The sequence below is a fragment of the Genypterus blacodes genome, unplaced genomic scaffold (assembly GCF_046128005.1).
Source record: "Genypterus blacodes isolate CSIRO-AG114 ecotype Tasmania unplaced genomic scaffold, CSIRO-AGI_Gbla_v1 ptg000039l_1, whole genome shotgun sequence".
Taxonomy (NCBI): domain Eukaryota; kingdom Metazoa; phylum Chordata; class Actinopteri; order Ophidiiformes; family Ophidiidae; genus Genypterus; species Genypterus blacodes.
In genome coordinates this window covers 6757582-6817500 of record NW_027466852.1, presented here as the reverse complement: position 1 = coordinate 6817500, position 59919 = coordinate 6757582, and the positions used below count along the sequence as shown (strand labels likewise).

Below are 59919 nucleotides of genomic sequence, written 5' to 3'. Positions count from 1 at the left end.
CTTTTATTTAGACGCCATTCATCAACAGTCTCTCACCATAAATGGGTGCTTGTGTCTACTCTTGTCTATACTTATCTTTTGCAGCTTTCATACTTCCCCCATTTTTTGTAAATATGATGGCAGTCAAGAGCCACAAAGCACAAACTAGATTCATCAGTGTTGTGGATCAGGCGTTTCTTTATTGCTTGGCCTTGAGTTTAACTCTGCTGACTGGCACACTGAGCGGTGAAACCAGCTCGTTGTGCACTTGTTGTGCGGTTTGCTCTGTTCCTCCTACTCTCTCTCTCTCTCTCTCTCTGTCTCGCTCTCTCTCTCGTGATCCTCCGGGTTCCTCTTGCGAGCTGAACTGACACAAAAGCCTCGTGTCAGCAGCACCGAACACCGACGGAAAGTCATCGTGATCCTGCGCAGGGAGGAGGGAAGAGGAGGGCGAGGTGGAGATGTTATGGATGGCCTCAATATGTGTCTCTGTTTTTCATCATCATTCTTCATCATTACCCTTCATACCTGTCTCTCTGTATTTGTATAATGTGGCTTTCCCGATTCCCCCTGCACGAATAAATGTTGCTCTCTGTGCTATATCCTGTTTTTTTTTCTCCCAGTGTTTGCATCATTCCCACTGACTGAGTGACATGTTCCCCAGCGGGCGTGGCAAACCACTGCTGTTTGTTTTACTGTTTTTTGTGTATGCATGCGTCTGCATTTACGCACGTTTATCAAAAATAGATTCCAACTGAAGAGCGACTGCCAAAAGCGAAAACAAGCATCCCATGAGAAGAAGAATGAACATCATGACTCGCTGCTTTCTAAGCAACACGCGCAAGTTTGAAGCCCGGAATCATCTGTACTGTTGTTTGTGTGATTATTTTTGCCTCTTTATAATGTTTCAAATATCGTAAAGTTGGAGAAAAGTGAAATATCGAAACAAACATTCATTGAGTTTTGTAGTGCATCATTTTGTTTGTATGCTTGAATTACAGGAAGCAAGTTCAAGCTCGCAACCCGATCCAAAGCCTCTCAGATGTTGTTTTGGGTGATATGAATTAACAGCATGATAAGCACGTTTGATAGGAGGCACTTGCACGTGCATGTGTATGTGTGTGTGAGTGTGTGAAGGTCTCTACTTCCCTCATTAAGTGAACTACGGTTGACTTGCCAGGGCTTGTCATGAATCTTTCTGCGGCCTGTGGTTCCCGGCGTGTGTGTGTCGGGTGTGCGGCCTGTTTAGATAAATCCAGTGTCTGAGGGAGAAACGGAGAGCAGGGGTGCAGAACACTCGACCGGTCACATGTTCTCTCTTCTGGTGAGGACTATCAGAGTAACGGCATTTAAATGCGTCCCGTTGACCCAAACTGCTCTTCTTGTGGAAAGAATGAATTCAATAAAATTTCCAGAAAACTTGGGAAAGCATGTGAGGGAAAGGAAGCTGTTTGTGTTCTCTGTGTGTGTTGACTGTTGAAATTTGTGCCTCAGCAACAGATCCTCAGCAGAGCCACTGCCGGCTCATTATTTAGCAGGTTCAGGGTGTGCTCTCTTCCTCATAGATAATGACTCACATTAATACAACTGCCGTGTCTCTGTGGAGCCTCATACCACTGGGCTCTATTCAGCAAAAAGACCAGTCCCACCGCACATCGCATGATCTTGATGATTCAACAGTAACTGCAACATGACGGTTTTATAAAAAAGAACCGTGTGTCATAGCGATGATAGAATATAGTGCGTGTGTTTATAGAGCGTCATTATAAAGCAGGTGGTTGAGGGTCGGATCACATTTCACAAATACGAAGATTAGGTCAGTGATCCTGAGTCTGTACTGTTTGGGTTAGAATATTGGGTAGAATATTAGCACATAGACAAGCTGATTTACTGCTGACCCAGTGCAGTCACACACACACACACACACACACACACACACACACACACGCGCACACTGGAAGACCTCCAGACACGGCTGATGACTCAGCATGTCTCACCCATCGACACCTGGGGGTGAATCGTTTTGATGAAGTAGGCTGTGAAGGCAGAAGACTGGTCATCGGGTCTAAATCAATAAGACAAGGTGGTGATCCGTGAAGCGAAGCGCTCACTGCTGGGAGTGCTAGGAAGCTCCTCTGCCCACACACAATTAGCTCAATCAGGTGTGTTCACACGTATCGTTGGTGAAGGCACTCGAGAGCAGAATTAAACAACCAAACTTATGATTTAGCATGATTTAGTCCACTACAGTTTAACGGCAATTTCTACATTTTCCCATTGAATTCCCATTGGATCAAAGCCTGACTTCCCCGACAGCCGATTGTAAGAGTTAATGTTGAAATGATATCTGAAAATTGCTGAGAATTGAAACTACGCAAATGAAACATGTAAGCGCACCTTTTGATCGTCAACATGTCATTATCATTAAGAGGAAATACAGCTGTGAGTTTGAAACGCTTCCTCGTGGAGTTTCAACATCAGAGAGCTGAGGGCCGGCTGCTGCCAAACATTTGCATTTTCTGGCTTTGTTATCAGAAAATCAAACCAAACACAGGTTCAGCCCTGAGCTTTCAAGCCTTTCATGTTCAACATTCCTTTAATGCACCCACAGTGAACACGTGTCAAAACAAAATGACCTTTAAATATTAATACAACCGTGTTCACTGTGATGGATTATGTATCTCAAGCAAAATTCATGATGCACTGAAAATTTAATAGAGACTAGTGGCTCCCTGGAAAGTAGGACAAATACATTATACTGTATGTGTAAAAAGCAGTGCTATCCTTCAGAAAATATCCAGCAGTAACTTATGATGTCAGACCAGCCAAACCACTGATATGATAACACCATGTGTTGTGCTCTGGAGGCCCTGGCTCTTATGGATACATCATTTTGAGAGGTAGAGGGATCTGAACATTGCTGTGGCCCCCGAATGTAAAATAGCAGGACTCTGGGGCCTCTGCTGTTCCCCCACAGGGACCTGTGGTGCACTGTGCTGTCATTTACACTGACATTTTTAAATGTCACATGTCCTCAAGGCACAGGATATGACTTGACAGTGTGGTAAGTGCGGGCAGATGCACATTGTTTGCTGCACTAGCCCGTTTAGCGTTTTCCCAGCGTTCACACATCGAGCTTGGCTGTGTTGCTTCATGTTCTTCTTGTTGGGCATTTTCACAGAAAAGGGAAGTCTGTAGTTGCGCGAATTGTGCCTTTTCCTTATCTGCTTTTCAGAGTGACGTCCTTGTGTCTTCTGACTGTTGTTTTGTGTGCCGGTTTCAAAATAGCACGTAGCCACATGAAACATGCCTTACTGTCATATCAGGACTTTATTTTTGACAGCAGTGTCACCATCTGGGCTTAGGCTGGAGCTAATCCTCTACAAAACAACGCGTGTTCTCCCTCCATGTCGTCATACCATCCATTGTGTGTACTGTTTTGACAGGGTTACTCGAAGATGGGTGGAAACACAGTGTACTTATATATACTACACAGCAGCAGCACAGATGTGTGCAATGTGTGATTGCGCAATGTTTTATCAGCAAATGAGGACCTGGGGGAGAACATGTCGATACAGCGACCTGAAGTGACCTGGCAGATCATTCAGGGTGAAATCCCTTCACTTCCCCACTTACATCACCTTACATACCCCTTACATTATCATCATCTCTGCCTCTTTGTCACACACACACACACACACACACACACACACACACATCAAAAAGGGATCAAATTCTCTTCTATACTTCTTGCATTGAAACTGTGATATTTGTGAAACATGTGCTGTATCTCCGTGTGCTTAAATGAACTGTTATGGTGGTTGTGCATGGATTCAATTCAAAATTGCATAATGAGTGGCAGGGCCTCACTAAAAGAAAAGCAGTAAATACATCACCCAGTGGCCTGAAGCGCATTAGTGACTGTAAGCACGTCTGCTGAACATAATGTGCTGCTTCAGGAAGATTCTGTGCCAAAATAACTTTGATCCCGTTCTCTCCTGAACTCTCACCTGACGTAACCTTAAACTTTACACTCTGAAAAGGGATTGTGGACTAAATAGAAATGCACGTTCCAACATCCTGCCCCGAAACTCTTTGTAGGATCCTTTCTCAGAAAGAAGAAAGACAGAATGTGATTTCGCCTTGTACACCTTACACCTCGAGTCTCGTTCAGGGAAACAGAATCTAAAAGGAGTTTCATTATGAATTTCCCCCTACATTATATGGCATGCAAACTGTGTTATCTGTACGTGAGCTGCTGAGTTTTTCCTGCTGGTTCACGTGTTGGTTTTGCATAAAGGACGAGCTTTGTCTGAGATTTGTGTGGGTTTCATGCCACAACAACAAAAAACACGACTACATTTTTTCCTTTTTATGAGAACCTACTGAAGTAAATGTTCCTTTCAAATGTGTGTTTGTGAGAATGTGCTCATGCGTGCGTATAAAGCTTGTGTAAGGGCCATGACAGCTCAGATGGTGTGTGTGTGTGTGTGTGTGTGTGTGTGTGTGTGTGTGTGTGTGTGTGTATGTGTGTGTATGTTGCCATTGTGTTGGTGAACAAACAGGTTGACAGAACATTTGCTCTTTAATGCTTGGATGAAATGAAGGCAGGGTTTCTGTGGATAACAAATGATGTAGATGTGATGTTTATAGGCAGAGATCCAAGATATACTGCCACCCCTCTAACTCTGCAACAACTATGATTTACAGTGTCAATATTCAGCGTAATCCTGTACAGGCCCAAATTCATGACCATGAAGCTATTAGCTTTTATTTGCCTTCAGCGCTTGTTTGAGAACTTTGTCCACCTTGGCTTCCTGACATCAGCGCTGCATATTTGCATATTTGGATAGGACATTGATCTCTTGACTCTGGGGCGATTAGGGTAGGGCAGCTGCAGTTTTGACTGAAGCATTAAATAACAATGCTTGACACGCCAAAGATGAATTTTGTAAATACCTGTCTGCACGTGGCTCATTGAACAGGTGAGTAAGAAGGTGTGTTTACTATTCAATCAATGCCTCAGGTATGTGGTAGGAGGAAAACAGTAGGCGGGGGAAATTACTGGTTTCTCCCATCACATCTCATTACATCTCTTCCTCATCTCTGTCTCTCTCTGTCTCTCTCTGTCTCTGTCTCTTTCCTTTTCATTAGTATTCTTTGTTTTGCAGTCGTATCCAAGTCTCACTGTGAGCTGGGACATATTTTCCTTCCGCAGGTCACTGACTAAAGTCAAATTCAGATCTAGTGTCAAAGAGCTAATTCATGTAGTCTGCTGCCCTCTTGTGGACAAAGGTTTGCTCACGCGATTGTGTACCTGTGTCAGGTTTGTATGGGGGGGGGGGGGGGTATTATGTATCACAGTGTATAACAGTATGACGTCATTGAATTTGATTTCATTTTTGCTTTGGGAGGAATATTCCTACTGAGATCCAACATTTCCTGTACAAGAAAAAAGAAAAGAAAATGTGCAATATTTATTTTCCTAACATAAATATTGACTCAAGATATGATTATTCCTGTTGTGTTGTATTTATTTATTGTTATTGATACCACGCTGTATTGCATGTTTCCAAATAAAGACCTTTAAATACTTCTGTCAAATACTGACTGAACTGTTGGTACAACCCACTTACACACAAAATAACAGTTGATGTATGAAGAGTGTTTGTATATAAGTAAGTATATTTACTCAAATACAAGTGGATGTGCAGTTCTCAGGTACATGTTGAGAAACTTGTGCAACTTGATTTTAGAGTTTGACTCCACCACGTCCACACGATGACTTTGCTGAGAAGAATTTACCTGCATAACACACATATGCACACTATAAGAACAACAGCTGAAACTGGACAACTGATGATCATTTTTCAATTATATACTTTGACTCAGCCAGAATTATTGCTCGTATTTTGAATGCATTCTTTCCCTGCATGATACATTTTTAGGTTAACGTCGTTCATTTCTGCAGCATAAGTCTCGTGTTGTGATTTGTGTTAACGTTAGCGTTGTCATATTGTTTATTAGGGATCCGTGAGGCACAGCTGTTACAGATGTTCAGCTGATAATGGACAATAACAGTCTGAGCCTGTGTGCGGCTGTTGCTGGGAGCTCCGTCCAATCAAAGCCCCTTCGCTCCGCTACAAGTAGTTTGGGGGCTGGAGCAGCATGACATCATGCACATTGCACAGCTCCGACACCATCCACGAAAACAAAGCGTGAGTGGCACATCCTCGTTTTACTACAGCTCACCGCCATCCAGGGAGGAACCGCCGTCTTCCCGGTGATATTCGCAAAAGCTCTCGGCCCCTGCAGGTTCCCCCCGGAGCGGCACAAGGGGAGGCGGGGAGTCTGGCAGCAGCGTCCGTGCAGGGGGGGAATGGCGGATGGGGAGGCCGCGTCTGTGGAGTGGGACAGCAGCGGTGAATAACATCCCACGTTTGGATCATCCTGCCCGGCTCTCTCGCTATGGATCCGGAGAAAACGCTGACTTTCTGCCTCGGGCTGAAGGCTGAAGAGGTAAATCTATGAGATAATAAGCAAATATAAAAATAATCAAATAAATAACGCTCAGGTTGCCTTTAAACAAACGCTGCTGTCAACAGCTGGCTCCTCCAGCTATCCTGCAGGAGGTGTGTGTGGGGGGTACACACGCTTCCCCAGGCCCGTTGTTGACAAACACTGGCACTCAACTTCTTCTCTGCCATCTCTCTTCTCCGTCATCCCTCAATCTTCTTCTTTATCCGCCATTCCTGAGCGCCGCAGCTGATATGTTGCATTGTGTAAAGTCAGTGAGCTGTTTGATTCTCTCGCTGCTTCTTCTCCTTCTTCTTCTTCTTCTCTCTCATTCTGTGCCATGCCAAATGCACTCTGTGGTCACTTTATTAGGCACACCTGCATAATCCAACGTGTACCAACAACAACAACAACAACAACAGTCCAGTAATGAATCGCGTCTTTTGTTTTTTGCACGCGGATTCTGGCGAAGTTTTGTGGTGTTGTTGTGTTGCGGTTGTCATATATTTAGTGTGACAACATATTGGAAACACACCTCCATATAATACACACCGACAAAGTTTCAGAAAGAGAGAGTCTAATGGTTTAATGGAAGGGTCTGATTGTGTAAGTGTACCTAATAAAGTGGTGAGTGTGTGTGTAGAAAACAGACATGGATATCATGCACGTTTGATTTAGTTGAAGAAAAGCTCAAGGTCACTAAACTGTAAACTGACTGGATTACTGCCAACAAGTGTCAGAATACTGTGAAATCTGTGAACATTGGTTTCATGCATTGTTATCAAGAGGATTCTGCCTATTTGTGACTTGTTGACAGTGTGTGGCTGAATCTGCACTTGGATTGATTACTTGTGAACTTGATTACTTGTTCCTCATAGCCTTGAAAAACTGCAGCAATGCACCAAGGAATTAAGTCTAATTTACGCCAGCATAATGAGCGGCGCTATCACTGCCAAACACTGATAGCCTATTAAATTTCATATACAGTCGCTTGTACAGCAAAATAAAACCGTAGTGCTGATTGTGGAATGCGTACATCTTCTCTGTTGTCTGGAAGTGTGTGAGCTTTTTTCCAGCAGCTGTGTTTGTCCCAAAATGAGAGAGTTCCATTCCAGTTTTTGCTTTTGCTCTGAACGTCACGTCTGGCTCCTCTGCTGTTCCCTTGTTATCATGTGTTTTATGTTTTTCTTAACCACGCAATTGGCAGAGAATTGCTCCAAGTGAGCCACTGTGACCCTTTGAAGGCTTTCCATGGTCACTTCCACTGTAAGCTTTCTCTCTCTCTCCAACACACACACACGTAATACAGTGTCGTTGCAGGTTTCCATGTTGTTTCAATCAGAGGCAGTGAAAGAGAGAGAGTGTGGATGTGTGTGTGTGTGTGTGTGTGTGTGTGTGTGTGTGTGTGTGTGTGTGTGACGATGCTCTGTAGGCTTTTTGGGTTCAGTGGTTAGAAATGATTTGCGGTAAGTTAGAGGTCTGTGCAGAAACCTGAATGAGCACTTCACACTCACACACTGGTTCCTGGCGCTGTGTGGTGGTCTTACCACAGGATCTCTGCTCTGCATCACTGAGGTCTGCAGATTTTCACTTCACTTTCACAACAGGAGTCTGTGTTTGTCTCGTACCTCACTGGCAAAACTACACAGTCACCATGATGTCTTTTTTTTGTTTACTTGTTTAAGATATAAGAAGAAGAAATCGGCCGGGTCACATCACGCTTCTGCTGTCATCAGGTTGGGATCGAGTTAGGCAGGTTAGGTTTGGGTCATGACCTTCGCGATGGTTCAGTCTGATGGTGGCGCTGTAACCACTCAGACATTTAACTTTTAGAACCTGACAACTTTTCAGCCGTTACCCATAGTCCCATATTCTATAAGCCACACCCATTTCCGCCTAACTAGATTTCCCCCCATTTTTGAATAGTTTTCCTTCATCTCCTCCTAAAATTTTACCTCAGTTTTAGCAAACGTTTGCACATAGAATGTCTGGTCCAAGCCGGATAAAAGTTTTCTCTTTGTCTTTTGGTTGTTTCTTCCGTTTTACCACAATTTGCCGCCAAAGTTGAGGCTCATTCTACAAAAAGTCTCATATCCCATCATTTGATTAGATTATTGGAACTGAATTTCCAGCACATTTGCACTCATACTCATATCATAGCCGTTATCTGTTGTGTCTTCCTGTGGCACAGTACAGATCTGACTGCATAACCAGCAGTTTATAGTGAACAAATAAACCTCCCAGATCTGCTTTTTTCCGTTTATAGTCACAGTGGGCCTGAGTGACATTTACAGAGGCCTGACACTGAATGTTGAGTGAGAAAATCTGGACAGTAATTGAATCGCATTTGGAGAGTTTTATTTCACATCTCACACGCACACACACACGCACACACACACACACACACACACACACACACACACACACACACACACACACACACACACACACACACACACACACACACACACACACACACACACACACACACACACGGGGATAGCGTTATCAATCATCACATGGTTCATTCGCTGGTGTGGTTGATGTGGACTGCAGTAGATTGGTCCGTCTGATTATGGTTGCTGCTTGTCAAGATAATGAAGAGGAATGACAGAAAGAGAGAGCGAGGGAGAGAGAGAGAGAGAGAGAGAGAGAGAGAGAGAGAGAGAGTCCTTTGCCACATGCCTTTGCCACTTCATACATGGTTTGCTGTTTTTTTTGTGTGTGTGTTTTTGTTTCTCTCCACACACAGTTCAGTAAGTGCATCCATGACCGTTGTCCCTCTCTGTCTCTCACCAGATGACCATGTCTCTGCAGGGGCTGGACGGCACCGAGGCTGCCACGGTAGGAGGCTCAAGCCGCGGCTTAGCATTTCGTAGAACTGGGTTACCTAGAATGTAGCTGATAACAAGAAAAGCAACGCCTCCCAGTAGAAACCTCCTCACCACATTATTATTGTGGTTTGTTGTTTTGCATAAGAGCCTGAGCTTGTTGATTCCCTTCCCCTGAAATTTGTCGCCTCATCTGTCATGATTGTGAGACCATTCTGAGACGTAGCTTTAGATTTTAATTTGCCTCATTTGTTTACAGGTGACAGTTACGCAGAAGGATGCTGAAACACGCACCGTTAATAAGGTTGGAGATGTTTTTTTTACATTTCACATAAAGTAGCTGCTATAAAACATGCCTTTTAAATAGGAGCCATGAAAGTGACAGCACTCATTACAGCCCATCACACTTGTCATGTTTTAATAAGGTGCTGGCCTAAAGAGAAGGAAAGTATAAAAAAAATGTATAATATTTTCTGGATTCTGCACACTTCTGGCCTATTTGCCTTCTTTACTGCATTAACATGTCTTCAGTCCAAGCATATATTTTCACTTCCAAATCCCAATACATGAATGAGACAAATTGCATCTCTTGATAATCGATCATAGATGTGTCTGATTTCTTTTTTGTTCTTCAGAATTTCTTCCGAATCAGGGTCAGAATAACCTTGGTAACAAACAAAACAAACTGCAGCAGAGGCAGTAACAGCATTTGCACTGTGGTGTGTGGTTTGGTCCACTAGGTGGTGAAACATCACGGGAGCTCTGTCGTCAGTCCCAAGTACTGTCCTGGTGTCAACAACAACCCAGGTTACCTGTGTGAAACAGGCCACTGCTGCGGAGAAACAGGCTGCTGCACCTACTATTATGAGCTGTGGTGTGAGTCCACCATCCACTCTGTCACTGTGTAGACCAGTTAGTCACTTTATTATCACGGCTGGGAGATCTGGACACATTAAAACGGGTATAGCTCCTAAAGAAGAAGCCTGCTGGTCAGGCGTGGTTTGAAAACAACTAAAAATGGACCAAAAGACCATTTTCCTCTGTCTTTGAATGATTTCTTCCCTTTCAGGCAGCTGTTCATTTGCTGTGAAATCAACATAAGGCAGACACAAGATCACAGCAAAAAAAAATCTGTTTTTGTCAAAGGCAGATTAAGGCTGCCTGGTAATGGACACGTTTAAAAGCCACCGTGGTGCATCTAAGGACACTTCAGCATTCAATTATCTGAGTAATGGCTGCTGAACACTGTTGCATTTAGGAGATATCCTTTAATGGCAGCAGAGAAACGCTGGCCACCAAAATTGATCAAATCTATAAACTAGTTTTTGATTCCATAGTGAAGTGAATGGAAACCAGGATGTATTTTCTTTAGTCAGCACGATAAACCATAAATACAGATTTTTAGCTAATTGTATAAAATGTAAACAACCTTAAGTATTGTTCAGTAAAATAACAGTGTGTGAGCTGTAATTGAGCAGATTAAAAGCACACACAGCTTACAGCAGTGCTGCCTCTGTCCTCAGTGATGGTGGGCTCGGTGTCCTGTTCTCCGCAGGGTTCTGGCTTCTGTGGACGGTGCTGATCCTCTTCAGCTGTTTCTGTGCGTACCGTCACCGCCGGGCCAAGCTGAGGATCCAGCAGCAGCAGAGGCAGAGAGAGATCAACCTCATCGCCTATAACGGAGCTTGCAACTACCCTTCCTCAATGCTGGACCTCAGTATGTTTATCAAAGGATTGGTTCATTTATAGATTGATAATTATATGATATTACAATAAGAAAGCAAGATAACAAGGCCTTTATTTTCATTTATTTATTCTCCTTTCCTCTTCTTTACTTTTGCCCTAAATTTCACTTTGTGTATATGCAAATTCTGGGACATTGGGTGGGGACTTTGGTGGGGACAGAGCAGAGAGAGAGATAGGGAACATGTGGTGCTGTGCTACTCCAGGACCAAGATTGAGAACCACTGATCAGGTTAATATGATTTTGTACCATGAGGTTCCACATCTAACCAGATCGTTCATTCTTTTTCCAGGCTTTCTGGCTTCGTTCAAGTTGCCGTCCTATGAGGAGGTGGCAGCCCAGCCCAGCACCCCTCCACCACCTTACAGCTCGGTCTTTGCCCTGCGTGGGGCTGCCATGGGGGGTCCTAGCTCTTCCTACGCCCACCATCACCACCACCGTCACCCCTGTCCCCCCTGTCCTCCCTACCTGGGTCCCGGCCCCAGTGGCCCCAGCGGCCCCAGTGGCCTGACCTCCTCGCAGAGCTCCGACAACTACACCAGCTGCTCGTGCGAGTCGTGCTCCCTCACCTCCCCCTCCAGCACGTCCTTCTCCGTCCAGGTGACAGACGAGACATGTGACAGCAGCCGCGTTTCCACGCCCAGCGAGCCAAGAGTCGCCGCCTCTTTCTCGCCGACTCCGTCCCCGTCGCCTCCATTGCAAGCTCCGTCTGACGTCATACCTGCGCAGAGACAATCCTCCACAGGCAGCGATAGAGTCTCACCTTCGGCTCCACCGCTCTCTCTTCCCTTAAGGTCTCTTAATCTCTCTCGGCCTTCATACCCGACTCGTTTGCCACTCGTTCTGTCACCTTCCCTCCCGGCTGGCCAAGTCTGTGCTTTGGTTCTGTCAGACCCGCTCGGCGCCACAGCCGCCCCCAAACAGAGAGCGGACGAGGCCAATCCCTGCTATCAAAGGCCATCGCCTCCTAAACAGGCCCCCTTCTCCTCAAACATGGACACCGTCAAGCATCACAACCCCACAGAAGAGAATAAACACGAGGAGGAAGAGGAGGAAGAAGACGAGGAGGAGGACCATTTCCGCCACCGTCGCCTAACGGGCGACTCCGGCATTGAGGTGTGTCGTTGCCATGTGAAGAGAGCAGAGCACGAAGAGGAGGAGCTGCAGAAGAGGCTGCTGGGTAAATCGGGGAAGGACGGTGTGGACGGAGAGGGGGGGGCCGACCTGCTGCACGACAGCGTGGACTGCTCCCTCCGAGTCCGAGGTCGCGTCCCCTCGTCCTCCACGGTTGTCCAGAAGGCAGGCGAGGCCATCGTCACTGTGGAATCCTCGTGAGCGGACCGGCGGGTGAGATGGAGCCACAAGAGAGCAAACTCTGCACAGCGGAAAGTCAAAGTAGAGACGTGTGCGGTTGCCTAACGGCGGCCTTAGCGTTTAGGACGAGGTGATGATAGAAAAGTTGAGACTAGAGGTATGAATTGTTGCAAAATCTTCTTGCTCTCTGAAATTTTGATTAATTTGTGGACATCCAAGAAGAACCCATGACCTCAGTGTGTCTATTGTTTCCAATTTTCACCCCAGAAACAAAAAAGCATCTGAAACAAACAGATGCTACATTCTTTCCATTTCCCTTTTCGTTCTTAAGCCACTAGGACAAACATCTTGCAGTTACTGTACACACACACACACACACACACACACACACATACACACACACACACTAAACACGGATTATTCCAACATTCCAGCATTTTGCTTGTCATCATCTCTCAGCATGACACAGCATTTTTCCCAAAACAGCACCGTAGCTCTCCGACCTGATCTCCCCTCTGTACAGAGCATCACTCCCCACCTCCCAGGCAGTTTAGCTCGTGCCCATGAACATGAACCAAACTGTTTGCTTTTGGGTTTAAAACAAAACAAGGTACGAGCATATTTAACATAAATCTCAAATTCATTTTTTGGAAAACATGGTTCCAGAAAAAGTGTCTGGATTTTTGCCTCTCTGCTGCCCTCTGTTTGCCAGAGGCGGTACTGAGAGAAAGCAGCTATACGAGTGGTTCCAGGTTGTGTTTTATACTTTATGTGGTTGTGTTTCTACCTTAAGCATAAAGGGATGCAAAAACTGATTAAAACGTGTGGGTGGCAAAGCTTTACAAAGGTGTAAACTGTTGTTTCAGACTGTTGTGTGAACTTATTGTACAGTTACTGACTGTTCCAACTTTTGGCTTTTACGGTACGTGTTTATCCAACATGTAATGACTTAGCTGGTTGCCCCTCTGCAACACAATGTAAATCTGAATCCTCCTTTGATCGACTGTTGATTTTTTTATACAGGGCAAGCCTGATTCCATCACTGCTATTGAATGTAAATGGTTATGCATCGCAACAAAAACAAACCCTAAATGTTTACGGAGCAGTGTGATGCCTGACAGAAACCCTGTGGCTGCAGCCATGAGAGATAATCTGCCACGCTTCGAAATAAGTGGAAATAAGAGACTATGAGATGAAATATCTGCGTCAAGTTCTGCTATTGTATAATGTTAAATCTGAAAATGTGTGATGAAGAAGTGAGGGCTTAATAAGCAGACCTTTATTACTGCTGAGGCTCATGCGGTCGCCTCCAGAAGTTGGACTGTTCTATTCTGATTCACGCTGTTTTTGTATGTAAAATAATTTATCTGTCAACAATTGTACAGTAGTCAGTGCAGAATATTCTACATCCGTGGCTGATTTCAGTCAAATCTCAGCATTTATGGAACATTTCACACATGTGCTGTCTTTGGCTCAAGATGTATTTTACCCAGTAGGAAGAAAATGTACTGGGGCGAAAGAGGATTTTTACAGGGAGACTCTCTGAAATCATGATTTGAATGTTAGTCTTGCCTCTCGTCTCAAATGTTATTAGGAGATAAATGCAGCGTGTCTGTTGTTCATTGAGTGGAGGCCACTTGGTATGATTGTTGTGTCTCGGTGAAAGCCTGTGAAAGCTTTGAGGGCAAAGAACGCAAAGGCCAAGCTTTCAGCTCATTTACTGTGTAGGTCAGTGGAGAGTAAATGCTGCCTCCTTAAGCTTTACAATACCTGGATTGTTAGAGATGTTTGCTCTGGGTGTGTGCGGGTGTGCGTGTGTGTTTGGTGTGTGCATCTTACATGTGCGAGTAGATTTCTGTTGCAGTTGGGTTTGCTTATGAATGTCATTTTCACATCCTCTGACCATCGCCATGCAGAGGTGACTGAAAGTAAAGCGCACACTTCGACTATCAGTATAAAAGCCTGTTGGCTACTATACATTTGCATCTAAAGAATGGATAGTTGTTATTTTCGCATTAGTTCTAACTAATTTATTTTCTTATCAAAGTATATTGTGCCTAGTTGAACATAGATTCTCTGTCTGCCGCTGCTATGTATGTGTGTTTTCTGTCAGCTGCGTGTTGTCGTGCATCAAATCAAACACTTTCTAGCAGTGCTTAAGCAGTCTCTTTATAAAATATAGCCTACGCAGTATGTAGTACGTACGAGACTTGCAAAAAATAATATTTAGCAATAGTTTTCACACTTTTTTCCTTATTCTAGGTAATACTGGTTGATAGGAAATGACGTGTTGTGAAAATGACTTTTACCTCTTTGTACTGATCCAGAAGCTGTGCTGGGCAGAGGCCCTTGATTGTACATAACACAGCATTTTTGATGCCTTTCAGGCTTGATGTTGCGTTTGAGAGCAGACTATCTGGTCTTACCCTGACCCTGATTTCACATTTTAAGAATCACAAGATCAACTGTTCGTAGTTCCACCTGCAGAACTTGTTGACTTTCCCTCTCCTCGTCAGCTGCTAGTATTTCCCGCAAACCTTCCCTCCAATGCCACAGTAAGCCAAGGCCTGATGTAAGACTGTTATCTCGCTGAGTTTTGACTGCAAAAGACTGTTTACTTCTGATTATCAAGATAGTATTTACTCTATATTTGTACTGACTTTATTTTGTAATGCCGAGAAATGAAGAACTGAAATAAACAGAGCCCTCATTGGTACGGCTAAACTACTTTGCGTGGAAACAAAACATTAAAATCCTATTAATTCAGGATATCACCAGACTGTTTGACTCCCAGGAAACAAAACCTCCTCCTTCTTACGCCTGCAGTTAAGATGCAGTAGGATTTATAGCAGTATGTATTTATGATTGTACGTGAACAAGTCCTGATGAATATTACTTCAAACTGTGGTGTTCTTTGAGAGTATCATTGTGCAATTCTAACTGCGGTTTTTCCTGTGCGTTGTATGCATGTGTGAGAGAGTTATCGTCTGCTGTGTCGTGGTCATCTGTGCTTATTAATTAAAAAGGCCAAAGTTGCTTATCGTTGGTATTTGTTGACATGTTGTCAATATAAATATCTAAACATTTTTAAGGCTTTGTTCATAATGAATTGATTTTTGTATCTTGGTGTATAGAATAGACATTTTGATGCACATTCTGGTGTAAATCCTAACAGCAAGATACTGTCTGATTTGCAAACATGTTGGATTGTGAATCTTTTACAGAAGGCCTAGTCGTATTTAGGTTTAGTTTTGTCATCTTTGTTCTATTTCAGGATATTTCATAGCTCATCGACTATGTTAGACATGGACATCTGCCCAACTTTATTCAACAAAAACTGTGGATTTTGTGTCAAAATAAAACCAACTAAATGCTACACCAATACATGTGTGTGGTTTTATGAAGAATAACACGATTCTGTCTCACTGTGCATATCAGCAAAGCAGACAAAAGCAATATTCTGCTTTGAAAGATCCCAATGTGTAAACCAGAACAACACTCCTACACACGAGTTGCTGTCACAGCCACTCAAAATGAATCATTAGTTCACCCTGAAAGATTCATTTTGTCCAGAGGAGCCTATGAAACATGTGACTGTGTCCAAACTAACTGCATGTGACATTTGTGTGGTTCTATTAATATTTGTTGTAGGCTATAATCGCTATACTGGCAATTGCTGCTACATACATGAAAGAAGCTCTGTCCGCTCAAGTTGGCATTTTGTCAAGTAGAAATATCACAATTCTGATCGATTTCTTATCATTCCACAGCTGTGTGTTATTGCCATCCCTAATTGGGATGAAAAGTGGAACTAGTTGCTTCCATTGAAGAAGTGGAATGTCTGGCTGCACCATCAAATGATATTTGGTCAATAACAGAAAGGGAACCTGAATGTTGTTTACCCATCACCAACCACAGCAGCTGCACTGGCTTTTACCGCCATCTAGTGGTGTAAATTGAGACAATAAAAACACTTCCAGGTCCCAGTCTGTAGTTTATGACTATTGAATGTATTAATTGGAATTCACATAGAAAATTGAATGTATTTATTTAGTTAATATCACTGTTTCACCTGTCACCATCACACTGATGGAGCTGACAGGCCCACAGCTGTGAAGTGATCTGATGAGATGCCAAAAGCCCAGAAAAGCCCATTGAGAGGAGTTGAGCTCATGACCTGAACATCAGTAACATCTGTGACATCTTTTACAACACAAACAACAACTTCATTCATCCAGAATGCTTTGCAGCACAACTCTCACAACTGTGTCAAATTCTGACCTTTTGGGGGGCGGGGGGGTACAACATGAACTGTTCAAATTTATAGTAAATCCAATCATTAAAAGCTATATTGCAATGGAGATGAATGCTTTGTGTGACAAAACATGGATTTTGTCCTGTGAGTAATGCAGCGTGAACAACAAAGTGTAAGAGTTTTGACCATTTTGGCACAACAACTACTGCAGTTAAGTAAAGTGTTTGTTCTTGAACTCCTGCAGGCTTTAAGCTACTGCAGAGGAAAGATTGCACATTTTACTTGATTACATTTCACATTCATCTTGTGTTCACAGTAACTTTGCAGATGATGGTTGTTTTTCATTACATTACATTACGATCATTTGGCAGACGCTTTTATCCAAAGCGACTTACATTACATTACCACCCTTCGCAGAGGGGGGAGCAATTGAGGGTTCGGTGCCTTGCTCAGGGGCACCTCGGCAGGGGCTCGAACCAGCGACCCTCCGGTTCCCTCCGGTTGAATTACAACAATATGAAAGAGCCCATTCATGTTGAGTTATACATTTTATTCCTAATGTTGCACATGTAACGTGATGTAGATTTCGTCTTTTTATTGCATATATAACATCAATTTCATATTCTTGACTGAAAATTTAATACACATCGGTTTAGTAAAACAAAGATATAAGATAAATGTTTCTATTAATAGTGTTATTAGCTTTGTTATCGATGCAGAAAGCGATTATAGGAGGCCTGTCTAAGGTTTGTTTTTCTGTCGTCCTGCTCTGTGATTGGTCGGCGCAGACCAGCACCCACCCCCCTGCCCGACCAATGCTCTGCCTCCTTTGTTCCACGTGATTGAGCTCCGAGGCTCGGTTGCAAAGTTAAAAACAGACTTTGTTTATCTTGCTGAAATGCTCTGTAGCTAGTTGCTCTGCCTCCTTAATCCTCTCAGACGTCAAAAGCGCATCGATCTCACATTTCCGTCGTGCACACTCCTGCTCCCTTTTCAACATTTTGTTTTGTTGCTCTTTTTCCTGTCATCACCAAGAAACGGCGTAAGGACTCGAGTGATTTATCCCCCCCAAAAAACGCGTCTTTTTCCTACCTAAAAGGACTGAGGGACTAGAATAAAGGTGTTTTTAGTGCAAACGTCTGACTCTGAAGCTTTTGTTTGGATTGCCTTGCAGCCAGCCCGTGAAGGAGGAGCACACGGTGTAAGGATTGTAATTCTGTAACAGCAGAATTTCGGAGAGCGCCATGGCGACCGAAGCGCAGACGTGGTCCAACGCGCAGCGAGCCGACGGTGAGTGCCCGAATCCCCGGTGTGCTGGGGGCCTGCGTGCCTTTGCATCCTGTGCAGAGAGCCAGGGGCCTGTTGGTGGTGTGCCTGTCTGGGCTCTATTGTCTCCCTGCATGGGATGGGCTGCAGCGTCAGCCATGCACCACCATGTGCTCCGTAAACACACACACACGCATAACACGCTGGCAGTGAACGCACCGCCGCGTTTCACACCGCGCAGCTTAGCTCTTTCGACGCTGCACTTGTATATCTATTGGGTACTGACTTCAGTTAACACTCCGAGAAGTTTGAGTGCTTTTGCGGGCCTTTGTTTGTGGTTTGTGTGAGGGTTTAATAAATCACATAAACCGCTTGTGATTGGACGAGGCCACGCTGCTTACTTCCGCTTTCCGCAGCTGAGCACGTCTTGTGTTTTTGTTTGGATATTTTCCTACGATTTAGCTGTTTTAACTTCGCGATGGTCTGGTTTTATGAAACATAAACGTCTCAACATTTCGGAATTCGTCAACATAATGTGAGAGGCGACGTGTTTCAAACTGCTGGAATCATTTGTGACAAAAGCGCTTTGTGTCGTTTTTAAATGGAGAGTTAAGTTCACGAACGTGTCACAAGTGCAAAGTGACAGATGTGTTAATTTAACACGATATCCACTCGTGAATTTCGTGGATTTAATCTGTGCCCGGGGAAAATGCTTTGTATTTGCGAAAAGAGCACTCTGCAAGAACCTCCATCTTTTTTTACTCGCCGTTACGTTTCAACGTGAGTTATGTAGAAACATTTCCTTCTTCAGACGCGATTCAATACTTGTTTTTGTAATGTTCGCCAGTTTATGTGTATGGCAGTCGTCCGTAAATTTAAAGCCAAACCAACAAAAAACACCTAAGAACAACCTGACTTCACGACTCTGGCTAGGTAGCGTGTATTTGCACCGTGAACGCCTCATGCAAACCCAACAATGTAAACACAACACGGATTGAGTTGCGACTTTCCAAATGCGGCTTTAACTCGACGACCATCTGCGGTTATAATGATTAATATCTGTCGCTGTAACGTAAACTTGGCTGTCACACACACACACACACACACACAGAGACAGACAGACAGACAGCTCAATGTGACGAATGGCATGTACAGTATAGCCCCTTAATATAGGAGCCAATCGGACGGCCTTACATAATCTGCCATGTTCTGTCTAAAGGTTACGTAAGCGGTAGAAACGCGTTATTGTCCTTACAAGAAGCACTTTGTGAGATTCCGCAGAAACGTGTAATCTGAATGCTTTTACCGCGCGCGCTCGTGTGCGTGCGTGTATGTGTTTGTTTTGGATGCTGAATGAGAAATGGACTCGGTGTTGCTGCGCTCCGGTGACGCGTCACCGCCGCGTCCTCTGGCGCACAGATGGGCTCTCCTCCACCTCTCTCGTGGCCGGCCTGCTGGCCTCGGGACGCTCACACACGCTTCACGGAGCAGCAAAAGAGTCCATTGTCTGAGCCGGAAAAATTGGACAAACACGGGATAACACAGTTTGACAGTGCGTGGACAGACGGTTGACACACTTAATGTCTGCATAACGACCAGTGATAAACAGGTTTCAGAGAATATGGGCGTCTGCTGCCAGAACTATATTGACATTTATATTGTGAGAGTTTTCCCACCCTTCAATATTTATATTATCTGCCTCAACTATTGCCATTAATACAGAGCTGGAGTAAGAATAAATAAAACAGCTTTGGCATTCAATCAAGAGATGGTGTGTTATCAGAACAGAATGTTGACCGTTTATCTATCCAACTCTAATCTTTGATCTCCCTGATGGGGTTTATCTGCGCTGTGGCTCTGCAGCTGTTTCACAGAGGCTCAGTCAGCACAAGTGTTGCAAGTTTATGGCATATGTGCATGTGTGGCAAGTCTGCTTCTGTTATTGTTTTGAACGGACTTTGAAACACACCGAACGTCCAATGCATACAGCTTGATTGTCATGTGTAACACTCATAGTGTAGGGAGGAAAATATGGCCTTGAGGTAAAACTCAACTCAAGGAAAGACGGTTAAACCCCCAGGGCAACTCCACCCCTCCACTCTGTTTCCTTACAGATAATCACCACTGGCACAAGGTCATATCAGGTTGAGAGTCTTTGGCTTTATAATATAAAAATACCAAAGAATTAAGTGCAGCATGTTTGTTTTTTGACACTTTATCTCAGCAGCACATCAAGCCAGAGCCGATGGGCTGCTGGTGCCAGACATGCAAACTGTAACTGCATCAGGTTTTGCGACGATTCAACAAACAGAAAAGCAGCATTTACATTTGGGTTTTTCTAAAAGGGAACATCATAGGAAACACCAAAGCCTGACTAGTTCTCCAAGTGTTATGCATGTTGTGTTTAAGTTTTGTACCCTGAGTGTAGGAGAGAGGGAGCCTGAAAGCGCAGTCTTTAATTTGACACTGGTTAGCAAAGCACAGACGTAGTGAGGGAGGCTGCTGGAGGATCCCGTGCTTATTAGTGAAGGACGGGATGTAAACCGCGGGCATGGGTGTTAATTACAGCCGAGGATAGACCTTAACGTTTCACGGTTCCGAGATTCCAGCACACGGCAAGATGAGCCGCATTCCTACAAAGTCCATCTCTGTAATCCAACGCGGCTGGGAAATTCAAACTGTCGAGATGAGAAACAGGAGAAATACCATTTGAAATCCTCAACCGCTTCAATGGTTGAGATGGAGCAAGCTGCCTAAAGGTGGAAAAGATCAGATTTTTGATTTAGAATTAATCAGAAAATCTTTGAATCCAGTGGTGTGTGTGCAGAACAGTGAGTGCCGACGCCGTCTCAGCTGTGAAACCAGGTCAGTGCCCAATTCTGCTCCACTGACCTGCTTCTCGCTCACAGCAGTGCTGACGCATCCATACCTGCACCCTGAATTCCTACACACTGATGGTCTGTAGTATGCACCCACACACCACATCGCAGAATGGGCAAAGGGGGATGTGTGTGTGTGTATTCCAAACAGATTAACCGCAGGGCGGGCGGTAAGAAAGCTGTTGAAGAGGGTGTTATCACAAAACGTTGCTACGTTATGTAAATAAAGCTGTGTAAGGTTAGAGGTCAACATGATGTGGGCTTGCCGCGATCTTGCTCTGTTGGAATCGATTGAAAGATCATTACATTCACAAATCCCTCTGTGTTTCTTGCAAATAACCAAGTAATGCCGTAGAGACTCGGCAGTCTGGCAGTGGTCAAGTATCAAGCACGTGGGAGGCCATTTTCACTGAGAGGGCAGCGCTATCGTGCAGCTGGCAGAGTCACGCCCTATGTAAACACTCAATCTCAATGTACTTTGCGCCACGACTCGGCACAATCCTATTTCAAATTATTCATGGGTCAACTTTTTGCACAACACCCAGGTCAATGGACGCCCCCACTGCTGACACAGTACGCGTGCATGTGCAGAGGAAAGCCTCCTGAGATGTTCTGCACGGCCTTGTGGTCATTGTGTTGTTAACCCCTAACCCCCCAAAGAAGTCAACTTGGCTGCGTTTCATTGTGCTTGTTTTGCAACTCTTGGCGAGTAGTCCCAACCTTTTCTGCCCACCCCCTTTTTGTTTGGCACGCTGCCATTGGTCACTTCCTGATTTACTGTTACAGGGAGGGGCCAAGGGAGCAGATGACACACGGAAGGCTGTTTACAGATTTTGTAGGGCGAAGCCTTGTTCCGGGTCAACGCAGCCAGGAGGTTTCTGGCCGTCTTTGTCATATCCGGCACCTCCTGGCCAAACTGCTCTGCTCCCTTCCTCTCCCAGCCTCCACTCTGTTGTTGTTGTTACTGTCGTCTTGTGCTTTTTAGAGGGAGAAGAGGAAAGTATGTCTGGCACAGATCAAACCCACTCTATTCTCTCTCCCTCTCTGTCTCTCGTCTTCATGTCCTGTAATCTATAGGCCCATAACTTTTCCATTTGGCATTTGGGCCGCGAGCAGAAGGGATCTAAAGTATTCATTACACCCTCAGACATTCCTCCTCTGCTTTCCTCTCTCTTTCTCTCTCTCTCTCTCTCTCTCTCTCTCTCTCTCTCCCTCTTTCAGTCTGGTCATGTGACCAGTCATGGACCCGACAACGCCATATGTAGTCAGGTCCTGTGTCCAAACTGTGGACAAGATCGCGAGAAGACGGAGGAATGATTAAAAAAAAAAAAAAAGATGCAACCAAAAAATTTGGGTGTCAGCATTTCTGTAGCGCGTGTTCCCCTTTGCTCCCTCCTCCTCTCACTCCCACAGGAACACTGTGACACTTGTTGTTGTTGTTGTTGTCATTCCCCACATTTGAAAATGAAAAAAAGGCAGAACTTGGCAGACATTTTGCTAGAAATCGCTTTATGCCCACAGAAGCTTATTAACTTAACGTGACACCTCTGCCCACATTGCATCGTCCCCATAGAGCTGAATGGCCGGTGAGTGTCACTGCTGTGTGTCTGTGTGTGTGTTAATATGTACTCAGGCTTGTGCTCTTTGTGCACTGTGCATACACAGTATGACAGAAGCCTAAAAGGAGCTGCAACCAAGCTGCTCTACAGAGGCCAGAGAAGGCCTCATTCTCTGCTGCTGTTGTGTTTTTGTTTTGCATGTGCAGATTTACATGCAGTGGCGACTGCAGATCTGCACGAACAAAACCAGATATGTACAAAGTGAAGACTCTCAGCAGAACTTCTGTTTATCAGTAGAAATGCAGTATTGTAGTGGCTTTTCCACTTTATCAGTGACAGTCGCTTACTGCATGAAACGTCCAAGTCAACAAAGTCGTTATGGCATATCAAGGGTGACAAAAGAAGTTCTGTTCTCCACGTTTAGGGCGAAGCATTTGGCTTTGGAAGAGTATATCAGGTCGGGGAACATTGGTGTTTGTGTAACAAAAAAATATTGCTTAGAGAAGCTGCCGTTTTATATGGATGTTTTATATGGTCAACAATGTCTCCTCTTTCTCCACATTACAAACGGAAGGAAAAAGATGATGCCCCTCTTCATTACCGCATTATACTGAGGAAGACGAGCATTTTCTGACTGCTGTTTTTTTTACAGGGGTGCTCCCTTCTGATGGCAAGCGGGCAGAGGCTGACCATCCCTACAGCGACGAGGAGGACGCGCTGAACGACGTGGAGGTGAACGGCAACTGGACGCCCCAGGAGAAGGCGCTCCATGAGGCCCGACTCAAGGCCAAGGCCAAGCGGCGCTCGCGCAAGTCCTCCCGCAACTCCACCAGCGAGTCGTTCTCCGAGTCGGGGGAGTTGGTGAGCGACCCGCACAGCCCCAAGGGCAAGGCCGGCGCCAACGACCGCAAGTCCAGGGCGGGCAAAGGCAGGGGCCTGCCCAAGAAAGGTAGATCGAGTCAACACAAAGGCTACACCGTGCTCAAATGATGATGATGATGATGATGATGATGATGATGATGGTGTCTGATCCTTGCCTGTGTGATGATTGGCAGGTGGGGCTGGCGGTAAGGGCGTGTGGGGGGCTGCCGGGATGGTTTATGAAGACGAGGAGCCCGACGTACGAGACCCCAACTATGATGAGTCTGCCCAGGTGAGTGAGTTGGGCTTTTAGGTTTAGAAAATGAAAACTTGCCCCCAAACCGTACAGTATGAGCCTTTTAATACTTTAACTTATGTCTACTAAAATACTTGAAAACCCAATGAAATGCTTTTATTTTGAAATTTCTTGCACTACTCCCGGTCTGCATCCCAGCACAGCAGCTCTGTACACAAGCATAGTGCGTACCCCCAAAATGTTGGTAGTCGGCGGTAAACAAGGATCACGAGTAAAGGTCGGTCCACGGTTCTGACCCGGTGCTTTGTTCCAGAGAGGCCCAGCTGGACAAAGCTGCAAACATGCTGATGTATGGTACTACGAATAGCTGCTGGGGGGGGAAACGGTGAATATAAAAGAGGCCTTGCACCGTGAGCAGCGCTGTAATGCAGCGTGCATGCACACACACAGACAGACAGACAGACACAGAATCTGCACTACACTGCACTAACCAAGCGGCTGTTGGGGAATGATTGATTAATTTATACCCCAAACGTGGCCAAAGCACATTCATGTCAAGGGCACTGTCTCATCCAGGTGGCACCGTCCCATTACAATCAGGGCTTTTCAATCTTTAACCCTGTTTTACACACACACACACACACACACACACACACACACACACACACACACACACACACACACACACACACACACCTCATAGATATCACATTGGGAACAACTTGGGGTGTGCTCATTTTTGTCATGTAGCCTTGAGTGTTGTCTGAAATGAAATGATGTCACCGTTTTAATAGGTAACCAGGACAGAGCAGGTGCAGAGAAGTCCTGAGTGAGTGTTTGTGTGTGTGTATGTCTAGACACAGGCCTTCAGATGAGCAAAAGCGTCACATGAAGGATTTGTGAGTCGTCTGGGTGAAGTTGTACAGGTTTTATTAATCATTAGGAGTAAAGGAAAACACGGCGGACACTAAAGTGAGCGTTAAGCTAATGTTCTGGTTCTTCTCCCATCACATCACCAGAAACATGAGCACAGAACAGGAAAGTGAGTCAGCACGTTGGACCTTTTCGCTGCAAGCATGCACGCGGTTACATTCTCCTGTCGTCCCCCCTCTGATTTTTCTTTCTTTCTTCCTTAAATGTGCAACATCGTTGTTGGTGCAGAAGAAGTTCACCTTGGCCGACCGGTTTTTCACAGGCTTTGTTGACATTCAGCCATGTGCAGCCTTTGTTATTATAGAGAAACGTTTACTTAGATTGTTAGTTGAACCCGTGATAGAAATTCACACGGAACCCAAAATCTAAAAGGTCATGAACGTTTCCAACTTTCAATAGTATAACTTTGAGTTTCCTAGGGTTTTGACAAGATCGGTGATGTGCTTGTTCTTCCAAAGGGCGACACGGTTTATGCCAAAGTTGTGCCAGAGGTGGACGAGAGGGAGCTGGAGAAAATGGTCAACCCGATCGTGCAGGAGTACTTTGAACACGGAGACACAAGCGAGGTCCAGGTAAGTGAAGGAGACTGGCTTGTCTCCACTCCGCACCTTTCTGCCGTCTCAAAGCCGCCTTCACACGATTGTTTTGTCCCCCACGCAGACGCTGCTGAAGGGGCTCAACCTGGGCCAACACAAGTACGAGTTCTCCTCCATGGCTGTGTCCCTGTCCCTGGAGGGCAAGGCCAGCCACCGGGAGCTGACCTCCCTCCTGCTGTCCGACCTTTCGGGCAAGGTGCTGTCGCAATCCGACATGGCCAGAGCCTTTGACAAGATCCTCAAAGACCTGCCGGACCTCATGCTGGACACGCCGGAGGCTCCGCAGGTAAGATCGCCACGCCAGCACCTGCCTGGAAACATTTCACCTGGGCTTTCTTCCTGTTTCCATGTAGTTGTAATTGCTGAAAATGAGACGAAGTAGGCAAACTGTGTTTTCTTGTGTTTCAGATGTTAGGCCAGTTTATAGCCAGAGCCATAGCGGACCACGTTCTCCCTATGGCGTTCCTGGACTCTTACAAGGGCAGAGTGGACTGCGACCACGCTAGGTGAGCTGCAAAAACAGATGAGCGCCTGCATACACTCCCCACCGACCAGGCTACTGTAGCGCTGTAATCCACCCCAGGAGCCTCACTGGGAATAGCCTTCAATTCTGTCCAACTTGGAAGTTGCATAATTGTTTTCCCTGAGCCGATCAGGTGATAAATTGGCTTTGACAAAGGAACTGTTTGTAATTGAAACGATAGTAGTTAATATATTCTTAATTGCATTATATTAGCAACATATGATTATGAAGTCTGATTTAGTTCTTTCTGACAGAAACACTTTATGCTGTCAGAGCAGATATTGATGTTTTCCTGCCTTTCACATTATTTGTGTCTCAAATCTATACACACACATCTCATCCTTAGGACCATAAATGTTTATTTTTGTTTGTGCTGCATAATGATGAACTGTGAAACTTGGCTATTTCTGTCATTGTCATTTCTGTCATACCGCGACATCCCTCAGCCAGAACACAGTCCAGTTAGCACACACACACACACACACACACACACACACACACACACACACACACACACACACACACACACACACACACACACACAGTGACCGTTAACAAGTGACATGATGGTGTTGTCGGTGTTTCTCCAGAGCGGCTTTGGACCGCGCTGCAGTGCTGCTGTCTATGAAGAGAGAGATGGTGCGTCTGGATAACGTGTGGGGAGTGGGCGGCGGCCTCAGACCTGTCAAGCATCTCATCAGAGAGGTGAGCCCTCGCCAAAGGATGGGGGGGGTTAAGGTATACAATATGTTGCAGCAAAGCATGCTGGGTAGAGAGGCAGCAGAGCAGTTTCCTCTCTTTTCAGTAGCGAGGGCAAAGGAGTGGCAGACAGCGATGCACAGCCTTTCACCTAAATATTCACCCTACACACACACACACACACACACACACACAGAGGTGTCACGCGCTCACACCCCATGTTATCTCTTTGTGCCTGTGCAGAACTCCTGTTCCATGATCTGGATTTTCTGGATTTGTTTTGCATTAACCTGGGCGTGTGTAATCGTGCAGTCAGTCCACAGCCGAGTGCTCTTCTTGTGAAATTGCGCCTTATGCAACATGCAACAGCCGGCGGCTGCAGGGTGTTACGTAAGACTCAACAGCCCCCCCGCCCCCCATCCCCACCTCACACAGACTCACACTCCTGTCCACTTTGGATTTCCTGCCTGTCCGTGGGAGCGTCGGGCCCGGACGTCTCACCCCCCGCCCCACTCTCTGACTCACTGTGTTGTGCCGCCTCGTCTCTCTGTTTTGAGTTTTGGTCTCGATGCTTCGCGCTCACACATTTTCCTTTGAAGACGTTTTAATCTCGTCCTAGTTTCACTTCACGCGATCCTGCATCATTCACGAGGGGGCGTCGAGCGAGCTTAGTTACTGACAGCCTGATGACATATTTAGTAGTTAATCAGCGATGAAGGATGACGAGCTCCTCCTCCAGTCGGTCTGTGGCCTCAGCGATAACGCATTTTCTTTGCCACTGAAATGCTTAACTCAGTTGTTGGCTATTTATAGACAAGGGTGTAATCAATCTATTTCATTCACCACTTCCAAACTTGAATCCGACTCCGACTGCTCATTTGATCTTTTAATTAAAATATATATCATGGCTGCACATTATTGCCGTATCATAATAGTCGACATCTATATCATGTCGTCTGCACACATTTAAGTTTATCAGACGCCCTCCACTGTGCCATCAACAGACCAACACATTAGCTTAGATTTTTATCCATGGCCTTTAAGAAGCCTCCATTATACCGGCCAGATGGATGAAGGTCAGGCACCATTGGAAAGAGTCAGTCAGTCTCCTTCCTCAGTCTTCAGAACACCTACATTGTGTGTGTGTGTCATTCCAGATGAACCTCCTGCTTAAGGAGTACCTGATATCAGGAGATGTGACCGAGGCTGAGCGTTGTCTGCGGGACCTGGAAGTCCCCCACTTCCACCATGAGCTCGTCTATGAGGTATTGAAAATTGAGTGCAGTCCCATGAAGTGTTTCCCTTTAACCCCAATACTTCAAATATACAGTGAAGTACATCGTGTGCACTGCAAATCTGTCCTGTAAAGCTCTTCAGCACCGCCTCCTGGCATGCACAGCCTTCCATGTGGTTGCAAACACTGCCACCATGTGGCGAATGGTGCATACATCCAGTTCATTTGGATAAACAAACACTGGTATTAATATTTCATTGTAATTGCAATGAGGGTTGATTGAAAAGTTACTTAACTGACACTCCAAAAGGAAAGCCAGGGCTATAATATTTTATGGAGGTATTGTACTTCCTTAGGGGTGTTGATTGTTTGCACCATGGAGAAAACACTGCAACAACTTTTGAGTTGGCATTGTCTATAAGGGGCTCAAAACTTCAATCAACCCTCACGATCAGATATTGATGTAAACCTGATCCCACGCCTTGTTCATTGTGAATTGTCAGGCGGTGGTGATGGTGCTGGAGTCGACAGGGGACAGAGCCAGCCACATGATCGTCAAGCTGCTGCAGTCCTTTTGGAAAACGGGCCTCATCACTGTGGATCAGATGAACAGGGTCGGTTCCTCTACGGCTTGTTACTATGGAGACGACACTGTTTTAAATCAAGCAAATGCGTGTCTCTAGGAAATAAGCCTTCAACAAAATCTCTCCGTCCTGCAGGGTTTCCACCGCGTCTACGACGAACTCCCTGAGATAAACCTGGATGTGCCACACGCTCACTCCATCATGGAGAACTTTGTGGACCTGTGCTACCAGGAATCTGTCATCACCAAACAGCTTAGGGACACCTGCCCCTCCAGGTGAGCTCCAGCTACTACTGTAGGTCAGGACATGTCTCATATCGGATGGGTGCATTGGTCATGAGGGAGTTAATAAGGGCGGTGTGTGTGGTTTCAACACAAATGCCGTCATTTCATTCAGGCAGCTGCAGTGTAAGCAATGCTGCGTTTGGATGCTTTAGGAATTTGGTCAATGCAACTTGGATATTGCACACGAACAGGACGCCCCAGGTTGTGAAATTGTAATTCTAGAAGCAACACGACAAACAATTCTATGTATTTCTCTCCAAAAATCAACAAAGGGAATATTCTGATCCGTCCAGTACCATTTACCACCTTCCAATGAGCACTTGAACGCAGCAACAGATGAGAATAAAAGTGTGTATAGCTGTTGGTGTGTCATGAACTGGGAGTAGAGTTTGGCAAAATACTTGGATTTCGTGGGCTTAGTAATATTCTTGTCCAACTCTTTTTTTGTTGTTGTCTTTTCTCAATTAGAGGGCGGAAGCGTTTTGTGAGCGAGGGAGACGGCGGCGCGATCAAGACCTAAATCCCAGAAGTGGAGGTGGCGTTGGGGTGTCTGCAGGTTCTTCAGCCCTTTCTCTGCTCCAGCCCATGTGTCCCTCAAACTGGACACGCCTCTAGTCCGTCTCCCCATGTTGCTGTTGTTTATTCCGTTGCTATTACACACACACACACACACACACACACACACACACACACACACACACACACACACACACACACACACACACCAGCGTCGACATCCACACTGAACGCGGGCCCCCCAGGTTCCCACGTTGTCATTTTGTAGGAATATTTGTTTCTTGGGGTTTATGAGCCTCGTTGCTCCCCCCCCTCCACCCAGTCTTCATCCCAATTTTTCAAGAGCGATTCCAGTCAAAGCTGGAGCAGATAAAAAGAGGCGGACAGCTGGGGTTGTATGGGAGAAGAATTAGGGTATTATTTGCTTTTGTGTTATATTCTTTTGTGTATTTTGCTTCAGCTGTTGCTTGCTCGATTTTTTTAATCGTCCCATACAGGAAACACTTAGAAGACAGAGACGGCGCATACTTGCACAGTCAACAAGCACTTGGTGATTTAGCTCAGTGCCAAGCACCTAAACTTTGGCCACAAACAATTTGGAAACCGTCTTTCAGGACAAAGTCAGAGCAATTTGGATGTTTCTGTGAAATGCATTGCCGCCCACTTAAACCAGATCAATTCTTCACACTGGCCTAAATTCTGCCTTTGGGAATCATGTTGGGTTTTGGTCACTTTTGAGGCTTTTGCACTCCAGTATATTGAAGGGTTTCTACTAATCTGCCCTCCTCGTTTAAGTAAATGGCAGGCAAAAGATTTAGAAGCACATTTCAAGATAATGTGGTCCAGTACAACAAACACTCAACTGCAGACCCCAGATAGTTGAATTGTCACCTGACAAGTTTCAACTGAGTCTGGGAATTTTTAATAAACAAATTCAACTTTGAAAGAATGTCCAGATTAACGAGTCCTAAAGTGGCAAACCCCTGTTTTTCTTTTAAGGCAGCGCGTTAAACGCATTCACGTTCTTGCCGTGTTTGTGGCGCGTTGTGCCAAAGTGTGTCTGCCGTTCCTCTCACCCACATAATTGCGAATGTTGATGTGAGGAGAAACAGCGCCCTCGTCTTTTCTCGTTCACCCGTATCCTCTCACATAGTTACCCACGATGACAGGATTTGTTTGTTTAGGTGTAAAAATGTCAAAATCAGTATTTACCTGTAAAATTGAGAAGCAGTTTGAAGCCAAAGTTTTTAGTTTTTTTTCATCTCCTGACCCATTGATGATGCATAGAGGAGGCATGTCTATGTATCTGTATATCACATCTGTATTCTGTCTACAGTGTAACCGGTTGAGGGAAATGGTGTTAAATGTTGACCTTTTGTAACTTTTGGTCCCAGAACAGTTGTAAGTCACAGGACACGTTCATGCATGCAGCTATCCACTGTGTAAGTCATGTGAATACATCTCAAATAGAGGAAAAATGTTTATCTTTTGTATTCCTACAGTCATCTTTGTACTGTTGAAGCAAGTTTATTTGGATTTCACAAACAGTTCACAATCCACTGCCCTGTGCAAGAAGCGCATCTTATGTTTCAATAAAATGCATTATTTCTCTCTGCAGTCTGCAGTCTGCATTTGTATTTTTTTTTTTTTTAATTCGTGAACACAACACGTGACATATAATAAAATGAAGTACAAAAGTACAGAGGTAGAAGTTGTACATAAATTACTTGGTAATATACTTTTTGAATGAAAACTTATTAAATGTAACATTCAATAAGTTTGGATATATTGAACATATTTTGTGATTTTATAACCAAACTATTTAATTGAACACTAATGTGCTTCTGAGAATTACTTATAGGCTCAACACGTGTATTTAGTAAATTTAATTTTTTAAATATTTATTTTAGTTTTTCTTGTTTGTGCAACTAACTAAAATGTCATTGCATCAATTGAAGACATAAGTGGAATTTGTGCCATACGGATATGCTTTGCCTTGTTGGGTGTTTTTTAAATTTTATTAGTTACAATTTATATCGTCAATAACAAATAAATGTATCGTGAATAAAATATTTATTATTGATATCTTAATAAATTCCTATTAATTAGTATTAATTAATAATATATGGCTTTTGTGATCTAAAAAAATGAGAGGGAGAGAGGGAGAGAGAGAGAGAGAGAGAGAGAGAGAGAGAGAGAGAGAGAGAGAGAGAGAGAGAGAGAGAGAGAGAGAGAGAGAGAGAGAGAGAGAGAGAGAGAGAGAGAGAGAGAGAGAGAACACGTCATTGCAATGAGTAGTAACCAGGAAGTAGCTTGTTAGCTAGCGGCGGATGATGAGCAGCTGAGCCTGTGATACTTGACAGGTCTGTAACCTCCTCCTTGAAACAATACAATGCACATTTAGACAGAATTCCGCGTCCATTCTATTTTACTTGAACTGTTCTTTCATATTATACATTGCGACTGCCGCTCATGTTTAGCCGCATATGTAGGTTAGCCAGCCGCCGGTAGCGTGCAGGCGGGCAGGCAGGCAGCGTTGGGTTTCATTACCGGGACGAAGCGGCGAGCGATGAAGCCCGGCGTCGTGCTGTTAAACAGGTGTCTCTGTGTTATATAGGGAGGAGACATTTTGGACATTTATCTGCACGTAAATTGTGCTTGGTGTGGAAATAAATGCCCAGTACCGTAAACACGCTTGTTGTGTCGTCATGCACCGAGGCTAACGCGAGCCGGAGCGCGTACTGCAGCTTACTGAGGCGATGTCAAACCTAAACAAGAGGTCTGTCAAGTAGTAAATCACACAAAATGGATATACTTTGAATTAGAGTTTGAAACATGGCCGCAGTAACTCTTTTCTATTCTCCAGTTTAAGTATTAGAGTTGATGTGATCAGAGTTCAGGGCGTCCAGATACTTTTGGCCATGTAGTGCATAAGGTAAGAATGCAGCTAAGACATTGAAGTCCTAATGATTTCTGTCTTCCTCCCTGTGTCCCCAGCTCCAGCAGCAGGGCAGGATGGGCAGGCAGAGGAAGAGGGTGGTGACCGGCGAGGCTGCTCCCCCGCCGAGGAAAGATGAAAAGCCCTCTGCGTTTCACCGGAAGGAGAAGAAGAAGAAAGTCGACGTCGGCAAGATCTTCATCAACATCTCCATCGGCCTTTGCATATTCAGCCTGATTTGGTTCTTCTACGCCCTGTACATGCGGTCCAGCCTGGCCAAACGGGTGATGACCCTGCACCCGTCTCCTCCCGTCCTCGATGCCAACAGCAGCAGTGCCAAAGTTTCCCCGGAGAGATTCTGGGGTTCATACAGGCCGCAGGTTTACTTCGGCATGAAAACGCGGAGTCCCAGGTCGATTGTGACAGGTAAGGCCCCGCACAGTCACACTCCAGCCGTTAGACAGCCCCAGTATCCCATACAGTGTCTCATCCTGATTTAGTTCACACTTAAGAGACAGTGAAGAGGGTCAAAGTAAATATGTCCAATGATGAAGGAGAAATCCCACCACAATATTGTATCGATTAGTTTTAGTAAAGATAGTTGTGTCCTGAAGTCTCTACTGAAGGTACGTCTCTCACTTTAAATAGATTGAGTTAAAAAATACATTGAGGAAGAAAGGAGCACAGACACTTGACACATTTGATCCGTCTGTTAACCCTCGCAGCCACTTTGGATGATGAGGAAGAAGTGCTGTTCTGAAACCCCATCTGATAACATGGTGCACATAGCTGGTCAATCCGCCCCTGTACGTCCATGTCTCTCCCCCAGGGTTAATGTGGATGCGTCAGTTCGCCGACACGGACGTGAATTTGAGGCACACTTGCGAGCAAGGGGATCGCTTGCAAAGCTACGGCTGGATGATGCACGACGGGCTCACCTTTGGAGTCCAGGAAATCCGAGAAAACGACTTTACCCTCACCACAGAGTTTGTGAAGAGGAAGGGCGGCGACCACGGCGGAGACTGGACCTGGAGGATCACCGCCAAACAGCACGTGAGTGTGTCTGCTCAGCTTGACGTGCAGCAAAATGTCTCCTAACTTGTGTTGCAGTTTGTTGTCGTATTGACTACGTTCAGTTTTCTCTGATAGGATGACGCAATGTGTTTTGTTTCCTCACCAGAGCTCCGCCCCTCAACCGCCGGTCATCTCCCTGATGATCTACGCCGCCGCAGATACGCAGGGCTCGCTGCAGGCACACGTGGAGGAGAACAATCGCCTCGCCTCCATCGCCGGCTTCTCAGAGGAGCTGGGCAATTTCAAGATCACGTTCCGAAAGCCGGTCATCGGCGAGCTGTCCAGCACTAAATATGCAACGTGAGTAGACGTCACAGCGGTCAGAAGCCAACAGCGGCGGTTGTTGTTGAGAAAATAATCTGGTAAAACTGTGGGGAAAGAAAGGAAAATGGCAAACACAACATCTGGGAAGAATCTGAGTGATTGATCAAAGAGAATAGAACACAATGAGGCGACATTAAGTGTGAAATGTGAAAAGGCAATATCTAATGTTGATGATCTTCATTTATCAATCAATATCCAATATCTCACAGGGGAATTTATTGTTGTGTTGTAATCGTGGCTGAGCAGCGTTTGGATTCAATTGTTAATCAATGTGACACATCTTGATGCCCAGGAGATGTGTGTGAGGAAGCGTTTGGCGCTTTGAAGAGAGTAATGACCGCCCTCTGCTGGATTGAAAGAGTACTCCACCTGGGTGATGCCACTCTCCTCCCCCACATACCAAGAGACAAATCACTCCTTCCAAATCCACAGCTTAATGCTAGTCAGTCACATGGAATAAATGTTAAATGAACAAATGTTTATGTCTCATTTGGTTTTGTAAAAAAAAGTTCTGATGATAAATTGTAAGATTGGGACATATTTTTGATTCTTTGACGCCAGATGGATGACGTAAGCTTTCATGATCTTTTCAGATACAATCACCTCCAGACTGTCACCCCAGGCTTGGAGAAGCTGACTGACATCGTGAAGCAGAGTCTGAACCGCAGGTTTGTCTACGGTCCCCCCTCTGGCGAAAAGAGGCATTACATCGCCATAGACACCTTCAAGCCCCCCCACCACCAGAGCCAACAGAAACCCGCCGACACCAGGAAGGAGAGCGACTTCGTGGTTCACCAAGTCACCGTCCAGATGCCGTTCCAGATCGAAGTTCTGTTCGAGTCGGGCAGCTTCCGCGATCGTCCCAACCAGCTGGTGAGCTCGACTCTGACTCAGGAGCTGGAGAAGAGGAAGGCGGCGTTCGACAACAAGTTTGAGAAAACGTTTGGACTCGAGGGCAAAGGTTTTAGCCAAGCGCACATTAGGTTTAGCAAGGCGGCGCTCAGTAACATGCTGGGAGGAATGGGCTACTTCCACGGCCAATCGGTGGTCCAGTCGGCCTACAACGAATACCCGCTGCTGTACCCTGAAGGTGCGTTGTTCACCGCTGTGCCGTCACGCTCTTTCTTCCCCAGGGGATTCCTTTGGGATGAGGGCTTCCATCAGCTGCTTCTGAGCAAGTGGGACCCCCAGGTAACGAGGGAGGCTATAGCCCACTGGGTAGACCTCATGAACGTAGAGGGCTGGATCCCCCGCGAGCAGATCCTCGGAGACGAGGCTCGGAGCAAGGTCCCGGCCGAGTTCGTAGTCCAGCGGAACGAGAACGCCAACCCGCCCACCCTCTTCTTCGCTCTTCAGGAACTGATCGAACAGCTCTCTTCAAACCCGGACGCGCCTTCGTCTCGGCCGACCTTGCCGTTTCTCCGACGGCTCTACCCCCGACTCAAAACCTGGTTTGAATGGTACAACACCACACAGTCGGGGCTTCTGCCCAACTCCTACCGGTGGCGTGGACGTGACAAGGACACCAATCTCTTCCTCAATCCCAAGACCTTGACCTCAGGACTAGACGATTATCCTCGCGCCTCTCACCCGTCCACAGAAGAGCGGCACGTAGATCTGCACTGCTGGATGGTCTTGTCCTCTGGCGTCATGTCTACTATCGCACGTCTCCTAGGTGAGCCCCACGAGGAGTACCAAGCCTCTCACCGAGTGCTCAGTGACAACGCTCTGCTGAATGAGCTCCACTGGTCGGAGCAGCTTCACGCTTTCAGCGACTTTGGCAACCACACTCAGGACGTGCTCCTGCAGAAGGAGAAGGTGTACGTGCCTCCCGGGCAACCTCGCCACCAGTTCCCTGTGGCTCGCCAGGTGCGCTACGTCCGAAGGGCTCCCAAGCTCCAGTACGTCAACGCCATGGGTTACGTCAGCCTGTTCCCCTTCTTGCTCCACGTACTCACGCCCGACTCGCCCCGACTGGAACACGTCTTGCGAGATATCAGAGACCCCAACAAGCTGTGGACGTCCTACGGCCTGCGCTCCCTCTCCAAGGCCGACCCCCTGTATCTGAAGCGCAACACGGAACACGACGCCCCCTACTGGAGGGGTCCCATATGGATTAACATCAACTATCTGGCGGTCAGAGCTCTCCACCACTACAGCGTCACAGTCGGGCCGTACCAAGAGAAGGCAGCAGCTCTTTACGAGGAACTCAGGACTAACATTATCAACAATGTGCACAGACAGTACGTGGAGACGGGGTACGTGTGGGAGCAGTACAGCGACTCCACCGGCAGGGGCCAGGGAAGCCACCCGTTCACCGGCTGGTCGGCCCTGACGGTGTTAATGATGGCCGAGCAGTACTGATGCTGTAGAGCTCGTTCCGGAGCGTGTTAAGATACCGGTTTTCTTTTATCAGGGCAGCGTGAAACGACAGCACCGCCTACTGTTGGGTCGCTTGTACGAACCGCTTGTCTGGTTAATCCTCCTGTATTTCCGAGCACAAGATTCAGGTGGAAAACGGGCATTTTTAAGCGCATAAATTGAATCTGTTGTACATTTGTTTGATAGATTACAGCCGTTATCTGTACAGTACCATCACACATGACTCAAATCTCAAATTTCCACCTTAATGCTTCGGTTGAGCTTTGGTTTCGACTTTGAATTGCGCGATCCCAGATCCCCAAACAAACGGGTTTATACAGCGTTGCGCAACCTTTCTAAAGTTCAATAAGCAGCAGTATTTTGTACACACAGCCTGGAATATTACTGACAGAGAACATCAACGACGACGACTGCAGCACTGGTTGTGTTTTGTTAAAAGACAATAAAAGATTGAAATACCCTTTTTGTCACACTGTCGTGTGTGTGTGTGTGTGTGTGTGTGTGTGTGTGTGTGTGTGTGTGTGTGTGTGTGTGTGTGTGTGTGTGTGTGTGTGTGTGTGTGTGTGTGTGTGTGTGTGTGTGTGTGTGTGTGTGTGTGTGTGTGTGAGAGGTGTTGACAGAGTTTCAGCTTGTTCAGTCACTGCACACATGGATTCCACTTTATCTTGAATCACTCTTAGCTCTATGTCTGAATCTGCAAAGGAATGAATTGAATGAAGAACACAGCAGGCACTTTTATGAAGATATTTTTACTCTGCAGTTCAGTTTTTTTTCCATATTTGCATAATTTCCATATTTACTGTACATCTACTGCTGAAATGCATCAGCACTAGCAGCAGCTGCATGACACTGTAGCTTTAACACTGACCTCAGCTACAGCAGCACATCTCCTTTTGTTAGACGGTACAGTTGAAGGCCTCTGGCTGACGTCAATCTGGTGCAAATTGTTTTCTTTTTCGGCGCGGTTTCCATGGAGTGCAGTTGTTGTGCGGGCTTGGTACTTAATTAGTCACTATCAAAAGGCAAAGTGAAGAGCACAAATCGCTAATTCTTCTCACTTCTTGACATGCAGGCATACAGTGTGTTCTCACACCGCAGTTTACTGTAATGTTGCTTTTTTTTAAATTTACTGAACAATCCTATAAACCAGACACTTTTATTTTTGCAGCCATTTTCCAATTATTTGAATGATGCATCACAGATTTACTGTAAGACACTCAAAGATCTTATTTCTTCCTTTGTCAAGAGAAGCCAGCTCCTGCACAGGTGTGGCATATTAAGATGCTGATTAATCGCCATGATCACTACACAGGTGTTCCTGATGATGAGGTCAATAGATGGTCACCCTAAAACATTGTGGTTGCTGCTGTGGAGCTGTTGCTAGAGTAATGGGTGTTCATTTCTCCACCATAAGCTGCCTCCGGCGTAGTTTCAGAGAGATTTTGGAGGTTTGTCCAAAAGGCTTCACCACTGCAGACCACGTGTAAGCACACGGCCATGTACCACTTCACCTGCAGGATCGCCTGACGCCAGACACAAGGACAGCTTGTGAAACAGTGCAGGGACAATCATCTACATGCACGCTGTCCTTCTCCCCGGGGTCTTGATTTGTCTGCAGTTCGGTTTCACAATCGACCTGAGTGAGCGACAGACGGCCACCGGCGTGCCGGGGGACGGTCACAGTCAGCTGTACAGGGCCGATGGCAGACACTGTATGTTGTCAGGTGGGTGCGTGGTTTGTGGCCCATTGTTGGGGTTGCGGTCATGGTATGGACATGCATATCCTATGGGCAGCAAGCTCAAGTGCACAGCCCTATGTTACAAGCAGCAAGGATCCATGCACAATGCCTCCAAGCTGAACATGTCCCAGTTCTTCCACTGCCTGCACTCTCAGCAGACATGTCACCCATTTGGGTTACTCTGCAGGCGCACATATGACACATATGTTCCAGCTCCCACCAATATCCAACAACATGGTACAGTTATTGCACAGGAGTAGGAGAATATTCCACAGGATATAATCAACAATTTGATCAATTCAATGTGATTCAATGGAGATGTGTTGCATTGCATGAGACAAATGGTGCTAATATAAGATACTAATGGCTACTCTGTTCATTTCATGCTATCTTCATTTTTTGGGAACCCATGAGTAACATATCTGTATCCCCTGCATTGGGTTTATTTTTTGTTCGGTGTACATTGATACAAAAGCTGTCGGTACTAACGGCGCTGACGCTGGCACTCATTTTGTGTACATGACCGCCGGGTTGCAAACCTCAGAGTCTTTTGTGAATCCGTTGAATAAGCTACACCTGCAGTTTTGTCATCAACGACAAGGTGCATCAAGGTTACGTGGCTAAGAATAGAATCTTCTATCGGGTAGAAACACAGTTAGCTTTGAAACCACGTATTGGCAGTTTCACTGTGTTTATCAGAAGCTAAATGCACAGTTTTTGTAGTCATTAAAATGGCAGATAATGAAACCTGATTACGATGAACTGTGTGCGTCGATGGCTGCAAAGGTTCCCATGTTTATCGGAAACATTTCCCTCTCAACGTGTGAATCACAGCAGATGATGCGTCAATACCTAATGATCTTGTCCTCGGGCTCAGCGGTGGGGAGACACAAGCTCGTCGTTTGACCTTTTGACCCGCTAACGCCAAAGCGCGATATTGAGGGATTCGGGCCACATGAGCTGCGTCAGTAGCCTTCTTCTTTGAGTTTTCTCTCAGAGGAGGAAATGTATTCTACATCCCCTCAGTGCAGCTACAGTGTAAAAAAACAACAACGCATTTATATCTTTTGAAGAGTGCAGACAATCTGTGACTAAAGCACTCAATGCGCAATCCATCCCCTCACCCGAGACCCCTTTTTCACAGCGAGATGGGATAATAGCCAAGCAGCATCAGAGCTAACCAATGTGACTGCATAATAAACAGATGAGTCAGGAACAGCTCATTTGCATATCAGTTTGACCTCATCAGAGCATCTACACGGTGGATAATTTGTCAATGCACTGCGGAGAGAACATATAGAGCTACGAATACAGTGTCCAAACTGAAATAGAGCATTTTTTTTTAATGATAAATGTCTGTGTTTGTGTGTTTGTACGTGTGTGTGTCTCTGCAGAGCGAACACACCGTTGTCCTATCGGCTGCTGTGGTGAGTGTAATTACCAGAAGCTCATGCTAGAGGGAGCTAATTAATAAGGCATCTCAGTTGGAAAAGAGCATTTTTTAAATACAGTTCACCTTTCATTTTACTTTACAATAGAGAGCTACTTGAAATTAAAGCAGCATAAGTGGATAATTATGTTAATCGCACCGTTTTGGATTTAAGGTACAGGTGGCAGGTTGTAGGATATTGCCGCTGCTGCGTTACAGCCGTGGGGGTTGTGTGTCATCATTGTCTCGCTGCTGATGTCAGATGTTTTGTGCTGAGGCTACGCTTCAATGTGTTTGTGTATACATGTGTGTGTGTGTGTGTGTTTGTGCCTTCCCTAATAAATAAACAAGGCTTTCGGCGAACCGTTTATGACCCAATGCCACTTATGACGTCTGTTGGTCTGCCTGTGAGTGTTTGTTGAGCCCTATGGCAATGATTTGTTTAATATCACCAGCTTGCTCATGTGTGTGGGACCCCAGCTTTGACATCACTAAACTCCCAGGACAGAGCACAGTATTCCCCCCTCTCTCTATTTAATTCACTTTGCTCCAGCTCCTTTATTCGCACTGTAATTGCTTTTTAAACACTTCAATACTACAAAAATACCCCTCCAGGCTCTATACTCCACCATTTCCAGTCTTCTTCTCCCTGCATTTGCACCCCAGAAGCTTGCTGTCGAGCACCAAATCTCGCCTCAACCAACATAGGTCTATGTACGTTATGTAATGGCCACTATAAATAGGTTCACCCGGGATCTTTTGTCTTTACCTGATTCGCTCTTAGCCCAACAGTTTTTATTTCTGGAGAGAGCTGTGGAAGCTAGTGCAATGTAGAGCTGTCCGTTTCCATAGTTACTTTTGTTAGCTGCAAGCTCTTAACATTCTTCATCTGTTTCCTCACATGTCTGCTTGTAAGCCATTTGTTTGAATCTGTTTGTGTTGTATGCGTCCCGGCCGACTGTGTGCATCAATAAAGCGGCGGTGGAAGCGATGCTTTCTAATTATCAACGCTTGCATCTCTCCATACACGTTGAGGTGTCGCTGGATGGGAGAAAGTGCAACAAATAGAAATCAGTGTGGGTGCAGATGAGTCAGAGACAAGAATATGTGGACTTATTAACTTCTGTTGGTCAAATGTACATGCAATTAGCCCAATGTTGCATGATAATGATTGTGTGTAAAGGACATTATTGAGTTTCAGTCCTCTGGGGATGGGTTTGTTGATTTGCATTTTTGACAATTTGTTTACCATTATCTAACATTCTAACATGTTATCTAAGACTAAGGTGCTCTTCTCTTTGAATAAACTCCAATGCCACGCTGTAAGCATTGATTAATAGGCGTAAATATGCATTTTGAGGGAAATACAGCTTGTGTTTTCAATATTTGTCTTTCATGAAAGGAAAATGTGCAAGCAGTTAGGTAACAGCAGGTAGCTGGATCAGGCCCAAGAGTTGGTCTTGTTAGAGTGCTGTGAGCATGGATCCAGCAGAGAAGAGGGCAAGGTGGGAGCTATACTGGTGCAGTGTGTGTGGAGGAGTCTGGGGGCAAACGCTGGGACATTCTGCAAGCTGTGATTGGAGAGATGAATATGAGTCTAACGCATCCCTATTGTAAAACTGAAGAGTACAGGTGGCTGGGGACCAAAGTGGGCGAGTGTGAAAGTATTTTTGGAACGCACGGGAAACCTGCCACACCACCAGCAGCATCGGGGCCTGGTACCGGGCTTCCCTAGCCCACTCCCACTCTCAGAGGAAGAGATGGAGCGAGAGAGAGAGAGAGAGAGAGATGTTCCTTCAAACAGAACCACGCTTCCGCTCCCTTTATTCCTCTTGTTCTATCTTGCAATTGCTCAGTGCTTGAACCATGATGTAGTATATATAACCATGCAAGAGTCCAACATGACAGGGCGAGAGAGAGAGAGGGAGAGAGGAAGAGAGAGAGAGAGGGAGGAAAAAAACAACAAACTTGGCAGCTGAGGCGAGTATCTTATATTTATAGAAAGTCGTGTTTCCGGCAGAGGTTGGAGCGGTCTCAGCACTCCCAATCCATTTTTTGCGCTGTCTTACAAGCCCCATTGTATCCAGGTTGAGATTGAAGATGTTCTCTCATCCAACGCCTTGGGGGGAGATTTGGATGCGAGACGTGTCAGAATGTGATTTGGGGGAGGTAGATGGATTTCTCCGGCTCTCCCTCAACGCTGGCTTTCGTGGGATTGCTCAAACAAAAAAAATCCACAAACTTAAAGAGGCATTCGTCAAACGTACAACACACCACTTGAGGGTTAATAGAAATGTATGATATAGATGCATTTCATTACCATATGGATGCAAAAGCAAAGCTGTACATGATCGTGTTTTTAAGCTTATAGGATTTTGTAGTTTTCCTGCACTATTTCCCCTAAAATTGTAGTGGGTTTGAAGTATTTTCTCTTCCAAATGTTAACGACAGCCTCTGCATCTCCATGGATATCCAGCTTATGGATCCGCTTCTGCTATTATTTACTCTCAGGCAGTGTGGGATGCATGGTTGGTTGACTGGGTGCCAAAGCATTGAGCCACTGAAGAGCTTCTGTATACATCCAGTGAGGTCTCTTTCATTTTGATGTAAGCCACACTGTGGATTAATAATAGACAGGAGCAAAAATCATTTATAGTCATGTGCACTTCAGATCTGATCCAATCAAAGAGCAGCAGAGATGAACTGACCACTAAATCTTTGAATTCCAATCACAAATCAGCTGATGAAGACAAAGTGGAGGCTGTTCCTCAATATTAAGTCCATTCGTCTGATTTGGCTTATGTAACAGTAAACCCAAGCCTGGACTACAACTGGAATTACAGTCAGGAGACAATTTCTATATATTATCAATAAGAATGCCAAACAAAATGGACACTCATTTAGTAAGTATATGGACTTAAAATTAAAGAAAATGTGCAAATCAGTCGTTGAAGTTGAAGATTGAAGATTTTGCATTTGATATAGGAATAATTCTCAACCAGAGGGGCACTCATGTGTATGCATAATGTACCTCCTCCAAGGCCTGAAAGTCCTCCCATTATGACTCTCAATGATTGCATTGATCAGGTTGGAGACTGATTACTATGTAGATGGTAGATAGTGTAGTGTCCACTGAGTTTAATTATGACAGTTAATAAATTCATTCCTGAGAAGAATAGACGCCCACTCAACTGGCAGCCAATCACAGCAAAGCGGTGTCAGAGTTTCATGTACAGAAGATTTTACAGATTACATTTTGTGACAATGGATGTAAAATTGTAGGACAAAAAAAATCAGAATGGCAGAAAATCTATGTAGGTGTAAAAATGGATGCATGGACGAAGATGAGGCCAAAGACCAAAATGTTAAAGTGGAAGTTCTGGCGCCACCATCAGGCTGACCTGTATACCAAAGCGTAACCTGAGTTCATTCTTTGATCTTTTGAGAATCTGAACACCCAGTTTCATGGAAATAGGCTGCAGATCAGAGGAACATGAGTCAGACATCACGATCAAGACCAAGATGCTTTGACAGTACAAACAGGATATAGCACAGCCCCTCTTTCCTTCATCTGTTTGCTCTCCTGCTTCTGCTCCGTCCATCACTTCCTCTTACTTTATACCTTTCTTTACCTCTCTATACATAATTCCTTCCTTTAATTACTTCATCACCTCTGTTCGCTTTGTTGCGTCTCCTGTTGATATGTCTGTACATTTGTTGTTGTTTTGTTGTTGTGTTTTCCCACCGGGTGCAAATGTTCACTCAGGTAAACGAGAGCATTATGGCGCCCACAATCAGTGAGGCGGAACAAATGTAATCAACAACACAATCAACAAAGAGAGACGAGAAATTCATCTGTTTGACGACTCAAGCCAGGGAGCCTTAAAAAAAGCTATTAAGGTAAGAGGTTAGTATTAAATACAAGTATTCAAGACAGACAGACAGATAGACAGATAGATAGATAGATAGATAGATAGATAGATAGATAGATAGATAGATAGATAGATAGATCCTTTCATCCTCTCGCCCAAACCAACACATTGAGCCTCTTTGAAGTCAGTATCCTTGTTTAAAAACATGGTATCAACTTTCCATCTCTCCATGTTCTTGTTCAGGCTCCTATCTCGGCGTTCCTTCAGAAATCAGAACACTTTGTCTCACAGCGCTTAGATGTGAAGGGAACAAAACAAAAGGCTTTCATTTAACTTCCACGGCTATGGAGTTACCTCTGCGCCATAATGTCAGTAAATGCTAACATTACATAAATCCATTACTTAGTCCTGCGCTGTGGCATTTGGTGGAGGAGAGAGGTTAGCCACACGGCAGTTATCATAACAGCATCCTGTGATCTGAACTCTGTGTGATCAGATTGGTTTTAATAGTCTCGGGATTACTTGGAGGCACTTCCTCAAAGCCAAACATCACCAGGGCCTCGAATTAGAGAGCACATCTGAGGTGAAAACGATTTGCTCCGGAGAATGTCACAGCCACGACGAGAGAGCTTATATGCTATTATCATACACTAACTTAAAAAGATGACAGGGCAGCAACTTGCAGATCCTTTGATACATTTTCCACAGCGTGATATTAAAGGAGATACATAAAATGCAAGTAGCCTATAAGTGCAAGCATGCGGTTTGTTATGTATAATAGCCTCTTTGCATTTGTGTTGCAATAAGAATATATTTCACTTCAACTAGCAACACATTTGCACATTTCCATGTCATCTCGTCTGGAACAAAGCACACTGTATGTGGCCAGGGTGGCGAGTTCATAAAGGATTGCCTGCTAATCAAAGTTTGACATTTCAAAAAACCTGTCAGATGATTGATTAAAATAGTGTCTTTAGTTGTGGAGAAGTGATTTTTTCCCTTGTGCGCTTTTGATCCACTTATTTAATTCAAGGGCAGTGCACATCAGCACTTTAATAAGGACCATCTGGAGCTTACATCTCTCTGAAAACACTGACACAAAGATGCAAATTATCTGACAAATGCAAAAATCTGTGACTGTACAGCGCCTCAGCATACGGCCAATATAATGTCATACAACAAAGGACGCTCATGTTATATTAACGGGGGACTTTGTCATTTTTTTGACGAAAGAAACGCACGGTAAGATTGAATTTGTGTACGAGAAAAGCATCCACATGAGTCCAGTTTAAATTAAAGCAACGGGCCCTGTGTGTGTGTGTGTGTGTGTGTGTGTGTGTGTGTGTGTGTGTGTGCGCGTGTGTGTGTACGTGCGCGTGCGTGCGTGCGTGCGTACGTGCGTACGTACGTGTATGTGTGTGTGTGTTTGTGTGCTTGTGTGCTGTTGACAGACTGAATGCAGCAGCAGAGCAGTTGCTATCCATGGTCCTGAACCTCAGACCGGTGCCAGAGGTCTGCGCCGCACACGGTGACGTCCCATGAAAGGAGTATCGACGTTTTGTAATAGGAAGTGTGACCACAGAGTTCACCTGGCAACAGATGCAAAACTGGAAAAAAAATGGAGGTTGAAATGTCATGTGAACAGTTGGGTTCAACCACTGAACACCTCAGGGTGTTATCGACTCCCTTCCATGCTTTTAAAGGCCGCGGGTCGGTGCAGACGGGGGCTGTGAGGTTCAGCCTCCACGTGAGCCGACAAAAATTTTCCAGTGACCACATGAGAGGAATTTAATTGAAAGTAAATCTGAGCGGTGGCCTGACAGGAAGGGGTGCTGGGTTTACCTGCTGAAAACCTGAAAGTACATACAGCTCAGCCAGTCTGCAGGCACCAACAACATCTTCAAGCAGGAGGAAATGGAGTTCATCTGTGAACCCTTTATACCTTTACACATTCAGCTGTACATCTGTCTGGTAAACATTGTGCGAACCTGTGGATGTGTTCAGAGGTCAGAGTTTGACTCAGTATGTGAACTGGGTTGGAAATTGCTTCATTTCATCGTGATAGTTGTTGCATGTACATGGATTCTATAATAAGATATGACATTTTCTGGTATTGGCTGTTTATCTATTTGAAATGTGGACTCTATTGGCAGTATAGCTCTTTATTTAGTCGCTATTCTCTTCTATTCTGCTGGTTTTGAACACAAACTTGGAGGTATCATCAGACTCATCCCTTGTTGTTCTGAGTTGGCTTGTATTTGAATGGGCTGCTTTTTATATTTGAAAGTGTTTTGCTGATATTATAACAACATTTTATAACAACTGTGCAGGAGATTTCAGGGTTTAGCTTCTATATAGTCGTAGTCGCAGTTATTTTAAGGAGCAACTGTGTGTCTGTGTATCCTTGATTATTGTGAAAGTTGCATATAAATCGAATTTGTTGTTATTTCTCAGGTTTAATACACTACTGTTACTTCAGAACAGTTCATTGTAAATGTAATTCATTATCAGTCATTGGGAGCAAGAATTTGTCTTATTTTCATGTCATGTCAGATCTAAAGCGATTCCAACGTGTTTGTGATCCAATCGATGGATGATAATGATGATGCTGGAGGAACAAATCTTCACCCTTAGTGTCAAATCTATTGAGGTCTCACATTTCCAACCTAAACATACATACAACAACATACCATCGTTACATTGAGGTGTTGGCCACCAAAAGCTGGACGCCACTTGTTGACTCTATGTCTCTCTCTCTCCCTCCCTCTCTCGCTCCATCTCTCTCTCTCTCTCGCTCTCCGAAGCCGAGAGGAGGAGGAGGATGGGACGGGGGAGGAGGAGGGGGGGGCGCTCCGTCACATCCTCTGTCCATATATGGGCATTAAGTTTACACGCAGCGGGGAATCCTCTCACTGGAGCTGATGAATGGGGAGGAGGGCCGAGGGAGCTGCCAAAGTGTATATAAGGAGAGAGAGGGGAAGTCGCTGATGTGAAATCCACAGCAACCAAATACCACCGAGGAGCAGAGACCAGACGGAATACCTTTCATTGCTTTTTTTGTACACATTTTTTGACCACTTTGGATAATTTGTTGACACCATTTAGGGGAGTTGAAAGAAAAAAATCATCTTGCATAATCCATTTTCTTTTTTTGGTCCATTTTCTCCCCCTCTGGTTTTTTCCTCCCCCCCCACCCCGCCGCCGGCCGCCCCCCCTCCACCTCGGGAGAGCACAGACTTCTAACTGCACCATTATGTTGAACAATATGGATTTGAATGCTAAAGATTCATTCTACCCTCAGTTTGAGAATTGCAGCGGCTCTTCCTTAGGGATGGAACATAGCGTGCGGAAGGACAACCAGGAGCTCTATGTCGATGCAGAGCGGGGGGTACCTGCCCAGTTTGGACACGGTGAGTTCGCATCATTTTGCAAACAAACACCGCACGGTCGATTGCATAAATGTGTGGAATTGTGTGGAAGCTTGAATTTATAACATGTCAGTTATACGGTGTTAACTGTCGCGGAATGCGCTCCGGTAACACACTTGTGGCGCATCCGTGTATAGGGAGGCTGTGTGGCGAATACATGTTTATGTAATCCCTTATTTCCTCTCCATTTCATCTACACTGACCACCCCCCCACCCCCCCCTCCCCTCCCCCCGAACACATTCAATCACTTGTAATGACAAAAGTTTTCCTCTCTTTCTGATCCGAACAGAAGGAGCTCCTGCGACCCTCAAAACCGAAGCCTCCAACTCGGAATTCGCTTTTAACCCCTGCGAGTGCCCGAAAGACCCCTACCCCCCCTCCTCCTCCATCTCCTCCCTCGCCTACTCCGGCAGCTTCTACGTGGAGGCGTCTCAGGGGGCTCCGTGCAGCACCGAGACTCTCCTCAATATGATCACAGAGATTGTTGGTATATCCACGTTGCCACTTTCCGAAGTGCAGCAGAGCGGCAGTAACCGGGGGAGCTACCCGTCTCCGACACCCATGGACAGCAGCCATGGAGGCACTTTTGGGGAGCTCACTGTCAAGAGGCAGCCGTACCCCTGCTCCGGACCCACTCCGCCCGGGTACTCTACGGATCAGAGGTACGCTGACGACCAGGCGGGGAGCCAGGCCCAAGAACCGTCCACCTCGCAGCTGAGCTTCGGCTCCTCCAGAGCGTCGCATCAGAAGAAGAAGGTGGAACCCAAGTCGGAGGCCGCGTCGTTCCCCGTCGTGGTGAAGAACGAGTTCGAGAGCAGCTGCTACGAGTGGGGGGCGTTTAACAAGACGGAATGCTTGGAGACAAGCTTCCAAACAGAAACCTTCCCGATGTCCAGCGACTTCCCCCCCGACCAGCAAATGGATGTAAGGGAACTCTTGGACACCTTCCCTCCAGTGTGTCCCAGCTCAGAGATGGAGTTCAAAGTCGAGGGGGGCATCAAGCAGGAGCCATGTTTCTCCGACACCTGCTCCCAGAGCTACTCCAGCCCGCTGTACGCCAACTACCCGCCCCCGCCAATGGGCCTCTCCTCCAGCCTCAAGCCCGTCACGTTCCCGGTCGAACCTCCACCACCATCCAACCAGTGTGATTCCTTATACACCTCATCGGCTCTACCAAGCACTATAGACTCCATCCTCTACTCTTCCTTGCTGCCAGATTCTTTTGCACAAAATTACACCCGCCCGACGAAGCCCCCCAGGGCCCGGAAGAGCCCCGCCGCCTCCCACGGCCCCGCCAAAGAGAAACCCTTCTCCTGCCCGATGGAGAGCTGCGACCGGCGCTTCTCTCGCTCGGACGAGCTGAACCGGCACATCCGCATCCACACGGGCCACAAACCCTTCCAGTGCCGCATCTGTTTGCGCAGCTTCAGCCGTAGCGACCACCTCACCACGCACACCAGGACTCACACCGGGGAGAAGCCGTTCTCCTGCGACGTCTGCGGGAAACGCTTCGCCCGGAGCGACGAGAGGAAGCGGCACGGACGCGTACACCTGAAACAGAAGGAGAAAATGGAACTAAAGCCACAGGTCACCGCCGGATCATGGCCCTTCACTCTGCCAGAGGGGATTTGAACCAGTGATGACGCCACAAGTGTCCACATACATTATTAGGATCTTTCCGTCTTGGAAGATAAGCCACAATTTGATGTCTATAAGTTGGTTTGACTGGCAAACCGGTGTCTAACACAGACTGGAGGATCGGAATGAGGGTTCTAGGGGGTCTTGGGGGCTCTAGTTCCACCCGCTCTAACGCTGCTGACTTTACGCAGCGACGCACAAGTTGTGAAAGTGTGTGTGAGAGGATGAACAGACTTGTTGCTGTTACTGTGGGTCTCCTCGCCTCACCTCTCCTCTCCTTTCCTCTCCTCTCGGCACTGCATGCCTGCTTTCAGCACCTCCTCACCCGGACAGCTCCGGCCTCCATGGAGACGCCGTCCTCTGCCAGCCTCGGACGGATTGCACTTATACGAAATATATTAAATAGTTCCATTTAAGATTCTTATTTTTCCTGCTTTTAGCGTTTTTAGAGCAATCGTTTTAAAATGCATGTTTATGTCAGTGTTTACTTTAACCAGAGTATCAACCAGTGTCGAGGCATCCCTTCACCTCACAGTGAGGGTTTATGACATGAATGTAGGCTAATATATTTATGGCTTTGACCATAAAGCTGTTCATCTTTGCCCAGATTGAGTGTTTGTTTAACTTCTTATCATTTGACTTGTCAGTGTTTTTGTCATTGGTCTTTGTGTTGTGTTACAATTGTTTGGATTATTACAATTGTGAAAGATATATCATAAATGGGAAATAAATATATTTGTATTACTGTACTTCTTTGTATTTTTATAGCTAACTGTATATTTTACATTTATCACATTTGAGCTTAATTTCTTAGGTGAAATGTATTCTAAATCATTTAATGTTTTGGTTTCCGAGGGCTAATATTTAGTAACATAATATTTGAAATGTTACAATTTGATATCAAAAAAACATTTTCGCACTTCATCCCATTGTTGGTATGATGATGATGACTTCATTGAACTGCTGATCTAAGATCCTATAGAAATGGACCAGAATGTACAGAAGTTGTGTTACAGCTTTTCAATGACAACGATTTTACAGTATGTACAGAAGTATGTTTATAGGAGCTAGAGATACCTAGCAGGTCACATAAACATTGCTTTTGAGTAATCAGGTAGCACACATTGCTGCAAGTTTCTGTGGACTTTACCTTGGCGATGAAGGGTTTTCCTGATATCATTTGCTGGACATGTTGTATGCTGAAATGTTCACTTTAGCAACAAAAAAAAAAAGACAAAATAAAAAACACACAATGTGGAGAGTTTTGGTGACATCATCACCAAAGGTCAGGGTATTGCAAAAAAGTAATTTAACTCGCCTTAAGTTATATTAACTCTTCAAGTAAAGATTTTGTATATATACAGTTTCTACAGTTCTTTAAATTAATATTGATGTTGTTATTTTTATGAAAAGTTTATGAACAAAATAAACATTTTCTGGGAACTTGAAGTTTCTTGCGCATTGGTCTGTAATTATGAGCGTCATTATTGTCCCTTCCTCAGTTTGGTTGTCCGTCAATGTTCAAGCCTACCATTATGTCTGTCAGCCGACTGTCTTCTCCCTAAATATACATATTAAGAGGCCACCTGCAGCTCTAACATGAGACCAGATGTGGCTCACAAAGCTTTACGACTCAAAAACACAAAGAGTCAATACCGTATTTCTCATATTTCCCTACATTGTAACCGTGTAGAGATGAACACCAAGAACACTGTGTTTGTCTCTGCACCAAATCTATGTAACAGGGTATGTTTTTAACCATTTCAATCAGATAACATGATAATCCCACTTCATTCATTGCTCTCTTCATTCACTCTTCCCAATAAAAGGTATTAATACTCTTCTGAATTGCTCGACACAATTACGGTCTGTTATTAAGTGCTTTTGCTCTCAAAGAATTATGGTTCTGAAATCTCCTCTTGTCAAAACTGCCTGTGGATTCTTAAAAATGCAATTCATACCCATCAGGCCTCCTCATTGTGGGCTCAAAACTGCAATAAAAACTGAGAAAAACAATGGCACAATTGTTCTTTTTGTGGTGGTGATTTGGCCTATTTGTACTGATAGAGTGGCATTATTTCTCCCATCAACACATTTAAAGGACCCATAAAAAGTCCCTAATGGCGTTGATTCTCCATGTGACACTGCAACACTCCAAACAAAGCATTTGACAGGTGAGGCTGAAGTGAGCAAATGTGACTTTAAAGTTGATTCACTGTAGATAGAAGAGAGTTTGGTGGGGAGAACGTCACTGCTGCTATACTTAACATGATGCTCCAAGACAGTTTGTTCAGTTTGATGCCAAGTTCCATTCATCTGTCATGCACAGCAGGCATGCATAGCAGCATGTAGTACCAGGGATTCCATGGTGGTACATAGGACACCCATGTGGCTGTGACGCAGTGGGCTGGCAGAAACACCATTTGGTTGCCCACGGCAGTACGTAAGCGCCTGCGTTGTCTGTAGATGACAAACATACTGTACCGGTGTGAAAATGTGTGCTGCCACATGGAGCACTGTGAATAGTATGTGCCCCTCTTCTCCTGTCCATCACTCATCATCACTTACAATAGCTCAGAGCCCAGCCAGCATGAGCACACACACACACACACACACACACACACACACGCACGCACACACACACACGCACACACACACACACACACACACACAAACACACACACACACACACACACACACACACACACACACACACACACACACACACACACACTCCTTCATGCATGTTGTTTTAGTGGCAAACATTGTCCAATGATGGATTGTTGAGGCTTTGAAATGCAGCACTGTGCAGTCACAGTGACCATTATCTACACACTCAAAGACTGGAGAGTTATTGAACTTTGGCCAGTGATGGAATTTCTGCATTTGTGCATTTGGCAGCTCAAACTCACATTTGCATACCGTAAATGGCCCTTGATATATCTATACGAGTACATTTTCAGCCGTGTTGTCTTTATTGAATACATTTACCATGTCAGAAACCTTTCCCAACGCATCCTCAATACAGACAAGAGACACAAATCAGTTCTTTTCCACCGGCTGACATTTATGTTTGCAACGACTGTGGATATGTGTAATTGCAGAAGCCATTAAGTAATTGTGGTACGAGGGCTCACGGTTGCCACAGGGAGCCATTCTTCCTCAGAACGTGGACCTCCGCTGTGTACAGTCGCCTATAAAGTCCATTAAATCCTTGCCAGAGCTTCAATAATGCAAACATGTTAACATAACAGGTTTATGCAAAGGTTTGGTTTTTGAACACCAAGGTAGCATTTTGTGTGACTGAGGTATGTAAAGCGGGAAGAAACGCATAAACAGATTTGATTTCACTTCTTCATTGTCTCATTCGATTAATCGCTTGATGTGGGATTGCTACAGGATAAATCAATGGGACAAATTATCTGCTGCAGCAAACGAGCACTTTGGCTCGGGATGAAATAAAAACCTTTCAAATGACAGAGTGAATCATTAGACGGTGCCCGAATTTCTTGAGGATCAGTGTCATGGCAGAACGATGTGCACTTATGTGTTTATTACAAGCGCTTTGTTCCTTATACCGATTGGCAGGAAGCGCTCGGGCTGTTTTGCATACTATTTTTAATTTCTTTTGCATCATACCCAAGCAAAACGCTGACCTCCAGCTGGTTTGTATGATATAAGCTGCTGGATGATGTTGTCCACCTGCGCATCGAGGCGCTCATTGACTACGGCGCTGCTAAACGTCTGAAGTTCGCCTTGAGTGGGACGAGTGCGGCCCTGGTCGTCCCTGAAGAGGCCCACATCCTTTTCATCTGCTGCTTGAACCCCAAACAATTCTACCTCTACAACAATAATCCAATAATGACTTTCAAAATGGATGAAAATGAATTTATTTGCTGATATGAAGGATCACAGGCGGTTTCAGTGGCTCAAGCTTCAGGTATCAGGTCAACTCGAGTGCCTATTAATAATCACAGTTCTACTTGAGACGGTCTGCACGGCCACACAGTCTCATTTGCCTCCGGATTGATCTATTGTGGGGTAATCACCGCGTAATTTTATGCGCACCTTTAAAATGTGCAGTGGGCCACGTCATGGTCCTTGGGGTGCAGCTCGGTAATCAAGGTGCATAATCGCGCGGCGGTAATGGCAATCAGGCTTATAGCGGATTAATGCCTCGGATCGCACATCAGCCCGTCAGGCCCTGTATCTGATCATGAAGAAGGGTGTAGGTGGTCTGGAGAGTGCAGGTGATTAAAAAGAAGAGAACCACTGCAGCGAGAAGGAGCTCGTTATGCAAACAGTTTAGAGTACCTAATTCTTTCCATTGTTCTGCTTTTCCAAATTCCTCGTTCGTATGGTTGATCAGGTGGATTGAGCGCAAAGTCGGAGCGGAGAGAAACTTTCCACAGCTCCTTCATAATTTAACAAGTCAACTCTGGGTCAAGGAGTCCAGTCTACCACTTTTATCCCGCGCGCATCATCGCTATGGTAACTAAGTCAAAGGACCTCTATGCTGCGCCTAACGTGAATGGAAAAGGGCGAAGATACCCACGCTGACTGAATGACTTCACAGCAATTCAATTACTCAGGAAAATTCACAGCTGCCCTTGAAGCATTCCTGGATCGAGCCCTCGGCACATGGCTCCACTGGCGCGCTGCAGCTGCCTCCACAATCAGACTTTCACTGTGTGTGTATAAAAATAGCTTTTTTGATATATAATAATTTCTTTTGAGACTCTCTGGGTGCTTGGTGTTACAAGTCAGTGCATGGAGACAAGGCTCATAACACTGACAGTGAGATTATAGGACTATTAGTTGCGATTAATCGGAGCTGCATTTACATTTATCTTCGATTATTCGCAACTGAACTGAATTGTTTGAACTGAAAGGAAGAAATTCCATCACTTTCTCCTGCTCGCGTCTTGCCAGAACATACAGGCTTGATTAGCTTCCCTCCCCCACTTTCCATATCAATACCACCAGCCTGTGGTCAAACCCCAGTCTGGATTGTAACAAGAGGAAGGAATTGGTTAACGGTTAACCAGCACGGTTGGCTTCCTCTTAACGGTGAATAATTCTTTCAAATCAGTCGCAATAGTTCAAAGAGAGAGAGAGAAATCCTCCACCTATGTGTTGTGCTTTTCTGCACCTTGTTTTCTCCAACAGAAAGGCGACGAAACCTGCCAACAATTGCCCAGCAACGTGTCCGGAGGGAGATCAGATCTAGATCCAGATCCAGAGGGATTTCAGATACAGATGTGTTCCAGCATCAAACATACAACATTCAACGCTGAGACACATCAACCTTATAGGAGGGTTCCACGTTGAGAGCACAGTGGGGATTGACAGTAATGATTCTGAAGGGAGCAGAATAGAACACCTTTCCTGTGTTTGTGAAAAAATGTCTATCATGCCATTACTTTGGGCAAATATCCAAATATGCTCTGTCACATTAGAATCCATCGAGCTATCTTTCACATGTTAGGGTTAAAAAATACGTAAAAACCCACTCATCTATATAAAATCGCACACACACACACACACACACACTACAGTAAACCCTCTCCCCAGTAAAATAGATTATGACCATGTGTCCAACAGAGCTGTGAGTGATTACTTTAGTACTTTGACATTTGCAACAGCAGTAATGAGGCATGTCTGTGACAGCTGTGTCACTGTACCGGCAGCAGCCCGGTGTCTTCTAGAGCTGCTCAGTTCGGCGCCGGTTGGAAGGAGGCGCACGGTGGCCAAACACTCGCTGTGTATAGCTACTCGCTCTTTCTCTCCCTCTCTCCGGATAATGATCCGCTCGCCCCGCGGAGAAGTCGGGAAAAGAACGTGTCGAAGTCTGAGGGAAGTGTGCGCATGTGTGCTTCACGGGGCGAACGACTAAAACACACGGAGAGAGAGAGAGAGAGAGAGAGAGAGAGGGAGAGAGAGGGAGCAATTGAGGGAATATTGAGAAAGTGTGTGTGTGTGTGTGTGTGTGTGTGTGTGTGTGTGTGTGTGTGTGTGTGTGTGTGCGCGCGCGCGCGCGTGTGTGCGTGTGTCATTGCCAAGATGGAATCAGAGGCTGGGAGTGAAGCCTGGGCTGGGACATAAAGGCTAGTGTAGTATAAAAAAATGAGTGGGCTGCACGCCGCTCAGTACCCTCCGTCATTTGCATGTGCTCACCAGCCTTCGGTGCCAGCTATGTATTCTGCATCTGAATTAACCATCGAAATCAAGCACTTTGGAGCCGCATGAAATGTATGCAAAATGTAGCTACTTCAGTATTAGCGCCTTGCTTCGCCCCCCCTCCCCGCCCCCCCTGAGTGATTTGTGTGTGTTAATGTCCGCTGATTGTCGGCAGTTGTGAATTGGAGCCATTATTGCAGAGGAAAGATAAACACAGCCTCTGACTTCATGTTTCAGATATGATGCATGTATCAAAATCCTTCTATTCTATTCTATTCTATGCTATTGTAATGTTTGGGAAGATGTTATCCAGGAATGTCTGTGATAAGTAAATATACTGTATGTACATTATCTGATCACATTTTGGATCAACAATGAACAGGATTCTGTGTGAATTGAGATGTAAAGGTGCAACGTTTTGCTTCAGTTGTCTGCAGAACAATGTACAGATTTGATGCGTACACTATATAAGTTGTATTATTAGACGTATATTTTCCAGTTACTGTTACTGCCATTGTGCCCATATTTTGAGTTACCCTGTGATTCCCAACAGTACTGAAAACCCTTTTTTAGCATTTGCCACTCTCTCGTGTTTGTGTGTGATTAATGTATAGAGATTTAATGCCAACCAGTGAGCGCAAAATAAACGAAGGTCTGCACTTCTTCCAGCTCTGATTAGTGGCATAGCATCACACAAATCCTCCCCCCATCCTCTAGTCAGGCTCCCCTCAGTTATATATAATGGCCCGATCCGCCCTCTGCCAACCCCCCAGCTCACCTCTTGCTGTCTGAGTATTTAGGAGCCATGTTTGGTGGAGGGGGCTGGGGGGATCACATGAGGGCGTATATGGTACTATATGTTTAAGCCCATACATCAGACAGAAGCTTCATCTGATCTTATACCGGTAAAGTGTTGGAAACCTATGCTTTGCCCCCCCCCCCGCTTGATGCTTTAATGAGGCTTTCATATGTATGAGTCAGATCAGCACCACACAATTGAAAATCATAACACTTTCTTTCAGTGCGAGCCACCACCCCCCCCCCCCAACCCCACCCCCCCTGCCTTGTGTGGTAATTGATCACCATGTGGATTAACTGAATAGTTTGTATTTTTTCTAATGGCTTTCATTGCTTTAGCAAAGATGAAGGATGGCTGTAAATGGAGGCGCAGAGGAGTGTTTGTAGTGTAAAAGAGACGATATACAGTGTTTACCGGAGTTAGAAACCTTCTGAAGTTTATTATGACCACAAAGGTCAAAATAAACTTAATAATAATGATAAAATGCTTTCACTTGTAACTTAATGAGATGTCTTAAGTTATGAATGTTTTCTGAGGCTATTAATAATTCCAGTCATTTCAGCTTGTATACATGCGATCACACCTCTGGAAAAAAAAACTGCCCAGGCTCATTACACCAATATCTGACAGAGGAAGAAGTAATTTTCATGACGTGAGTTTCAACAAAGAATTATCAGAGGGACTCGCGTTCCTTTCAGCTATGAAGAATCAGGAAGCACCGCCGCTTAGTTAGGAAACGGAGGAGGAAATAAGTCTATGCCGTTGATTGTTAGTCATGTGTGATCCTGTCAGTCATGCTGTGGTGGCACAGGGTCTGCTTCCTGTTAACAAGACATGTTTACAGCATCAGCATTAGGCTCCCACCCTGTGCGTATGTGTGCATGCATCCTCCCTGTCACCATGTCGGATTGATGCACCCAGGTGTTCATTAACCATTAACCGATCAGGAACTGCTGTCTGTGTGGAGACAAATCATGGCAGGTTTCCAGTCCTCCTTTGTTATGGAGCCAAAATGGTGCCCATGTAGCAGGATGCTGAGTCTAACCATTAACTAGAATCTGGGCCACTGGTGCTCAACACTGAGATGACAAATCGCTGTGCTCCTCCTGGAACTTATCTAGACAAACATTAACCCCATCACCGCTGGGGCTCTTCCTCTTGTCCCAAGGCGAGACAAATGGAGAGAAGGTGGTCCCTCCATCATCATCCGTTCTTCTTCCTCCTCTATCTCTCTCTGTCCAAGTCGCTGTGTTGATTCAGCAGCAGGGATGTGTGAAGGAGAGAAAGATTGATGTGAGGAAAACTTGGATGTGCTGCAACAGAACTTTAATGGACTCAGCAACAACTTTCCAGCGTTCCATCTCTGAGCACATAGTATCACCTCACCAACAAGCCAGCAACGGGAGGAAAAATCAGAGAAAAAGCACAAAAACATACACCAGTTGGGCTGTTTGTCAATGGAAAATTAGATTTCACATTCTACTTAATGTTTAGAGTCAGGATCCTACCTCATGGGCAACATTTTGGCTCCATAGCAAAGGAGGACTGGAATCCTGCCATGATTTGTTCCCCCACAGTGGAATAATAACTCCAATTTAGACCTATTTTTAACGCTACACATTTAATTTATGAATCACATGATACAGAATTTCCATTGATTTCAGTTGTTTGGATTTCATGCTGTTTCCACTGGGGGTCATTTGAAGTAATAGCTGTGGGTCTTGGACTCCAGTTTGAGAACCAGTGTGTTCATTAAAGCAAAGAATAACCATCAACATTCTTAATGATCTAATCACTTAAACAGTTACAGAATTGGTTTAATGTTTGTGATTTATGTGCATTTCATTCAGTTTGTAATATCCCTCTGCACTACTGAAGCATTTTATTGAGGCTAAATGAGCTCATGTTTTAGTCCGTGAGGCACATTCAGCATATTCCTGAATTTGTGGGTCTCCTCATGTTTAACATCACTGAAATATTTTCTCCTTCCTTCTACACGAAGTTAAAAGGGTGACAGATTTAGCATTTGCCTCCATCATTAAGTCCTGCGCCCCCTTTATAAAGTCAGCAGGCCTCCATGATGGCTCTGTCCTGCGCCATAATGGCCGCTCATGGTCCAAATGGACTGAAGAGCTTTCATGTCTCCTGAACACTGCACTCCTCTCATTACAGCAGTACGGCAGTCTCACATCAAACAGCCTCATTATTTTCAACAAGGCAGGGAGCACATGTGTGTGACGACCGGCAGCCGGAAAGTGACGGCCAGGTTCAAAACTAAGCTGCACTTTATGGTTATGCTATGCAAGCGGAATGCTGGGCCGCGTGTCCCGCTGTAGGCAGACTGCGAAGATTGTCTGCGGAGATGAAAGTCTTCCTCCAGACGTGTCACATTATCACCGATATTTACACAGGATTTGCTGAGGATGATGTGGTTTGAACATGACACTCACACTGATTTAAAGGAAAAATAGAGATTTCCACTTTATGCATGCTGAGCCATCATATGGTTCAGAATCATGAATATACCACAAATTCAATTCATTCCAGTATAACAGAAGGGTGGAATGATCCTGCAGGTTATGCTGTGTGTTTTATTAAACTCCTGAAAAAATGTTTTGATATCACCAAACAGCATATTAGCGTTCAGCTGAATTATGCCTATTTATAGATTTAAAGTGTTTTGCATAATTAACATAAAAAGCCTCCATTCCAGGCTTAATTTAATATCAGGCGACTACGATTTGACAAAGCCAGATCAAAGGTTAAGCTAACACACAATGGCTGTTAACGCTATTAACATGGAAATGAATGCAACAACTGAATAGCCTGTTGTCATACCTACAGTGAACAGCCTAAATAAGTTGCAGAGAAAAATCACAAGGGCCATACTTGATAAGACATACTCGTGTTACTATGGCAACATCCATGGCTCAAGCTAAGAATGCAGAGATCTGGATAATCGTTGTCATTCTGATACACAGGGTTTGCTGTGAGACCCATGTACTGCTATATTGGGACGGTAATGTGTTCACAGTGTCCATTCAGAGCATTTCAGCCACAGCTAAAGATATACTGAGCTCCCTGCAACAGAAAACGCCTTTGCCCATCATTAGACCTGCATAAATTACAGTTATGCACCGCATGTGTTGCTTACTGCAGAGATGCGAGTTGTACACAAGTAAATGACAAGTGTCCTGATTTGACATGTACTATTACTTGGATTTCCTGCAGAAACACACTTGCAGTAAACGTTTAATAGTGCCATTATTCTAACTGTACCTTGTTACATGCAGTATTTGCTGGCAAATGCATCAGTGTGCATACTGGTGCAGTGGTTCAAGCAAACAAATGGTGGAATTTTACAATCTTGACCTTTTGACATGCATCGTGCTCCACTGTAAATAGTATTTTAATTTAGCGAGCAAATGCAAACCATCTGCCAAAACAACCCCTGTTTGCAGTTTTGTTCATTTTGAGTGAATATGCATGAATGCGTTTCTTGGCCCTTGCACCAAAGCCACACCACTGAGAAAAAGACACAACATACCTACATAACATATCGTAGGCAGGTGATTGTTCCTCACAAGCTGACTGAGTGTAATTCTCTGCAGCCGTAAAAGCAAATTCTCAAATGTGTTTTTCTCACCGGTTGTTTAGCCTCCTACCACAGACTGCCCATGCACATGCACAATTCAGCTCGGTTTGTACACTGAAAGTTGAGTTGAGCATTGTGCAGTAAATGGGATTGGGCTTTTCAAGCTGTTTGCCTGCAGTTTCATCACATTTTATCCTCTTAATGAGTATAATTGGCTCTTGAGGTGATGTATTAATATTGGCTGCACTCCCACAGGCGTCTATGTTGTTTTGTTGTTACTGCATGTGTGACAGATGGCGAAACCAAAAAAAGTCAACACAACAGCCGACTTTGACAGCGCATTTGACTTACTGATGTAACAAAAATTTTCATCCACATAGGAGAGCACATCAGCTGTCATTGTACTTCAAGTTCAAGTTTATTTATATGGAGCTTTAAAAGCACTTTATACAAGAGGAGGACAGACACTTGTCTTATCACTGAGTGCATTGCTTTATTATATGAACTTTTCAGATATAGTAGTCAAACACTGTCTGTATTCCACACACAAAAACTCCTCAACCATTTCAGTATTGTGTTGCTCTGAATGTAAAAATAAGACAAATCCTGGAGTGAGTACTGCATTTGCTCATGTACTCATGTATTTACACATACACATACAGACATAAGAGCTACATTGTTTGTTCAGTATTAAGTGTTCCATTGCATTTGTTTTCTCTTAGCCCGTTCATATCACCTCTACCTGTCCTTGTGTATTACTGGTGCCCCCTGCTGTTCGAAACAGAACCCTCATTCTGTCTCTGTTGTGGCTGCAGCTTTAATGATGCGTTTGAGGGATACTTTATCAGGTGTGACCTATTGATTGATATTGATTTTAAGGGTCACATGGATTTGTTGTTTCTTTAGAGATAATAATGAGTCACCCAGGAGTCACTGTGATGTTGCAAAAATAAATCTCTGTATTGAATACATAAATTACATTTCACATTTCTGTACGTTTGTCTTCTGTTCGTGTTGCAATTGGCGTCAGCATCAGTGTTCACTTTTGTAAACAAAAAAAAATATGTGACTTCATTGTCCTCAGAGTCCTCTCCTCTTTTATTTATGCATTTTTCAACAATCTCTTCATGTCCAAAATAAAATAAATCCTGGGCAAAACAACTTCATTGTGCAAAAATGTCAGACATGTGTTACGGTTGCTAAGCAAACAGTGTCTAATAATATCTACGTGGAAGAGGTTTGCATGAGTGTAGCACGCCAAAGCACAGCACGTCTCAGTCTCCACCAGTCTAAAGACAATGAAGGTTCACCACACTGTAATTAGCCGACAATGAATTTGTCAGTCACGTCTCATAAATATGAATAAGGAGGGCTGGATAAAGGTGTTCAGTCTAATTTTTGCCACGTTTTTTGACGTGAGAACGAGAAAAAGGCCCGGCATCATATTCATCCTATCAAAAACTCCAGAGGGAAAAGAGTTTCTAATCTTTTGTGTGTCAGTCTTTCCCTGTCATGACTGGGTGATTGCAGCATGTAGAAGGTGGGAACTGATGTAACAGGTTTTTGAATTGTTCCCTTTTATAATTACAGGAGGTGATATTTTACAGAAATCACCATGAAACATCAGCTGGAAACAGGGAAATCTTAACAATATACACACATCTAACATTGTATCATTAGATGCATTATGA

General features: G+C 44.9%; 3 protein-coding genes across 3 annotated transcripts; all 3 read left to right on the top strand.

The window, feature by feature from the left end:
* Positions 1–6155: 6155 nt before the first annotated feature.
* On the top strand, positions 6156–15752 carry LOC142997025 (uncharacterized). Its single transcript, XM_076148190.1, has 6 exons — positions 6156–6498; positions 9295–9339; positions 9586–9630; positions 10067–10202; positions 10882–11043; positions 11363–15752. The coding sequence occupies exons 1-6, from the start codon at positions 6448–6450 to the stop codon at positions 12403–12405; spliced, it is 1482 nt and encodes a 493-aa protein (XP_076004305.1). The 5' UTR covers positions 6156–6447; the 3' UTR covers positions 12406–15752.
* A 1736-nt stretch (positions 15753–17488) lies between these two features.
* On the top strand, positions 17489–30446 carry pdcd4a (programmed cell death 4a). The gene is made up of 11 exons (XM_076147872.1): positions 17489–17929; positions 22996–23292; positions 23399–23496; positions 24852–24965; positions 25054–25275; positions 25398–25495; positions 26103–26217; positions 27369–27476; positions 27949–28059; positions 28165–28304; positions 28782–30446. The coding sequence occupies exons 1-11, from the start codon at positions 17884–17886 to the stop codon at positions 28831–28833; spliced, it is 1401 nt and encodes a 466-aa protein (XP_076003987.1). The 5' UTR covers positions 17489–17883; the 3' UTR covers positions 28834–30446.
* Positions 30447–31086: 640 nt separating this feature from the next.
* mogs (mannosyl-oligosaccharide glucosidase) lies at positions 31087–36007 on the top strand. Its single transcript, XM_076148081.1, has 5 exons — positions 31087–31192; positions 31827–32193; positions 32597–32820; positions 32948–33141; positions 33759–36007. Exons 2-5 carry the CDS (start codon positions 31845–31847, stop codon positions 35527–35529), a joined length of 2538 nt encoding a protein of 845 aa, XP_076004196.1. The 5' UTR covers positions 31087–31192; positions 31827–31844; the 3' UTR covers positions 35530–36007.
* The last annotated feature ends 23912 nt before the right edge of the window (positions 36008–59919 follow it).

Coding starts and splice junctions, on each gene's coding strand:
- mogs (XM_076148081.1), top strand. CDS start 31,845: ATGGGCAGGCAGAGGAAGAGGGTGGTGACCGGCGAGGCTGCTCCCCCG. Junction 32,821..32,947: donor GGATCACCGCCAAACAGCAC/GTGAGTGTGTCT, acceptor TTTCCTCACCAG/AGCTCCGCCCCTCAACCGCC. Junction 33,142..33,758: donor TCCAGCACTAAATATGCAAC/GTGAGTAGACGT, acceptor TGATCTTTTCAG/ATACAATCACCTCCAGACTG.
- pdcd4a (XM_076147872.1), top strand. CDS start 17,884: ATGGCGACCGAAGCGCAGACGTGGTCCAACGCGCAGCGAGCCGACG. Junction 25,276..25,397: donor ACACGCCGGAGGCTCCGCAG/GTAAGATCGCCA, acceptor CTTGTGTTTCAG/ATGTTAGGCCAGTTTATAGC. Junction 26,218..27,368: donor TCAAGCATCTCATCAGAGAG/GTGAGCCCTCGC, acceptor GTGTCATTCCAG/ATGAACCTCCTGCTTAAGGA.
- LOC142997025 (XM_076148190.1), top strand. CDS start 6,448: ATGGATCCGGAGAAAACGCTGACTTTCTGCCTCGGGCTGAAGGCTGAA. Junction 6,499..9,294: donor TCGGGCTGAAGGCTGAAGAG/GTAAATCTATGA, acceptor GTCTCTCACCAG/ATGACCATGTCTCTGCAGGG. Junction 10,203..10,881: donor CTACTATTATGAGCTGTGGT/GTGAGTCCACCA, acceptor TGTTCTCCGCAG/GGTTCTGGCTTCTGTGGACG.